Below are 72,089 nucleotides of genomic sequence, written 5' to 3'. Positions count from 1 at the left end.
AACCAGCATTTAAAAAAAAAAACAAGTATAAATACAAACATTTCCTAACCCTAGCTGCCCCCCCCTTCCAACCCTCTCCCTTCTTTGTCTCTCACTTCACCCCCCATCTCACTTTAGTGCTTTACCCTCTGCCTCCCCGCCCCCTACCCTCTCCCTTCTCTGTCTCTCACTTTACCCCTCCACCCTCTCCCTTCTCTGCATCTCTCTCACTTTACCCTCTACCTTTGATTTTCCTCCCTCCCTTATGGATTTGGTTCCTTTGGGTTTTAATTTTCTTGTTGAGTCTGTGCCACAAATGGAATTGGAATAGTAGATCCATTCCTTTTCTTTTATTTTTCATATCCGTGAATTTCTACAACCCCCCTGCCATTTGATTAATTACAATGAAATGGATGAACTTTCCCTCGAACAATCAACGCTATGTGCAGTTGGACGTTGTTGCGGTCAAGGTTGTAGGAGAAGCAGAGAGGACCATTGGGTTTGAACCAGTTTGGAAGGGAAAAAAATCGAACCGAACCGAACCGAAATTAATCGGTTTGAACCGGTTTTCAGTTCGATTCGGTTCAAAAAATTAAAAAAAATTCGGTTTAGTTGTTTATTTTGGTTTAAAATCAGACCGAATCGGAAATGCTCAGCCCTAGTTTTAATTGTTAATTGATTCTTGTATTTGTCTAAAGATACAATTCACTTGGGATTTTTAAAATGAGAAAGAAGGAGCCCATATTACGTTTGAACTCTCAACTTCACAACAACTCGAGCTTATTAATTATTAATTAACAAAAAAAAAAGCCATATGGTCATTTTATTGTAGCAATTTTAGTATATATTCTCTCTCAAACCAGGATTGTAATAGTTATTTTTTAAAAAAATTTAACTTCATCCCTGAACTTTATTTTGCACAATTGAGTCCTTTTGAACCAAATTTGCACCCAATGCATATTTTTTTAGGGGGGTTGAATTGAAATACAGAAGACTGGAGTGAAAAAAAAAAGAGTAATATAAGTGGTGACTTTAAGATTTGCTTGAAAAGTTCATTTTAGTCTCTTATCTTTTTTGGTTAATAGGTAACTAGTCCCTCTACTTTTAAAAAAACATAATTTTGGTACCAAACTTTATTTTTCTCTTTTTACAGTTTTTTTTTTAGGAGAGGTAGTCATTGGATTCCGACATGGAAAAAGAATGTTTCCATTGACGATGATTTTGACCACTAGAACAATCTATTTTTATGTTAAATGGTTCCATATGATGAGGGGAGTTAAGATTTTTCTTACCTTAAAAGCACCTAAAAAACATATATGAGATATGAAAGATTTTTTTTGTTGGTTCATTATGGGTTTTGAGACTGTTTTTTATGTTATTGGAAGCCATTGATTGGTTTGAGAAGATTTCAAAGATGTTTCATAGATGTTTTTGGTCAAAAAATATTTGAAAATGATTTTTTTGATTGAAAAAACAAGAATCTTATTTTTACAGCTACAGCTACCATAGTGGTTGAATTTTGAGGAATAATAAATGACATATTGACTTATATGTATGTATATATATATATATATATATATATATATATATATTCTCTCTCGTTTGTTTTCTTTGCCTTTTTTTTTCAATATAATTCAAATAAAACCAACTTATTTAGTTAGTCAAGACTATAACCCGAGTAATTGAAATTTTTCTTAAAAAAACACGTTTACAACACCTAAAAAATTAATTAAAAAAATAGTGTAGATCCACAGCGTAGTGCGGATACTAGTCTAGTAAAAACCAAGCCACGAAGGGATAATATTGTAGCAATGAGCAATATTTTCCCCCCTTTGGCCCTTCAAAAAACATACATTAACCTAGCAAATGAGAAGGAATTTTCATAGGCACATATTAATCATTAACAAATTCATTAGTGTCAAACTTGACTTTTGACTTCCATTATAGATAGTTAAGTGACTTAATTAGCCTTATAAAAAAAACACTAGCTTGCATCTAAGGGTATCTTAGACATTTTCATTTTCTAAACACATTTAAATTACTCATTTGCCACATGAAAAGACAAAAATGAAGCTTTTTTTAAAGGGACATTTTCATCTTTTTTTATTATAATCAAGTTAACTTAGGAATAATTTAGTCTTTTATAGATATAAAATATTAATAAAAAGAGAAAGTAATTGGCCAAAGCACGAGAGTGCATTACCATTTATATTTTATATCTAATTTAATCCTTATTCTTTTGATTGCTATTTATTTTATTTATTTATCTTCTTTTGATTGATTTTTTTCTTCAATTCCATTAATAATCATTAGGTTTTGTTTAATTTTTATATTAAATTTGGTTCTTATTATCTTGATATTTTTAAATCCTTCTACTAATTAAATGTTTTTCCTATTTCATCTCTCATCATTTGATTTTAATTTTTTTCATGTTGAATTTGGCTCCTAATTTTTTTACTGATATTTATTTTATTTTTAGATAATTTTTTATTTCATTTTTTTTTTCAAATTTCATCCCTCAATATTTTTTTATTAAGCCATAATTTTCAAATGTTAACATAGGTTGACTTCAATCTTTTTTAGATCTTTTCTATTTTTTGTTTAATTTCATCATTCAATATTTGATTTTTTATAGAATTGGTCTTTATTCCTTTTGTTTCCGTTTTTTTCTATAGGATTATCCAAATCATATGCCTATGATCACAGGGTTGGTGGGTTAACTCGAGTTGACCCTGATTTTTTTTTGTTGTTTTTTTTAATTTTTTTTTAGTGTCATGCCTTAATATCTCTTCATTGAGAATTCTACTTTGTTGTTTTTCTGACCTTGCCTTCTATATGGTCAACCCCAGCCTCATGACCATGATCACGAGTTTTGAAGATCAACACTAGTTAACTTTGGTATTTTTTAACTTTTTTTTTCCAAATTTTAACATCCAACATTTATTTTTTTGAAAGTTGGTCTTTGTGTATTTTTTTTCTCACTTTCCTTTTTACGAAGTTACCTCAATCCTGTTCCTATTGTTGTGAGATTAGCACTTCAACCCTGGTTGACACTTTTTTTCCATTTTTTTAAGAATATATTTTTTTAAAAAAATCTTCATGCCTCAACATTTTTTTTGTTGTGATTTTTTCTTCGTTATTTTTTTTGGTTTGCCTTCTACGCGTTAAGTTTTGGTTTTATGATCATGGTCATAAGTTTCAAAGGTTAATGCGGGTTGACTTTGGTCTTTGTTTAAGTCTTTTTTTTAATTTACTTTTTTAATTTTTATCCTTTAACAATTTTTTTTATAATTGATCTTTGTGCTTTTTTCTTTCTTTTCTTTCTTTGAGGTTATCTTAATGATATGCCCATAATTATGAGGTTAGCGGGTCAACTTATATTTTTGTTTTTTTTTTAAAATTTGATCATTTAATATTGGATTGTTCTATAGTTGAGTTTCATGATTTTGATTCAATTTGCTTTTGTTTGTAATTTCTCTATACCTTTTATTTGCACATACAATCATTTGATTATATAAAAAATATATTACAAGAATCTTAGTTATTAAGCACAATCTAGTACATGACTTGTGCTGCGAGATCAAATATCCTAATATTTTTTTTTATTTTTATCCTTCAATATTTAATTTTTTCAAAATTGATTTTCATGTTTTTTTTCTTACTAGTCTTTTTATGAAGTTGTCCCAATCATGTGCTAATGGTTGCAAGGTCAACACGTCTACACAAGTTGACTAATGTGTTTTTTTCTGTTGCTTTTTTAAATTATTTTTTTATTTTTATCATTTAATATTGAATTATGATTTTTTTTTTGTTGACATAAATAGTTATTTCACTAAATGAAAAAAATATTATACTTGTTAAACACAACTAAGTACAAACTCGCATTTTAAAATCAAATATTTTTATCTTAATTGTTTATTAATCAAGTATTAATTTAATTAATTAAATACATGTATATATATTTTGATTCATGATTGAAATTTTTTTATATAAAATAAATATATTAGAAAAACCTTCATATTTTTTTTATTAAAAACAAAAATAACTGCCACGCGATACAAAACCAGTAGACTAAAAATCACAAGTTAATCGCAACTTTTGCCCATTTGGAGGGAAACCCTCCAAAGTTCAAACCTAGACACCAACCCCTCAAATTATTCACCCAAATTCAAATTTATACACTTCACTATCTTATCAATACAACGACAGCAGCGGCAACAACAAAGCCAAGACACGCGTAGTAAAAGAAAAGGAAAGAAAAAAAACCCTTCCTTTCCTTACCAAAAACAAAAACCCATTTTTATTATTGTCCAAATTCCCCCTCTTCCTCTCCCGTACACAACATCTTCCTTAAGCAAACCAAAAGGAATCCCACAATATCATTTTTGTAGTAATCAGCAACTATGTCACAGCATACAACAGGAGGGACTGATTTTAGCTTACCAGATGAGATCTTAGCAGTGATTCCAATGGACCCATATGAACAACTGGATCTGGCAAGGAAGATTACATCCATGGCAATTGCATCCCGCGTCTCCAATTTGGAATCTGAGATGGGTCGCATGAAGCAGAAGATGTTAGAGAAGGATCATATTATTTTTGAGCTTCAAGAGAAATTGGGTAACTTGCAACGTGTCTGCCAGGAATCTGATTCCAAATTGAGTCTAACTCTCGATGAAAATGTGAGTAGACACGGTGTTTTTGAAGGCTTAAATGATAGAAAGTTTGTGAACTTTTTTTTGTTGGGTTTTGTCAATTTGGGCTTTTTTTTATTGTGTAATTTGATTGATTTTGATAGTGGGTTTTTGAAAATGATTGGTGGGTGTTGTCTTTTGTAGGGGAATGAGGATAAAAGATTTTTTTTTTTTTTTTTTTTGGGGGGGGGGGGGGTGTGTATATATATATTTTCAAATGGTGTTTTGAAAAATATTTTGTTTAATTTGTTTGATTTTAGTGATGGGTTTTTTAAAATGAATTGTGGGTTATTTGTTTAATTGGAATGAAATAGAAAATATTGTTTCTGTATTTTTTTAATGTTATTTGGTGAATATTAGTATGGATGAACATAATTGAATTTGATAGTTGTTTTGATATCAAAATGAAGGTGAAACTTTCAAAGGAAAGGGATTCACTGGCAATGACCGCAAAGAAACTTGGACGTGATTTGGCAAAGGTGAGAGATTCTAGTAAACTCAAAATGCTTGTATTTGTTTGTTTCCTCATTTCTGTTTTGCTTACATGAGTTGTTTTTTATTAGGATTCTGTTAACATCTTACACATAAACACATCAATAAAAATAGCAGTTTGCTGACTAGCCTCCATTTCTTCCTCTTCGTAAAAGGCAGTCATTTTGTATATTTGTCTAGTGTGCTGCTTTTGATGTTTGGCATTGCCAAAAGAAACAACTAATACGTTACGAGTATTGGCAGTTGGAGACATTTAAGAGGCAACTAATGCAGTCACTAAGTGATGATAGTTCATCGGTAAGATGCTACATTTAGCTACTATAGGCTGTATTTGTTTTATAATTTCATGATTTCGTATATGCAGAGTTTGTTTTTGGAATTTCAAAAGACACTAATTAGTTGCACTTTTTTTTTTAGCAGCAAGCTGAATCCGTGGATATTGGCACCTGTGATCAATCAGTTCCTAGAGTCTATCCCGACAAAGGTACTATTAACCTGGGTTGATAAAAAAGGACAATACTTACTAAGTGTTTTCTCTTTGTTCAAGGAAATTACCTATTTTCTTATCTCTACACTTTTATGCTTTGTAGATGAGGGGATGAATGGCTATGTAACCCACCATTCTTCCAGTGGCTGTACTGATATCAGAAACAACAATAGTATTGATGAGGGTATTGGACTTGTCTTCTTTAATCCTTCTATATATGCTTATTTATGTTTTGTTAGAACAGATCCCAACATCTGTTATTGTATCCCAACATTCATTTTTAGCTACTTTCAAACATAAACAAGAAACTGTATGTTTTAAAGTGGTAAAGTAACACTTTACACTAACTTCATCTAGCATGGTAAGAGTATTACAGATGAGCATTATGTACAAATCATTCTAATTTCAACTTATAGTTATCGCTGATTGTGACATTGTTTAGATAGCTCACATTTTTTACATTGATGATGCAATGCACTAATGCGTCATCATTCAGAGGAAAGGTATTGTTGAAATACCACAGCCTTGAAAATACTGTAAAACTTAAAAATAGTTGTTGGATTTTTATCTCGATTCTCAACAAAACTTTATAAACATAAGAAAACTGCCCTTTGTATTCTGCTCTACCTTTTCATCCAAAAATAAAAGCTAATTTAACTGAAATAAGCCTCAGCTCAAAAGTGCTTGCGGCTTCTTGTATAGCAAGTCTTTTTCTCCATCCTATTGTGAGAAGTTTTTTGAATTGTTCTATTGCTAAATGGCAACCGCAATATGCACCTAGGAGTTATTTATATCCTATAGCAGTATTTTTTTTCTTGTAAATAGTAATTATTTTTTTCTTTTGATTATTGGTTGATTGATGTTAAAGAGGCTAGGATTTATGAAATCTGGGTGGTTTCTGGTGATTATATGAGGCTATTACTGAATGATAATATTACTGTTAAGAGGGCTAATTGTACATGTTATTCATGAATAAGCTGATTATTTGGTCTAACAGCTTCTAGGCATGCTGGACAAAGATTTTCTATCACCCCATATATTACACCACGGCGGACTCCAACTGGAACTCCAAACATTATTTCTACAAGTGTATCTCCTAAAGGTTATTCTGCTGCTGGATCTCCTCAGAGAACCTCAGGGGCAACTTCTCCTACAAAGCCTCAATATGATAAACAAGCTTCCCTTTCTTCATGGTACCCGTCAAGCCAGCAATCATCAGCGGCAAACTCTCCTCCCCGTGGCCGTGCAATTCCAGGTTTATGAGAATCACTGCAATCTCTTATGATGTCAAAAAAGTTTGTATATCTGACAAATCAATACTGGAGCTTGCAACAAATATAGTTTTTTGCTGCTATTGGTTAGCCTAATGTCCTCTTGCAGCTCACAAAGTCAAGCATCTGTTCTGGTGGCCATTCTGTTACTTGTCGATTGAAATCTATGGAAACTTACACTCCTATCGCAATTTAAGATTATTTTTCTCTGTTCTGACAATATTTTATTTATAATGGTATTTTGTATAGGTCGCCCTCCACGCATGGATGGAAAGGAGTTCTTTCGTCAGGCCAGGTGAGTCTAGTATTCTGATTGGATCATTTATTTCAAATTGATAGCTCTATTATTTGGGTTCTTCTGTAACTGATTTGATTACATTTGTAATTCAGGAGTCGCCTATCATATGAACAGTTCAGTGCATTTCTGGCTAACATCAAGAAACTAAATGGTCAAGAACAAACTCGAGAGGTTGCATTGAATTCTTCAATTACAAAATATATTGATCCAATTGAATGGTATTTGTTTGGAATAACATGTTTTTGCACGTCATCTTTCAGGAAACTTTAAGGAAAGCAGGAGAGATATTTGGGACAGAAAACAAAGATCTTTATCTTTCTTTCCAAGGATTGCTTAATCGCAACATACACTAGACCTCAAGCTGTCCATGTAGCTAGGAAGGTTCTAGATAGATATCAGGTATGCATGTTCCTAGTCTTCAGTCTGAGTTTCAGGGGGGTGGTTGGGTTAAGTTTCTGTTCTGGTTTGTAAAGAGGTCATGTTATTGCCACTATCCCTAGATGAAACCTCATAGGACTGTCTCGTCATCCGGGTCTTTGAATGGTGGTGATCTGAACAGTGTCTGAAAATCTTTGGAATGACTTTCGTTGGTTCTAAGCTGCCTTGCTGGATTTGTGTCAACATTTTTTTCTTTCTTTTGTAGAATAATTTATTCGTGATCATATTTTTCTGTAGTCTAAATTAATTACTCATTTAAAATATTTATCTCCTGAACAAAGCTTTGAAACAGAGTTCCATTTGGTTTTTGGACATTGATGAATTCTACCTCGACTGACAACGATTGCTTGGCAGGTCGTGGATCAGACTTGTTCCCATCTTCTATGAAGATTGCTTTGGCGTAAATTCTCCAAGCCAATTGATTTTTTTTTTAAAAAAAAAAGAAAAAAAAAGAGAGGACAGTAGCTGCTTCTTTTGAGCAACTGGAATAAGAATGTAAATAATTGGAGGTTTTCGTATGAACCTGCTCAGCCATTAGTGCTTCTTGATATCCTGCAAGATTTTTATATCTTGTACTTGCATACAAAGGATTTTTTCTTCATTGTGGCATTATCCATCACCTCAAGCCCCATCTCTCTCTCTCTCTCTCTCACACACACACACAGTGAAACTCTTCTGGTTACTTCAACAGTAGCCTGCAATAAATATAAATCACTCGAGAAGAATCTTTGAAGCCGCATCATAAATCGTGAATTGTGGAAGCAGATCTTATCAAGCAATCTCAAAGAGAACTTGTACCCATTATTATTATTATTTTTTCCAATCTTAAAAGCAATTGGGTGATAATTAGCCCTGACCATTATGAAGAATATTTGAGCTTCTGGTAAAACATGCCATTGACAAAAGCAAAATAGGATAAGGGTATATTGTTTAATTAATAATTAAATTTGTTTAGTCGTAACACCCTAAAACAATTCCATGTGGGATCTTATCTTTCCTGCTTATATTTAAATTTGTCTATTTTTATTTCCCAAGAACATAGCTGTTCCAGTCAAATCTTTAACCTGATATGCACAAGAAAAGCAACCTGATTTGAGGGGGGCATCGCCAAGCTGCTTGCATACGAAAAGCTTGACAAATCTTTGAACAGAGGATTTCTCAACTTGCTCAGGGGCCCATCATTTGTTTCATGGAAACCAATTTTTCAAGTCTCGTTTATTAATATAAAAGTTGCTAAATGAAAAACTTTTTTGGTCACATAAAATTCTTTATGCAAGAAAATAAAAAATATTTTATTATTTGTTAATTATATCAATTTCGATCCATAATTTTTTAATTGCTATATATTGTTTTGTTTTTTTTTTCAATTTCATCTCTTAAAATTTAATTTAATTTAATTTGTTTTTATATTAATTTTGTTTTTTATTCTTTTGATTGTTATTTGATTTTTTTCTTATCATTTTATTAGTTAATTTTTTTTATCTATCAGATTTAGTCCCTATTTTTTAATGCTATTTATTTTATTTGAAATAATTTATAATATTATTTTTTTTCAATTTCATCATCTTTTTATTTTTTTAATCTATAAAACTTGATATTTATTCTTTTGATTGTTATTTGTTTTATTTAAAATAATGTATGATATTAGATTTTTTTTTCAATTTCATCCTCATTACATTTGGTCCTTATTCTTTTAATAAACTTGAAAAAAAAATAAAAAATTTATTTTCCAACTTATTTTTCATGACATAACAAAATACTTGAAAATATTTTTCAATTTATTTTTTATGACACTAAAAAAATTCTTTTAAGAGATTTACTTTTCATGAAAAACAACTTTTTTTTTTAAAAAAAAAATGGTTAAAGGGCAAAGAGAGAAACAAAGAAAGGTACTCTATGGAAAAAGAATACTTCTAGAGTGGAAATAATTAAAGAAAAAGAAAAGTGCTGTAGTGATCTTATGCTTGAAAAAAGATCAGCTTGGATTCAGTTCCAGGCCTCATGCGCCAACATGAGGTTGTTGGACCATGAATAGCCCACTTGGAAGAGAAGATAAAAAGACATCAGACGGAATTATGTCAGATCACGACAGTACATTCCCCCCTGAGGCCCCCAAACTGTCACAAATAACTGTGATCCATTCTCTCAAGGATTTGTTTCTTTCTTTCATTGTTTGAAAGAATATATACACACACGCACTTGCACTTCAATGGCATCGTCGGAAACGAGAGTTAAAATAGCTACCCTCAAAATTATGGCTGTAAACCAGGGTGAAGGTATCATAAATGTCAAAGCCCGGCCCAATTGTTAGATATTATTTGCTTTAAGCCTTATTGTCTTACAAATTTGTTCTTGATGACTACTCATAACTCATGTCTGACAAGTCAGCAACCACCACTACTAATAAGATTAACTACCAAATCTTCATCCGCCGATGTGGAATATTAAAATAAATTCTTGGAGCAAGAAAGAAGCTACCCTTTTTCATGGTCTCCACTCTCCCTGAGCTCAAATTCGAACCATTTGTGGTCACTTTTGATTTTTAGCATTACCACTATCATAAAAAATATCTTAACAAGATGAATTTAACGACACTAAAAAATGTAACTAACGGTGATCCTAGGAGGTTACACTTGCCATCCAACGATGTAGGGTGACCTACTTGTTTTTTATAGTAAGTATGATATTATTTATGACTGTTCTTGGTGTTGCTAGATTTATCTAGTCAATATCTTTCTGATGGTACCAGTAATATTGTAATTAAAACTTCGGTGTGTCTGCAATATTTTTTTCTCTCTTTCTTCTCGGTCTTGCTCATTTAATATTTTTTGAAGTTATAAAAATATTGATTCCCAATATCACGTACAAATTATACTATTTTGTTAATTTTTTCAACTGTCCTACCCCCGATATTGTTAATTAATTGTGCTGATTTAAAAAAAAATCACCATTTTCAGGCTCCTAGGATTTTTAGCTTAGCTAGGTATTATCGTTACCTCCGGGTATATGTGAGAACATTGCTTAATTAAGGAGGGAACGAATTCTTAAAGCACAAGTGGGCAGTAAGATCATGGGATTGCTGGCTAAGTTGGTTGATGGGATGGCAGGCGGAGGCACCTGATACTACAAGTACTGTCTAACAAAAAAAAAAATTAAAAAAATCCCCATCTTTCTTCCATTCTCTATCCTCATGTTGCTTTTTGTGGCAAATAGCTCAGGAAAAAGATAAACCTTTCAAGAAGAAGCAACCTCCAATGTCCTTCGTTTTGTATTCCCATGTCGCCCTTTTGGTTTATTTAAATCTGCGTTCATATAGTATAGTTAAGATAGGAAAACCAGGAATATTTTTCTTCCTTTTTTTTTAAGATAGCAAAAGATTATGCAATATGTTTTTGGGTGCCTCTTTCAAAGAAATCTTTTTGAACCAGATACCCCATTCAAAGTTCTCTGAAGAAAGCTTCCAGGACGCGTTAAAAAGAAAAGAGAGAAAGCTTTTCTATCCAATCCGCAGAAGTAATTCATGGCACACATTTTGGAGTTGAATTTTGCTCCACCTGGTTCTTTCCTGAGATACTTCAATTGATTAACCGACGTCCTTAACTCTGACGTCCACCTGATCGGATCTAGTTGGGTGGATGATTTTCTACACTAAAACGAGCATGAAGGACCGTGTTTTATTTTTTAAAATCATTATTTTTTAAATTGAAATCTAATATTAAAAAAATCCTAATCTCATCCATGTATCATATAACCATAAATAACGTTTAAACTTCAAATATAGGACCATTAGAAGATTAATTGAATGCTCAACTTCGTGGAGCAGCCCTCTTTCCGTGTATTAAATCATAAAAAACTGGGTGGAATGATAAGTCAAGTGAATTTCTCATCTGCCTCCATATTCAACTCTAGTTCGACTAGATCAAATTTTATGTATTTGTTTTGACCCTTTTAAAATAGATAAAAATTCAAGGTCTCACGATCTCATGATTATCTTATCAATATAAACAAATACCACAGGTTGTTGAATAAAAATAAAAATTCTTGATAATATATAAAAAAATAAAAATACATCAAAGCTCAATTGGACTGCCTAACCGAGCTTTAACTCAAGCTCTATTGGGTCATGGTCTTATCAAGCTTGAGTTTTGTTCGATCTGACCAAGTTACTAGATTATCATGATTTATAATCTATTACTATTTATAAATAGTAATATATATGGTATTATTCATGAATAATATTTTCTTCACATGTATTTCTTTGATTATTTTTTTCATGGTTATCTTACTAATCTAAACAACGGGCATATAACTATATTTTTTTTCATGATCGAATTTTATTTTTATAAATATATGTAGAAAGAAATTTAATCTTGTAAATATAATCCAATCCACATATTTAACGGATTGTATCAGGTAACTTATATACATATATAGATTGGAGTATTTTTAGGTCTTATTACTTCATTATTCCTAATCTTATAGTGTTTGATATCTAGAACACCACGATATCAAACACTATTTAAGTAGCTTTTGCACTTCAGCCCTCGAGATACAGTGCCAAGAACTACATAAATGTAATAACAAACGGAAGGTTACTGCATTTCAAAGAATTGAATAATCTTTTTATTTTATTTAAGCACATGAAAAATCAACAAGAATCTATAATGCATATGATTGACAATGAACAAGTTCTTTATCTCATGCAAAAACAGAAGTCCTATCACGCAGCTTATTTTGACCCTTCTAGGGAATCCTACCCTCAGAAACAAGGGCATGCAATCCATTCAACATGTCATTTAGACGGAATATCGATCTTCTTAGCTCTACATGGCAAACGCAATGGTAATATTGCTGTAAAAAGAAGGGCAACTATATGAATCCCAAATTTGGGGGATATATGTTCGTACTTGCCTGTCGATGCAAATCTTACAAGCCCATGTGTTAGATTCTTGGGCTAGGAAGTAGACTACATCTTCTTTAATAGTACCTTATGGGGCGCACAGCTTTAGCAGTGTAGGGATAGTGACCACAACAGCACATGAGAGTGAGTGAGACCCTCTATCTTGCCTTTTGTTCTTCAGGGGTCGGCTCGGCTTTCTTTATAAGCTGTCCTGTCCTAAACTCACACTTTAGAATTGATCCCATCTTATTTATCACCTCATTAAATGTTGGAGAAAAATATAATAGAGGATGATGCAACCTTTTTAAATAAACATTTTTCTAATTATCATCACATTAAAGCATGTCTTAATGAGTGAACTCGTAATTTCTTCATGAAAATCTTAAGGGCCATCCCAAGCTTTTTGTTTCTTGTAAGAAACGAATTTCATAAAAAGAAACGCAAAATACTCATCGCTCCATCATAGAAACCTTACGTTGATTTGTGTTTCACTGGAAAAGGTTTGGATAGGAAGTTTTAAAAGAAACACACGTAATTAATAACCATACATGTCATAGATTAATGGTTTTGGATCCAAGCTCAAAGTGTATAACTAAAATTTTATTTTAATGCTTTGGTTTTTACTATAATCACTATTCATTGAAATAATTTTTTTTCTCTTTCACTTTTTAATTTTTTTTAAATTCATCATTTAATATTAGATTTGTTTTTTTATTGGGTTATTCCACTATCATTATATGGATTGCGGGTTTAACGGATTAAACCGGTTGACTCAGTTTTTTTTCTTAACTATTTTTTCTTTCTAATTTTATTATTTAATATTGAGTTGATTGAAAATTAAGTTTCATGATTTATTTTATTTGCTTTCTATTGAGTTATTCCAACTTCATGATCCAAGAATGATACTTAATGGGTTAACCTAAGTTAACTCTGGTTGTTTTTTGTGTCTTTTTTTAATTGATTTTTTTTAAAGTTTATCATTAAACATTGGATCGACAGATAATTGAGATTCATAATCTATTTTAATTTGCTTTCTATAAGAATATCTTAGTTTCATGATTAGAGCCATGAGTTTTGACATTTTAATCCTAATTAAATCGGGTTATTTTTTTTCATTTTTCTTTCTAAGAAGTTATCTTGGTCTCATAACTCGGATCACAAGTCCTTCAACATTGAATTTTCAATTTTATTAGGTTTCCCCCATCTCATGATCTGGGTAACGAGTTTGACGGGTTAATCAAGTTAACTCAATATTTTTTTTAATTGACTTTTCCCCTAATCTCATAATTTAATATTGTATTTGATTGAGAATTAGACTTCATGATTTGTTTTTGTTTGCTTTTTATTAGATTATATCGACCTCATAACCCAAGAATAATGCTTAATGGGTTAACTCGGGTTGAATTGACTCATTTTTGTTTGTCATTTTTAATTAATTTTTTTTAAGTTTCTTCATTCAATATTAGGTCCAACATAGTTGATTGAAAATTGAACTTCATAATCTGTTTTGACTTGCTCTCTGCAAGGTTATCTCAGTCTCATGATCATAGTCGTAGATTTAACATGTTAACTTTTTATAGCTAGGGTTATTTCAATCTTATGACTTGGATTGCGAGTTTGACAAGTTAACTCGAGTAATCTTTTTAGGTAATTTTTTAATTGATTTTTTTTACAATCTAATCCTTCAACATCACGTTGATTGAGAATTAAATTTTATAATTTATTTTGATTTGTTTTTTATGAAATTATTATAGTCTCATAACCCAGACTGACCAAAGTCAATCTAATATGTTGTTATCTTAATATTAAAGAAATTTCATCTTGAATTTGTTTAGTCAAATTATGCTTTTACGAGTTGTACTGATTGTTTTTAAACTCGTAAAGTCAATCAGATCTTATCAGGTCAACCCCAACATGATTTAAATTTTTTCATTAAAAAAAATATTAGCAATATCTAATTTTTTTTTTTTACATTTTAAAAAAATTTGACCCATGTGTGAATGATCTAGTTAATTGGACTAATTGGATTATCAAAATGAATATATTTTTGGGATGCAAAAACTAAAAAACTATCAAACCAATGTGGGGACACATAAGGGCATAATCAACATGTGTTCATGGATAAATCACCAAAGTTGAAGTTGCTAAATTTATGCGTTTACAGCTCAACAAAACAGTATTGCTAGCTAATTACACACAGTGTCAGTTTAGTTAGGTAGTTACCCTTGTTTCCTAATTATGCTTAAGCTTTGCCCTATGTCCTACCCGGTACAGTTCCGGGCAGAACAAGTTGCCAACAGCCAGTTCACCGTCCATATCGATATATATATATATATGTTATAGCCTAATGGTTTAGTGTGACAGATGAGGCAATAAAAGCTAAACCCCACAAAACAGTTTCATCTCCTCTCTTCAATGGCTTCCATTCCTCATTTCTATTCTGATTATCAATTTTCTCCAGATAAGTTTTCAGAGATTTCATCTGTAATGGCTCAAGATCATGGATATGCTAGAACTGGTTCATTTTCTAGCACAAACATGTCAAGCGGTGCAATTTCTAGTCCTGGTGGTGGTGCAATGTTAGGAGATCACCAAGATTATAGCTTTCCAACATTTTATGATCATGAAAATGGCTGTGCACTTGATATTTTTCAAGGGGAGTCTGAGATCATGTCGCCGATTCCGGCTACGAAATCATTGCCTGAAAGATTTGGGATTTCGGATATGGTTGTGCCCACATTGATGGATTATAAAATGGGGTCTAGTTGTGGCATCGCCAAAATTCAGAGTTTTGGTGGCGGATTTCAGTTATCGGATGTGTGTGAATATGGGGAGGATTGTTGTGGTATTTTGCCAAAATTTACGCCTGTGACGTGTCCTGCTGCTGAAGAAAATTGGGTATGAATTTTTCTCTCAAGACTCTTGTATAAGGATGATGATTTGGATTTTCATAAAAGATGTCTCTAGCTTGCTCAGTTTCTTTGCATACATAGTTTTCTTTTTGGTGCTCATGATTTATAATAAATTCTTCTTTAGAGGCTTGAATACAATCGAATAACAGCAAAAGAAAACACCAACATGGTCAAGGTTGGTCGTTACACGGTAGAAGAGAGGAAAGATAGAATTCTAAGGTATTTGAAGAAGAGAAACCAAAGGAACTTTAACAAGACCATCAAGGTAATTAAGTTTCTTAATTTTTAACCTCATTTCATATTTAATCCTATACTTAGAAAATGTTAATTTAAACTATAATTTTCTCGACAATATTACAGTATGCTTGCCGAAAAACCCTAGCTGACCGGAGAGTTCGCGTTCGTGGGAGATTTGCTAAGAACAATGAAATATTTGAAGAGGAAACTGAGGTTAAGAAGAATGATGATAATATTCCTCTTCACCATCATGAAAAAGATACATATTGCACTAGTGATGCAGTTCAGGTACTTTCTGGGCTACAATATTTATATTTCTTTTTTTTATTTTATGATATAAGTGCAAGACTCGAATTCAAGTCTTACCTTAATTTATCATCCTTCTTGCTTTACTCTAATAAAAAAACCACGTTTTTGTGAATTTAAAAAGTCTTGACTTCGAATTTCTCCTTATCATAAAAAAAAACTTAATACAGAAAATTAATACACGTTTGGATGTGTGTATATATATGAATTAACGAATGTAAGTATCATTGTCTACTTTGCAGATCAAGAATGACGATGATGATGAAGAACAATGGCTGCAAGAGGCTTTGGCAAGTCTTATGTTTGTACCGTATATTGCTGCTGGATAATTTGCGTCTAATTGGACAAACTGATGTAGGAATGTTGGGAAATATATGAGTAGCATATGTTTTTACTTGTAAAAGCACTTTCTAACCAGCTAGTGTTGGATTTGTTATAACATAACATCGCTTTCATGGTGGGTTCTTTTCGGCTGTGAAACTGTGGTAATTAGTGGATTTGAAAAGGAAGTCCATAGCACAGTATATTTACCTCTTATAAAGAAAAGGCACAGTATTATGACCACGATAGTCTCCCATGATATTCCATCAACAAGGACATGAAAGCTAAGGGGGGTGATGAGACACTCATGTAATTAATGTAGTCAATGAGGACATCAAAGGTGTTTTGATTATCTTAGTTTGTAACTGATCCAGTTCTATAATATGAATGGTTGTGTTAAATATATGGTTATAGAGCTACTATCAAAGAAATCTGGAGCCATTATATATGGCAACAGGTGGTATATCCCATCATCTTAACAATCCATGAATGCCACAAATAATCCCTTTTTTTCTCTCTCTAAGTTGTGAGTGTGTGTGTGTGTGTGAGAGAGAGAGAGAGAGAGAGAAAGAGAGAGAGAGAGAGAGTGGTAGCTTAGCTAGCTACCTTGTGAAAAGCTTGATGTATAGTGTTTTGAATATTATTTTGGTATAAAAGAGATTTGGTATAAAAGAGATATAGATATAGAGATAGAAATGTGTTTGATTAAAAAAATAAAGATAAAATACAAAAATAAATGTTCCTATAATATTTTTGGAGTTTCTGTATTTTTTAAACAAGAGGTATGAAATAACATGTTTTCAGAGATAATATTTATTATTTTTTTAGTCCTAAAATACCTTTATAAAAAAATCTAAATTTCAAATTATTCAACTAAGATATGTAAAGATAAAAATTATTATTATTATTATAGTTTTAAAACCCAACTCGAGAGTCGATATGATGTAAAGCCCAGGTCATTGGCCGGGTTGACCCGAGCCAACATAAAAATAAAAGTGGTTAGTATTATAATTTTAAAACTTAATTCCGGAGTCGACCCAGGGTAGGATTTGAGTGTCACGAGTGAGGTTAAACATTGACTTGGGTCAATGTAAGGACAAAAATGATTATTATCATAGTTTCAAAACCCGAATCAGGGATTGATCCTGGGTAAGGTTTAAGTCACGTATTAGAAGGGTCAACCCAGGTTGACTGGGGTCTACATAAAATAAAAATGATTATTATCATAGTTTTAAAACTTGATTCGGGGGTTACCCAGGGCAAGACTCAAGTCATAAATCAGGAGGGTCAACTTGAGTTGATCGGGGTCAATGTATGAATAAAAATTGTTATTATCATAATTTTAAAACTTGACTCGGGGGTCGATTGAGGCAAGATCTAGGTCACAGATTAACACAGGTTGACTTGAGTCAATGTATGGATAAAAATAATTATTATCATAATTTTAAAACTTGACTCGGGAGTTGACTTGGGATAAAATTCAGGTTACATGTTGGGAGGGTTAACCCGGCTGATCCAAATTTTTTTTTAAATAATCAAAGCACAACCTTATTTTGACCAATTATTTTTACAAAAAATTCAACGGTTTTTTAACCCGTGTTTTATCTCAGGTTGACTTAGGTTTTTGACTAAGTCAGGTTAAGTCAATGATTCCTTTTTTTTTCTTCAACTCAGACCAGTTCAGACCTCAAGTCAACCCATCAAGTCAATCCTGATTTTATAACTAGGGTTATTTATAATATTATTAATTTCAACACCCAATATACACTAAAATTAAAAAATAAAACTAATTATTTTTTTAAATATATAAGTTTGACAACAATACATATTAAAGGTAATATATATATGTGTGTGTGTGTGTGTGTGTATATATATATATTTATTTTATTTTATTTTATTTTATTTTATCTTGTCCATCATAGCCAAATAAAATACATAAATAATCACTTTGTCTTGTATATCATCATCAAACACAATTTTGTTTCCATCTGTTTTTTTATCTTGTCTCTCTTGTTTTTAGTGTTTATGTCTCCACTATCCAGAGATAGTAACTAAATGCAAACTAAATATAACATCTTGATCAACTGAAGCAATTAATTCTTATCAATTCAATTAATTATTTAAATCACTTGATATTAATAACATATTATGCATAATTAACAAAGTGTTAAATCAATAGCAATTTTTTTTTTATCTCTATCATTATTTATGAAGAAAAAAAAAATCCTATTTAATGTTTACATGAGGTCTAATTTAATTATAATTGATATTACACTTGTAGCTTTTAAGAGACAGGAGGTTCATGCGGATTTCCCTTCTTTATTTTTTTTTATTAACGTGGGTGTCTGGGCCAGCTTGCACGCACCTCGACTAATCTTACAGGCCCTGAAGTTAACGACCATGTAAGCCTCTAATGGCCATCATATTAGCAACCATAGAACTCGAACTTAAGATTATAGGGGGAGCAAACCTCTTGGTCCCAAATTCTTACCACTAGATCACCTACTAAATGGTTTCTTTATTTCTTTTCTTAATTGTTTAGTAAGGAGGTGAAGTGGTCGAATTTAAGAAAGCCAAAGGTTGATGTTTAAATTATCACCATCTAATATGATTACACTATACTTTGTTATTTATCCAACAAATGGTGAAAATCATGAACGAAAAAGGATTTATTTTCCTAGCAGATCAGTTTATATATATATATGGACTGAGAAATAGAAAAAAATGCATGTTTTGGGTCATATAGCTAGTTTATGCTCCAAACCTTTCAAAAGGAATAACAACTTAAAGAATTATTAAGACTTAAAGAATTGGTGATTTTTTAAGGTTCTAAAAGTGAACTACAACAAATTTTATGAGATAAAGAAATATCCACAATCATTATAATGTGAAGCAAGCTTGGCACTCTTTAGTGCAAAAAGTGCTAAAATATTAGCATTATATCGTTCAAGTTAATTCTAGTCACAATTATTTGCTTGATTCTTCTTGTCATGTTCTTAGGCATACGTGCTTATTGGGTTGCCCTATGATCTATTGTACTGATCTTCTAATAATTTCCCTTAACAAATCACAAACACAAAAAGGGAGATATAGAGGGAAAACAGCTTGGACTTACATCCATGCATGTTAGCTAGACTAGATATTAGTAAAAACTAAAGAAAAACCAAGAGATGGCAATGAACCTTAAGGCCGACCATGGTACATGTGTACCATGTGCGGAAGAAAATGAGAATTTAATGAAAAATTGCTGAAATAAATATGTGAAAAATATATTTTGAATCAAGTGATAGTATTTATTTTATAAATTATGTTATAAGTATGCTAAGAAAAATGATTTACATATTATGAAAATAATAAGAAGTGTTGAAATAATTTGTAAAGGTAATAATTCGAGTGTGCGGCATGTAAAGAAAAAGGTGTAGAGTATAATTTTGAATACTAATTGGATTTTTTAAAGTATTGAATTTAACTAAGTATTGATTTTTGATAAATATTGAATTGTGAGATTATTAGTGTGTTGGAGTGGAGGTAAAATATCGGATGGAATGTGATGTGATGAAGATTGAATCTAAGATGCTAGAGTAATGACTTGTGATAAGGAAAGGTTGTGTGAGTTGTAATATAAAATGTACATGGATTAAATTAAATGTTTTTTTTTACAAAAATACTCATTTGAGTAGTGAATCAAAAACTCAGTTGAACTAGCTAGTTTATTTATTTTCTGATAATTAATTACTACCAACAAATTAATAATTTTACTCATGCTTATGGAATCCAAGGCACGCAAGTACTCAAATGATGTTGACGGGAAAGGAAGCTCTAATCCTTTGAAATTCTTGTTGGAGTTTCATACTTACATTTCAAATACGAGTCAGCATGAACATAACAAAGCAATGGGAAAACAATGGCCTTTCGGCTTCTTTGTTTACATTATCCCCTCCAAGCCAAGGAGCTTGCAATGGGTGTCACAAGCAAGCATTCTTACAATCGTAAGAAAGCACTTCCCTGAAAGTGATCGTATTGAGTCATCCTCAATTTGTCGTTGTCATCACGGACCCATTCCCAATACATTCATGCACAATTTGATCGTAAGCCTTTAATCATATATAGTGACATTAGGGTTTTGGGCAGTCTTCACATGATGGTTTTTGACATAGTCCTAGAAACAGTCACGACAATGTGGAAAAAACTTGTGGATGAATGGGTTTTGGAATCGAGAATTCTTGTGGTAGGCTTAAGAAAATAATTGAGGAGAAAAAGAAAATATAATATTAAATGAGATACTGTTTGTTTTTGCTTTTAAAAGCATTTTAAAAAAATTTAAATTTTATTTATTTTTTCTTTACTTCAAATTAATATTTTTCGGGCGTTTTCAAGTCATTTTGATGTGCTGTTATTAAAAATAATTTTTTAAAAATAAAACAAAATTTATCTTGATATATTTCCAAGCAAAAACCAATTTAAAAAGTAATTTGACTACCACATACACTCTTAACTATACAAAAAAAGAAAAGAAGAAGTTATTAACGGTTTGGGTGTTGGAATGGGAATGTTTGTGGTTTTTGAAGAAACAAAAAGTTCTCTATACTAAAAAATAAAATAAAATAAAATAAAATAGATATTTGTTTCGCTCGCTGCATATTTTTTATGGCTAAAGCTATCAGAAATTCCAAAATACGAAGTCTAAAACTTAGGTTAAATCTTTATAAAGAGATGATATATTTACAGAGAAAAAAGAGGAAAAAATTGTGAGATGTTAGTTGTATTTTTCATGCCATTAGTCCCAGTGTTTTTAATGGAGATACACCGGGAACACCCTCAGGTCATGGATCCAGTGGACGGTGGGCCGGTCTCTTAAACCTAAAATATACAATCTATAAAATCACTTAAAATAAGAAAATCCTAGTTCATAACATGTGTTTCTCTTAAACTTAAATTCAGAATACACTCATTACTCTCCACATTAGAAATTAGAATTGAACAGGATTAGAAATACACACGAAAAATCTCAACTCAGAATCTTTAACCAAGCCATGTTCTCTTGTTTATACAACGAGCACTTAATTTACTTTCCAGCTATATAGGAATCTAGTGGTGTTACAGCAGGATCTTGAACTCAAGTAAACATGTGGATTATTTTCTTATATGGGCTCTGATATTGTACATCCCACTTAAAATTTGGATATGCCTACTTATTTAGTAACAAGAGTCAAGTCCTTGTCAATTCAAAACGGCATTGCCTACATTAACAGAAAATTTATCAGGCATGAAAAAATTAATGCAGCTCTATATATAAAGAGGTTACGGTGAATTATAATAATAATAATAATTTGATGATTTTGCTTTTTAATAAATTGACAATGAAGACTAAGTTCAGGGGTAAAATAATTTATATATATATATAAAATATATATAAAATTTATTTTTTATTTTTACTTTGATAGGAGGCATAAAGATCTATCTATTTTTTTTTAATAACCAAATACTTTCACTGCTCTCGAAAGCAAAAATCAAATAATTGGTTTCTAGAGGTTTTTTTTTTTGAGATTTCTCATTTTTAGCACTATAAATTTATTAAATTACCCTTCGTATCTCATTTTTGAGATTTCTCATTTCTAGAAGGTTTCTTAATTTGTTTCTTCTTTTTTTTTTTTTAACTTTCAATTATTTTGAATTTCATCCTTTTATTAATTTTTTTATTTAGTCTTTATTCTTTTGGTGGTTTTTTTTTAAATTATTTAATAAAATTGATTTTTATTTTCAATTTAGCCCTTCAATTCAAAACTATCTATCCTCTCATTTGTTTTTTGTTTTTTTTTTCAAACTTTATCCTCGTTCTTTTAATTACTATTTGTTTCTTTTGAGTCCTTTTGTGTGATTGATTTTTTTTTTAATTTTATCATTTGATATTTGATTTATTAAAAATTGAGTTTTGTAGTTTTCTAGGTTTGGTGCTTCCAATCAAATGGCTTAGGTCAAGGGTTTTATTAACTAACACAAGTTCACATATTTTTTACTTATTTTCTTTCTCGATCTCATTACTCGACATTGATTTTTAAAAAGAATAGGCTTCATGATTTTTTTATTTTTTTATAGAATTATTTCGATCTCATGATCTGGCATGTGGGTTTGACAGATTAATCCGAGTGGGCTTGTACCTTTTTTCTAGTTTTTAATTTCTATATTTTCTTTTGGATCCTTTGTTTGATTTTTTTTTAATTTTCATTCATCAATATTTGATTTTTTTAAGAATTGACCTTTGTGATTTTTTAATATTTGATGCTTCCAACCAATAGCCTAACTTATGAGTTTTATAAGCTAACAAGGATTGACATCAATTTTTTTTGTGGACTTATTTTTTCTCTCATCTCATAATTTGACATTGGATTTTTTTTTTTAAAAATAGGTTTTGTGATTTTTCCCCTTTTCCATCGGGCCATCAAGTTATCTTGATCTCATAATCTGACTCGTGGATTTAGAGGGTTGACCTGGGTGAGCTTAGATGTTTTTTTTAGCTTTATAATTGCTATTTTTATTTTATCTTTTTGTATGATTGCTATTTTTTTTCAATTTTATCGTTCAATATCTGATTAGTTGAAAATTAGGCTTTGATGTTTTTTTTAAAAAAAATTTGTTGCTTTTGATCAAATGACTCGAGTTATGAGCTTAATATATTAACATGAGCTAACCTAATTTTTTATAGCTTATTTTTATTTTTAATTTTATCATTCGACAAAAGTTTTTCTCACTTGACATTAGTTTTTTTCTCTTTTTAAAAATGAGTGAATATCAATTTTTTTAACTCAATATTATTTTATACGACTCACGGTGTAACATGGTTCACATAACTAATTATAAAGAAAGTTAAATGGTGTGGTGTTTTCCTTGAAACTAGACACAGATTACTATAGATTGTGGTGGTGAAATTTAAATGGGTATGGTGTATAGTTAAGAGGACCATGAGGGGTGTTTTATTATTTTCACGTTGTCTTTTCTAATTTTTATTTGAAAATATGCTGGTGTATGTTCCACACGCTCCAATAAATGGGTGGTGCTCGTGCCATTAAAGAGGCGCGTGAGACGTCTCCCAGCAGCCAAATCTGGCCATATGCTGTCTAGATAGATGCGCAGATGTGCCCTCTTTCACATTATAAAGAAAAGCTAAATGACGTGGGGTTTTCGTTGTAGCTCTAGACACAAATTATTGTGGATTGCGACAGTAAAATTTACATGGGTATGGTGTGTAGTTAAAGGACCATGAGAGCATTTTAGTATTTTCACGTTGTCTTTTCTATTTTTTATTTGAAAGGCTGTTGGCACGTGTTCCACACGTCCCAGCAAGTGGAAAGCTCCTGCGCCATTAAAGAGGCACATGAGACTCCTCCCGACGGCCAAATCTAGCCATGCACCGTCTAGAAAGATGCACAGACGTGCCCTTTTTCATATGATGCGGCGCGTGTAGACAGATCATGGTTAGATTACTATTGATGATCGATTGTTTGTGTTTTTTCTTTCTTTTCTCTCTTCTGACAACTAAAATGCACAATTATTTTCTATTTGTTTGTTATTTACTTGGGTCTGGCAAGGGATGCCGAACCTAAGCATCTTGGGTCTGACAAACACTCCAGACCCAAAGTTGTTGAGTCTGGCGACCATGTTTGGTGCCAGGCCCAAGCACGGGTTTGCCATGGCTTTAGACTCAAGGCTTTTGGGTCTGGTATGGCTCCAGACCTTAAGCTCTGGGGTTTGGCATGATCGTCAGATCCAAGTCGCTTGAATCTAGTATGATTGTCAGACTCAAGAAACTTAAAGTATTTTTTATTTTTTTAATATATTTTGATATTTTAAAAAGAAATAATATTGACCCTGTGAAGCATGAATGAATATACTATTATATGTATATTATACGTGGAAATTTGGAACTCAGCGTCCTTTAAAGGGGAGGGAGAGTAAGGATTCATAGTAGAAGGGGTCAAGCCATGTATAGTACCGTTTATGACAATGACAAATTTCAGCTATTGAGTCCGAAACCAGATCAATCATTGGATCATTCCGCTATAATTGTCGGTGATAAGAGGCTTTTCTTCCCACATTTATGTCCCACACACTGAGAGACTAGAAATAAGAAGCCATAATTGCCACGGTTTTGTGCTTAGGTCCCTTGGGATCACAAAGGAACAATGTATTGGTTGACCTTCACTGACAAGCTTTCAAATTCAGAATTTGAGGACAGCATTCTTTAGGCAGTGTGGCCACTCTTTTCTAGATGACTACTTATAATTTTTTTTGCCTTTTCTTTTTGTTTTTCTTTTCATTGGTAGATTCAATAGGCCTTGGAGTGCTATTAATTGCATCCGGCTTTAGCTCACAAGAACGCTATAATATGTAAAATCTCTTCCTTACTTCATCTTTTGAGGCAGCCACAAAATCCCTTTTTAATTGACATTCGCATCAAACTAACTACAAGTCTATAAGAAAGAGTGTAGATTTACGTGTGTGTTTCAATATATATATATATATATAAAATTTCCGCACTCCACGCTTACTTGTAAAAAAAATAATGTTCAAATCATTAAATCCAAATTAACAAATTAAACATGAAACCTTCTAACTATACTCTTTACCTCACTTAAATTTTAAATTAAATTATATAAGAATTATCCTGATATAATCCAGTTGACTTGGTGGGTTAAAAAAAATTTAGACTATGGTAAAAACATAATTTAACTTTAAAAATATTTTTAAGATGACATCTTTTCTCAAAAAAATATTAAGATGACAAAAATAGATTAACTCGGATCAATTTAAGTTAACCAACCAAACCCATGATCAGGTTATGAACTCTATTGAATTTAATATTTTTTTAAACTATTTTTTATGTAATTATATAATAAAAAAATAGACGCTTGCAAAACCGAGGACCAACTCAAAACCAAGATGTTTTTTTTGAGACCATGATAACTTATAAAAAATAAATCAAAATAAATTATGAAGTCTAATTTTCAATAGTGTTATGTTTTTTCTAAAATGATTTTTTATTTAATAACATGATAAAAAATAGATACTATCAAGGAAAAATTACATTCTAGCCCATCCTTTCTCATAAAAAGAGAAGACTCATGGGGTATAAAATACCCCATGAATCCTTCAAGTTTCAAGTTTACAATCTTGATTTTCTAATATATATATATATATATTCAGAGCATCTCTCTATAAAATATCATTGTCTTCTTTTTTTAAAAAGATATTTACTTAAGCATAGAGTCCCCAATTCTACCAAAGAGAACCTTTTGCAAGTGACAACCATCAACCACTTTGGTCTACCAGGCACTAGCTACTAGCCATTATGGTTGGAGAGAATAGATCAGATTACTTTAATAAAAAGATTAACAAATTATCCAATACGGTACCTGATCCTTGCTTCTGGAACCTCATCAAAAAATTAAATTTAACTATTAGACTATCTCCTTGGAACTAAAAGTTTTAGCTTCTAATCCTATGCTTTGATAATAAATGTACAAGTTTTTTTAATTTCTTTTTGCTTTCCATTCCATTTGGATGGAGAATGTGGTAACTATAAATAAATGGACAATGTTAAGAGTACAAATAGTTTTACAAACACTTTTTTGAAGTTGAGATAGGAGCGTAGGGTGTTAAATTGTGAAAAAATAAGGCTCATGATAAGGCTCTAGGTGCTGGTGGTACTGTATATTTATGCCTTTGTAGTCAAATAGATTCTAAATCTGATCCCATACCGATGTCGCAATTATGGCAATGATGAATAACGAAGTCAATAATAAGAGCACTAAAAGGTAAATGAAGCAAATGTATAACAATATGATTGATGAATGAGCGAAAATATATGCTTATGTGAAAAGGAGGTCAAACAAGATGCCATGAGAGCATATTTTTTCTACCGTTGTCATGAATGTCTGTCTATTCATTATTTCCCACCATCTTCGTGGCTTTAGGCCTACAAACATTCATTCATGGAAATGTGGATCAATTGGTGGGGTTTTCCCGTCATTTTCTTATGATGGATGTCAATCTGGATTGATAACAAGTTGTAAGCTGATGAAGTCATTAAGAAAACGAGTTAGAGAAAAAGAAAATTTTGTTGTAATCTATCTCTTTGACAGTATGAGAGAACATCACATAATATTAGAAAAAGAAAAAGAAAGAAACCATAAGAAAAAAACATCATTTGAGTGAGAGAGTGATAGAACATGATTAAGACTTTGAACACAAAGGGACAGCATTAAGGGTGATTTAAGGACAAGGAGATACTTGGTTCAAGTCATTAATTTTTGGATGACCAGTAAATTTTTAAATTTTACAACAACACTTGTCAGATCTCTTCCTTCTAAAAAAAAGTCAGTCTACCCAAAAATTAGGATAGTGATCTTCTTGGTGTGTGTTTAGTATTCTGGTAAAATATTTTTTCATTTAAAAATATTTAAAAATGATTTTTTAATTTGTTTTTTTAATTTTTGACACCAACACATTAAAATTATTGAAAAACACCAAAAAAATATCAATTTAATATTTTTTTTAGCTAAATATAATTTCAAATACAAAAATAAATAGTGGTTTAGCCATGAATAATCATTTGTGGTGTTCCAAAAGAAACTCATACCACGATGTTCTTGAAAGAAAGAAATAGAAGTTTGAAGTATGGTGGAGGTAGAAAGACTGGGCGGTGTTTTTGTTTGCTTTCCTAGTTCATGGGCTGAAGTCTGATCATTAGTTGAGTTTTAGTTTCTGCTAGTTTATTGCCTCGTGCGCGCTTTTTTGCTGTGAGATTGAATTATTAATTTTTAAATATAAATGTTAAGAGTGTAGAGAGATTTTGTTTTACAGTCTCATTAAACTTGGTTAATGAATCAATCTTAAAACCTTTCGAATCGATTTTTTATTCAATTTAAATTTTTAATTAAATTATATGAAAGTTAACATGATTTAAATAAATCGATTTAATAAATTTAAAGGTATGTTGAATGACTAGTAAATCCATGACTTAACCTTTTAAAAAACCTTCAAGATGACATTTGTAATTTTTAAAAACTAAGACAATGATAAATTGGATCGACCGAGATCCTTCCACAATCCGGGTAATGGATTTTATTTGAGTTTAATAATTTTTTTTTTAAATTTAATTATATGATAAAAATTGATGCTTATAAAATTAAGCACCAGCCATAAAATAAAATTTTATTTGAGATCGTGGTAGCCCTATATAAAACAAACAAAAATAAATTATACAGTCTGTTTCTTAACCAATCGAATATTAAAGGATAAAATCAAATAAAAATAATTAAAGGACTAAAAACAAAAGAAGCATATCGGATTAGTGGGTAAACCTGTCAAACCCGTCAATTAGGTGATCAGAGCTAGCATGCCAAACCCGTGAACCAAGTTATGGACTCCACTCAGATTATATTTTTTTAAAATATCTTTTATTTAACTATATGATAACAAAAATAAACGATTGCAAAATCGAACACCAACCCAATACCAAGATGATTTTTTTATAGTGAAATAACCTCATAGAAAGTGTAACAAAACCAATTATAAAACTTAATTTTCAATTAACCCAATGTCTATGAATGAAATTGAAAAAAATTAATTAAAAGAGAAAAAAAAGTTAACTTCACCAAACCAGCGAACTAGCTAAACCTATGAACAAGTCTATTGACTTTATAAAATTTAATAATATGGTTTTTTTCTAAAACTAATTTTTTTTAAGTATATGAGAAAAAATACATGAACAAAGTTAAATTCAATAAAAAAAAAACACCTTACCAAACCCATAAACAAAAGTAACCTAAGTTACACCAGCAAACCTGTATACCACATTAACCTATAAAAAGATAAAATAAAAAGAAATAAATTACGAAACTCAATTATTAATTACCTCAACATTTGAAAGATGAAATAGAAAAAAATAAATTTAAAAAAAAAAGAAAACAAAAAAAATAAACCAAAGGCAAAAAAAAAAGAAGCAAAATATTGTGGATTACTATTGTAATCCACGATGCAACAAGTGTGGGTGAACAATGATTTTTTCACACCCTTTGGTTTTATTTAATTATCTTAATTATATGAGAAAAAAAAACATTGTCGCATGTGCTCGTGCGATGTCTGTTGGCGATTTTCGTTCGTTTGCTTGGTTTGATTGAGTCGCCACCTAGTATTTGGTTCCGGGTCACTAGGAAACCCGATTGTAGTGATCTTGTCAGAGAGTCACGGGTAAGGGATTGATTGTGGCCAGGGAAGGTATTAACACCCCTAGCGCACCCTACCTGAGGTAAGTTGCTTCGTGATTTTGCTTTGTTAAAGAAGTTTTAAAAATTTTATCTTTTCATCGGATATCAAGAATAAGACTTACATGTAAGTTCATAATCCTTTACCGTGAGTAAATCAAAACATTAAATTCTTCTTTTGTCTTTGTGATTTTATCATAAAAAAACATCCATAAAAAAAATACAAACACACATTCACTTTTAATATGTTGTACATATACACCCATGATTACATGTTACACCATAACAAAATTAAAGTAAAAAGACTCACAATAATTGACATACATATTCCAGCATTTAAAATTTGCAAAAAACAGACCCCTACAGTAAAAACAACTGTTGCTGGAAATTGGGAACAATTCTGAGGACATCAGTGCAGCTTCTAGGATTGAGGAGCAGTGCTGAGAAACCCTTGGATAGTGGAAACAGTGGCAGTGTGTCTTCTCCACGCACGGCCGCTGCTGGTGGCGCTTGGGTTCATGTGCCGCCACAGAGAAAGTCCAAACGAATAGGGGGATCTGGAACTGTTTCCTCCTCTATTCCCTTTCATGTCAGCAGTGAAGATCACCGTCACCTGTAACAAGAGAAAAACACACAAACAACAATTGATTTTAAGTTTTCTTTTTTATCCAGATCCGTTCTTGGGTCTGGTTGTTGTTTCCTTCTTCTTCAAGCGACAGATCTGACGGCCGAGGAAGGGGACAACGTCTGTGGGGGAGGAGCTGGAGGAAGACGACGAACAAATTTGGGTCTGTAGGCGCCGCTGTGCTCGGGCTGGTCTTAGGATGGTGTCAGTTAGGAGACTTCGGTGGAAGCCAGTCGATGTAAAAGAGGGAAGATCCGTTGTGGTCGACGGCGAGGGAAGAACATATATTTTTTTGGGTTTTCGTTGTTTTTTTGCTACTTTTTGGATTTTTTAAAAACTTATTAAAAAGATGGGTAAAAAATTGGGTAGCAACACACAAGATAATAAAGTCAAGTCTAATTAAAAAAAAAAGAAAAAAATACCCCATCAAACTTGTAAACTAAGGCAATCTAGATTACCGTAAGAAACCGACAAACCACGTTAATCTTAAAAAAAAAGTAAAATGAAATAAATTACGTATCCCAATTTTCTACCACATCAATATTGAAAGATGAAATAGACAAAATAATTTTTTTTTTAAAATGATAACAAAAATCTAAAAAAAAGGAAAAAAATATTAATTACTATTATAATTTATAGTACAATAGCTATGAGTAAACAATGATTTTCTTCACACTCTTTGGTTTTTGTTAATTAATTTGAGCTTAGATGCCTTATATTATATACGTGTGTATTTCTCTTGGATTTTTCATTAGACTCGTGATTGAATCATTGACTTCTAAGACTTGGCCATATCTTTTTTTTTTCTTTTATGGTTAAAGAAAAGAAAACGAAGGGCTCTATCCTTTCAAAAAGGATACCAGCCAAATCCGGAGAAGATTAAGGTTCTGTGCAGTAATAAAAAACTATATATTTGTTTTTTAGCTTTTCCAGTAAGAAAAATTAGAAAACTTGTTGAGTATGAAAACAATTCACTAAAAAAATAAAAAATTTAAAGATTATAATTAATTTTTATAAAATATCAAAATCTAATAGCCATCTTACCATTTTGTATATGTAATAATTCAATTATAAAACATGAAAAAGTTATACTTGTTAAATAAAAAATATTTCATATTATAATTATAATTATAATTAAAAATAAATTTATGACACTAACCAAATATGAACATGTGAAAAATAATTTTAATATTTTACATCGTTAAAAATGATTTTATATAAAATAAAAATATTATAATATTTATCATTTTATTTTTTTCTCACTCAAAAAATAATGAAAACTTGTGAAGAAAAATAGTGAAGAGTGTTTAAAATATATATGTTTGCCAATTTTAACACAAATTTGAAGAATTAGAGAACTGTATTTGAATAAAAATTTCTAATTTTTATATTTTAACTCAAATATTTTAAACAATTAAAGTATTTTTTTTTTTGAAAATTTGAGTTTCATCAATCTTTGATAATCTATCACCATATTTGGTTGCACTTTTGCAATGTATAAATTGAGAACATCAATTCACCCTTAAATAGGGGTCATATGGATTCAAGATATTAAAAGCCTTTTTAATTGTTCCTACATCTCCTAAAATCCCACCAATGGAATGGCACGATATGACAGTACGGAAATGGATCCTCAAAATTTGAGAGTTGATCCAGTTCTACACTGCCGAAGGCCCAAAGGTATATATCTAAGAATGTAAACTCTCTCTTTTTCTTTTTTATGGTTGCTAATTATTAGCCTAGAATAGTCTGCAGATCACACACGGCCCAAGTGCAGCAGCAGCAGCAGGTCCAGCTAAGGCTTGTAACAGGTTCAAATCTGCAGGTTTAACTGAGCAAGAAGGTACGTAGCTACACCAGGAGTCTTCGGTATAGCAGGAGAACATGGCAGCAATAGATTTCTTCTCAGGATTAGTTAGCCTTATCAGTCGATGTTATTTTAATATATGTAAAACTCAACCCTATCCACACACACACACACACACACACACACACACACAACCGAATACAGTTCTCTCGGAGAGAGTGGGTTTTTCCAATTGACCATACAATTCAACTCTTACCAAAATTCTCATCTGATGACTCAAAAACTAAAATTGGTAGAGTGCAGGGAAGAATAATGACCAGCAATTCCCATGTTTATTAATTGATTTCTCAACTATTTTGCATCAAATAGTGATGGATCAGCATGGCATATTTCATGTATGCTATTTTTTTTGCTTCAAGCCCATGATTAAAAGAGTTAAAAGAATGATGATAACCCAATATACCTAAACTAGACAAAATACTAAGCCTAAATGACATGAGTATGACTTGTTTCCAAGTCCAACATTATTGGATTCAACTCTGTGCTAAACCCAGGTATATATGGGTCTGGTGATTTATCAAACCCAATATTCTTAAGTTCAGCCACGTGTTAACCCTAAATATGTATGAATCTAGCGAGCTGCTAGATTCAACATCCTTGGGTTTAACTGTATACTAAGCCCAAGTATATATAGGTTAAGTGAGTTGCCAGACTTAACATTCTTGAGTTCAGTTACATGCTGAGCCCAAATGTATATGAATTTGGTGAGTTGTCAGACTTATTATCCTTGAGCTTTGTATCATTCCAAGTCCAAGTAGAAATAAAATTGATGATCGCTATAAGCTTCATGTTGGGTCACGAGACCTTGTTTATTTATTCTTATAACTTTTAACATGAAATGTTAAAAGTCAATAATAGTCATCTCCCTATACCCCTTAGTCATATAAAAGTTTTCTGATGGCCTACCATATTTTTATCGCCATTAATATTGTGTAAATGATAGCTATCCCTCATTAATATTGTGTAAGAGATATTTATCATTTATTATTGTTGTGTAAGAGATATCTATCTCTCATTAATGTTATAAGGAGAAAATGATACTCAAACTTCTCCATTCAAGTAATAGGACAAGGTTTATAAGCTATAAATACCCCATAAACCACTCAGATAAATGACTTATAATTTCTCTCTTTTATCTAAGTATTCATACTTTAATTCCGTGCAGCATTTATAATACAAAGACAAGAACAAATACCTTTGTTCTTAAAATTTAAAACTTATTCTCTCATTTATTGCAATACTTTACTAAAAAGTGATTGACTGAATAATCTTAGGGTTCGTAAACCCCACCAAAAGGGATTGTTTTTGCAAGTATTAAGCTTTCTACCACCAACTAAATATCTCTTGAGCATCAGAAAAGAGAATATTGACTTGAACGTATGATTAACCACTATTTAAATACCAAATAACCTCATTCCTAGGCATAGTGAATTTTAAAACATCATCAAATAGTAAGTAAAAGTAAAACATTTTGCAGGAAGAAATTCTGAAAGAAATTAGAAAAAAATTACAAAATAGATTCTTCTTGATGTTCTTCGTGTGTATGTGTGTGTGTGTATAGCTGAGTTGTACCAACTTAAAACTTAAATCTCTCCTCTCATGATATGCCTAAAAATAATTCAACTCCAAGTTAGAGTGGATCATCTCACACGACAAAGAAAAAAAATTAACTTTAAAACTTTGTTTTTCACCGTTCTCTATGATAACAAGGCCATGATCATTGTTTTTTGACTGGAAATATGTGTTTGTGTCTGTTCCATTTGCAAGGTTGTTGAAAGTTGAGAATAATAGAATGGCTTAGGTTATGCCTTAGCCAACCTTTCCTATGTGTGTGTGTGTGTGACAGAACATGACAGTAACTGTAGGAATCACAATATTGGAACAATCCTATATTAATTCTTATACATATATATACATGCTATACATTCTATAATATGCCCCCTTGAGGGTGGAGGATCGACCCAAAGCTTGTAACAAAAAACAATAAAGGATGCAGCAAAAAATGACTTGGTGAAGACATCTGCAAGTTGATCCTAAGAGGGGATAAAACAAATCTGAATCTCTTTCTTCGCAACCTGGTTATAGACAAAGTGATAATATACCTCAACATGCTTAATACGAGCATGGAAAATAGGATTCGCTGAGAGATAGGTGGCACCAAGGTTATCACGCCAAATGGTAGGAGTAGAGACGGAGGGAACCTACGAATCTGTTAACAAATATTGAAGCCAAATGACCTTAGTAGTACCGTTCACTAAGGCTTTATACTCAGCCTCAGTAGAGGAGCGAGCAACTGTATGTTGCTTGCCAGATTTCCATGAAATTGACGTCTGACCAAAGAAGAAAAGGTAGCCACCCGTAGACTTGCGATCATTAATATTGTTAGCCCAATCTGCATCTGGCAAACCATGTAGAGCAAAGAAGGAACCTCGAGTGATATGGAAACCATAAGATGTCCTACCTTTAAGATAGCGTAGAATATGCTTAACGGTGACCCAATAAGAATTTGTAGGAGCATGCATAAACTGACAGACTCCGTTAACAATAAAACAGATATCTGGGCAGGTGAAGGTAATATACTGAAGAGTACTCATGATTTGACGAAACTGTGTAGGATCAAATAATGAATTATTCGACATTATAATAGCTTTCGAAGGAGAGACTGGAGTATCAACAGGTTTGCAGGAAGTCATACCAGCACAAGTGAGGATGTCAAGAATATATTTGTGCTGATGCAACATCAAACCCATACCTGTAAATTGAACTTCAATACCCAGAAAGTAGTGAACTATGCCTAAGTCACGAAGCTTGAATTTAGAGCTCAGTAATTGTATTAGGCGATGGAGCATAACAGAGTTGTTACCCATAAGAAGGATATCATCAACATATACCAGAAGATAAAAGATATTAGTTCCATCAGACAAGATAAATAAGGAGGTGTCAACCTTGAAGGCAAGGAAACTAATGGAGAGCAAACAATCACTCAGACGAGTGTACCATACCCTCGATGCTTGTTTTAAACCATACAACGACTTGTGCAATCTGCACACATGAGATGAAAGAGTAGAGTTAACAAAACCTGGAGGTTGTTTCATGTAGACCTCTTTAGTAAGAACGTTATTGAGAAAGACATCATGAATATCAAGTTGATAAATCTTCCAATTGAGCGAAACCGCAATGGAGAAAAATAATCGGACGGTGGCCTGCTTAATAATTGGACTGAAGGTTTTAGAATAATCATTGCCTTCCTGCTGGGTAAAGCCTCTAGCAATGAGGCATGCTTTATAACGCTCAATGCTGCCATCAACATGATGTTTGATCTGATACACCTATCTACTACCAATAACATTCATTGAAGGATGAAAGGGAATTAAAGACCAAGTGTGATTAGAGCGTAAAGCCTTGATCTCATCACACATATCATCATGGCAAATTATATACCTGTCAGCATTAGAGAATGCAAGGGGTTCAAAAAAGAGAGAATACAGTACCTTGGGGGAAGCAGTAACAACAACAACGAAAACAACTAGATTTGCTGTCTTTGATTTTCACGATTGAAGGATCATAGGATGTCTACTGATTAAGGGCGGCGACGCAGGAGAAGATTGTGGCAATGAGGTGTCTTGCTGCAGCGGATAAGAGGAGAAATCAATCACAAGATTCAGGCAAACCGAAGGGACTGAGGTAGAATCTACCGCAAAAAGAGGGTTGTCAGTAGAAATAGGACTCACAACAGATATAGAATCTATAGTAGCATTGTCACTAGCCAAATAAAGCGAAGTAGAGAAGGAATCAAAGATCGTCCTGACACCAGTAGAGGTGGCGTGCTGATGGCTAAGTGAGACAGATTTACAAGCTGAACCTGCAGCAGAATGGTTAGATAAACATGTATGTGATGATAAGCAAGAGAGGGGTGAAGGTTGTGACAGGTTGGCTGATTGGGGTGGTAGAGCTATATGAGTGGGTAATAACGAGGAATGAAGCAGGTTTGAGAGGAGAGCAGTGGCAGGTGGGGTGGAGGGAGGAGCTGAAACCTTTACAATCTCTGATGCTGACAGGTATGCCATTTGACATGATGCTATATGTGATAAAATTAAGACTTTGCGCTCTAATCACACTTGGTTTTTAGTTTTCTTTCATCCTTCGATGAACGTTGTTGGCAGTAGAGGGATGAATTGTGGCAGGTTGGCTGATTGGGGTGGCAGAGCTATATGAGTGGGTAATAACGAGGAATGAAGCAGGTTTGAGAGGAGAATAGTGGCAGGTGGGGTGGAGGGAGGAGCTGAAACCTTTACAATCTCTGATGCTGACAGTTATGCCGTTTGACATGATGCTATATATGATAAGATTAAGACTTTGCGCTCTAATCACACTTGGTTTTTAGTTTTCTTTCATCCTTCGATGAACGTTGTTGGCAGTAGATAGGTGTACTGGATCACACGTTATAAAGCATGCCTCGTTGCTAGAGGCTTTACCTAGTAGGAAGGCATTGATTATTCTGAAACCTTTGCAATCTATTCAGAATTATCAAATGGAAATACATGTTCATGAAAGTGGACATGACGAGAGATATAAATGCATTGAGATGTTCTTTCACTTTGTATAATGTTCTTTATGTTCCTACAATTACGTCATCTTACTAATCGGCAGTACCTGTTGAGGAGAGATTATACAGCGCTAGATTTGCACTAAGCTTCTGTCCAATAGCCCCGGTGGTGGAGTTGAGGGTAGTGAGGAGTTGTATGGCCAAATGTTTGGCACAATTGGCAGCGTGGATTCTGCGCCCTGTTATATACACTGCCAATTACCTTGTTTATTGTCACTGGTGGAGAAGCTGTGGAGGCTGCATAAATCTGGTTTGGACGCTGTAGATCGGTTGCCTCTACTGTTGAACTGGTTGGGACACCAACCTTCATAGAAACGACCCCTATTGCGACCAAAGTTTCCAAAAGATTGGCGTTGAGAAACAAAGGCAGAAAGAGGTGTGTTGGGTGTGGGCAACAGAGGAGCATTGATGACAGCAGACCCTATGGATGGATGAGACAATTTATGAATAAATTCATGCTTGAGAAGATGATTAAGAAAATCTGTATACGGGAGAGGTTTGTCTTTGGTCACAAGACTTGTTATTAAGTTCTTAAACTCTCACTAAAGGCCACGAAACACATATAAGTTGAAATCCTCTAGCGAATCAGGCGGACCAACAACGACTAACTCATTAAACAAGGCCTTAGCTTTTTATATAAATTGAGGTACCGATTCATCACCTTGTCGAAGATCATGAAGGGAGCTATGAAGTTGCATAATATGAGAGTTTGACGTGGAAGTTAGAGCTTGCTCAAGTGTGTGCTAGGCCAAACATAAAGTTTGGCAGCCAATAACAAGATGTAGAACTTCTATGGATAGTGAGGAAAGCAGAGCACTCAGAATGAGTTGGTCTTGTTGTTTCCAATGAAAAAAGAACTGATTTACTTGAAGAGAGGTACTATCAGCATCAAGAACATGTGGAGAGGGGCAGGAGTTGGAGCCATCAACAAAGCCGAAAACTCCTTGGCCTAGGAGATACGACTTCATCTGCATTTGCCAATATACACAATTGGTGTTTGTTAACTTGAGAGAGATGACTTGGTGAGTATGGGAGAGAGAGACAATACCAATGGTAGAGGCGGTAGAAACTACATTAGAAAAGGGCTGCAATATGGGAGTATTGTTGTGGTTGAAGAGGGCGTGACAACTAGCTGTGGGTTGTGGCCACAACAGAACAGAAGTAGAGGAAGATAGTGGTGTTGCAACAGGTGGGGAGCCGGCACCGTCGATGTTGTAGAAGGAGAGGTAGCAGGCGACTGTGACTAGAAGTCCATTACAGAGAGAGGACATGTAGTGTTTCAGTTTATTTAGAGCTTTGATACCAAGTTGAGAATAATAGAATGACTTAGGTTATGCCTTAGCTAACATTTCCTATATATATATATATATATATATATATATATATATGTGTGTGTGTGTGTGTGTGTGTGTGTGTGTGTGTGTGTGTGTGGCTGAACACAATAATAACTGTAGAAATCATAACATTGGAATAATCTTACATTAATTTCTACACACACACACATATAGACACACATCCTATAATATTGAATGTATGAACATGTACTCTTGCATCAACATTGATACAAAACTAGATGAACAATAAAACTACAAGAGCACTAATTATTGGTTGCATTTTCAATCAAGTAATTTACTTGTATGATATCAAAACAAGAGCAGAAGAGATATGGAAATCAAAAGCCTTCTTAGTTTCACTTTTATATTGTCAAGGTAGTTTAATTTCTTGTTATTAGCTAGGGGGTGAATGTTGGTTAGCCAACACAAAAATAAACAACTTCACCTTTTCTTTTTGGCACGAACATTGAAAGAACATTGAAAGGAAATATTGGAAGGTAATTATAACTTACTCCTTTTTGTTAATTCCGTGTTGTTCTTACATTTATTATTATTATTATTATTATTATTATTATTATTATTATTATTATTTAAGGAGAATAGAAGTAGGCACGCTTTAAGAAATAAGGTATTTTTGAAATAAAAACTGAGGCTGACCGTGACCAATGCTGATTAGAAGACTATTAATTAATTTATACATTACAGAGACTACTTAATCAGTTTTGTAAATTATAGGGATTAAATTACAATTAATTTAATCTTGTAGCCACAAAGTCTTTTGTAAACTCAAATTTCAATCACAACGGATTCATGGCATTGTCCCACTTGTAACATTCCCAAACACCATCAATTCCTCAATAATCTCCTAGTTAGTAGAGAGTTAAAAGAACATAAGTAAGTCCTGTAAAAAGATTGAACTACACTAGTACTAACATATATGGTGATTCATGATTATATGTCTGGAAATATTTACAATATGGATAATGAACATTATCACCAACGTCCGTTGGTCAGGTGGAGATGTGCTATCAAGATGTAAAGAAAAAAAAAAAAAGACTATGATAAAGGCAGACAATAAAGCAAGCAAGCTCATGCTAGTCAATAAGTATGTAGGAATAAAGATAAGGCAGGCATGCTAGATAAAAGCTAGCATGACCACAAAGACTCCCCCATATTGTCCTGATTAACCGCCATGTCCATGGCTCCTGTATTAGAGGAAGAAGTGAACTCCCGCATTCTCATGTGCACTACCTCAGCTTGTGCAACCGCTAATTGGGTTTGTAAAGAATTAATTTGTTGCTGCAAAGATGATATGGCTCCTACACAACCATAAACTGGGTCACGAACCCTTGCATTTGCTTCATAAACCATGGAACTTACCGCATCTCTTCGTTGGTGCTCGGGTAATTCCTGCAAATTTTTGCACATTATAAGCCTAATCCATTAATTTGCAGCTTTTTGGATAGCTGAAATTACTAAGCCTATGTTTCTACTAAAATTCTAGTGACCATCATAAGGCTGAAGGTCTTCCTAGCATTGTGTGTCACCCAAGATTTAGGGTTCTTATCATCCCTTATAAGAACATGTTTCTGCTTAAGAAAACATGTTTCAGCTTATGAAGCAAAATATTTTGCAAAGATAATAAATGAATGCCAAAGATTAAATCATGAAAAAGGTCGCACGGCACCATCATACTAAGCAACCTAAATTTATATTCACCATTAAAGAAATAGAAAAGTTGAAAAAATGAACCAAAAAGAAAACATGAAGATGGCTTCCAAGTAGATGTTTTGGTGGTTTAATTTAGATTTATTTGATATCGATGCATATAAATTTTCTTGTATCAAATAAAACCAATTCCCCTTCAAAATTAATTACAATGCTAGGAATTAATTAAGAAAGAGGATCGGACTTCTAATTAACACTGTGTTGCCTATAATTCAAGTGAAAAAGCTGCGGTAAATGGGGCAAAGAATATGCCTTAATTTTCAACATCTACTCCAAGCTATAGTAGTAGTAGTAGTTTGTAAAGACAATGACGTCCTAATCTAAAAGTAAAACAAATTCTACTTAATTGGTCAAAAAAGCACCTAAGAGTATATGCAAAACTTCTTTTCTTATAGGGAAAATAGACTTTTGATAAAACCTATTATATAAATTATTCATGACATCTGTATAATTCGGTTTGTGCAATGAACCTTGGCATAATAGGTCATCAAATAAATGGAGTAAACATCAAGAAAAAGGCTTGAAACATATTTTAACCTAATTAAATATGGGTATTATTTTTCTTCGATGCATTCAATGTAATGATCTTTCGTGCTAGCGTGCTGGGCCGGGGCGTATGATATGTTTGACATTATTCCATGCGTGAATCTTTCCAAATCATTATTGTCCATACTATTTTTGTATTTGTTAGTGTGATTTAATTATTTTCATTTAAAATAATATTAAGTTGATATATTTTAGATATTTTAAGTTAAAAATAAAAATAAAAATAATATAATTTTAATTGAAAAACGTATTTAAAAAACATCTTCAACAACGTTACAAACCCACACTCTATATTCAACGTGAAGAAGTTCTTGAAATAATATTATTGTAGTTTCTTGGATTATACTGCCTTTTATTTTAATATGTGATAGCTGATAAAATTCTAATCCATTTTCCACTCAAATTTGGTAAGAAAGAAGAAGATTAAATTATACTAACTTAGTTCTTAATTATTGGTTGCTTAAGTCTCGAAAATTGCTCGTTAATCACTTGATTGTGAATTAGATTTGACCCTCCACTTATTAACAGATCAATCAATTCTTTGCAGTTAAATCTGAAGTGAGAGCTCAACGTCTTAATAATACATGAGTACTAAGACATAAGAATCTTTTTTTTTTTTTTTAACCAGAGATTCTAACTTGATAGTTTCTTAAGAGTAGAAGGACTAAGTTGTAGTTTACTGTAAATAATATACATGCATTCATGCCATAGTGATGTCATGATTTATATATATATATATATATATATATATATATATATATATATATATATATATATATATATATATAAAATTACTCTTCCTGTAAAAAAGGGTCAAATTCATTTGCTTAGATGGAACAACCTCTCTTCTGGACTGACTTGTCATCTCTCTATCAACGCAACTTTCTTTTATTTCCTTAAAGCACAAAGCATAGATAGATGAAACAACATTTTCTTTTTCATATTCCGAAAAACAAAAGCTTATCCCGACTTGTCCGAAAAGTTAAGGTTAAGCACTTCACTTTAATAAAATCAGGCATAACTACGCCCGCTTTATCCTCTATATAATCAACAAGTAAGTAAAGCTAAATTGTATGTGATCCTTAATTTATTCTCTTATTTCATGTACTAATTAAGGAATCAAATGGGAAAACAGTTCCCAACGTTGGAATAGAATGTGAAAGTCAGTTCCTCCTTATTGTGGGGTCTATTCAACCGATCAACTACCACTACAACCGAACTAAAGGTCAAAAACATCAGGAGAAGATGACATTCTCACTTTTTGAATGCTTTTTCCTAAATCAATACACTTGTGTACATGTATGTCTCTGAAATTATCCTTTACTATGGTGAACAAAATAATTATATATTGTAAACCTCTAATGTTTACAAAATAATTTTATATACAGAAAATGTTTAGCAAAAAAAAAAAAAAACAGGAGAAAGCATGGCAAGCCTCTAAACACGAGGACAAAGTCGTCCATGGTAAAAAAAAATCATAAGTTTTCTGTATTGATTGCTTGCTTGCCTACTCATAATTTGTTTTTATATATAGTATTGCTGAATATTTTCTCTGTATATTAAACTCTTCCAATCAATATTCGATCAGGGACACATCCTGATTTTGAAAAACGGGGACAAGATTTTTATAGATGGGGCCTTCATAAAAATTTAATAAGCTTATGGAGTATTTTGAAAATTTCAGACTTTGAGAAGACAAAATTCTGATTTTTTTTTAACACTAGAAATGCCATACTCTAAACATGGTTTTTATATATTTTTTTTCTCCCTAATTTTCACTAGATTCTGTAACTCCATCCCCTTCGCATGCTTGACCATCCAATGTACCGAAGAACAATTTTGTTTTCCAAAATCCTGATGCTGCTACCCGTTGCAAAAGAATTTAGAAGGGAAAAAGATGAAGAAAACTTTCTAAAACAGTCTGAATAGTATATAAATAGATGAATACACATACAGAGAGAGATCAGGTGCAAGGATTTGAACCTGTAACATTTTGTTGACATTGCTAGCCCCAAAGACCTTGTGCACACTGGCAAACTTCTGAGGCTCATCAGCTGGAAAATAAGGAGCAAACACACAGTCTTGAGCACATCTTCTTCTTAGAAGCTTGCATGCTGCGCATGGCGAAAGTGCACCATGTTTTCGACCACTCTCCTTCATTCTTTTCAAGGGGTACAAACAAAAGTTGACAGTCTAATATGATTCTGACAGCTTAAGTTTTATATATTATCGAAAAAATAAAAAATCTTGGCTAAAAGATAAACAAAATCAAAATAAGAGCGTAAGTTGGGAAATTAAGAATACTTCAAAACAGAAAAGTAGAAGCAGAAGCTGGGAGAAAAAAAAAACTACAGGAAACAAATAATTTACAAGAAAGAAACGAAAGATAGAGAGAAGAGGGAGGCTTGAAGGTAGAGCTGGTAGGTGTTATATAGAGATGAAAATGCACAAGTAAATCTTAGAAGGGTCCCACCAAAGGAGTCACTAGATTTTGTTGGACAAAACATCCTTATTAATGAGATCCTTAGGTCCACTTCAAGACGATATCTTGTCCTACTTTTTCTTTCATCTATTTCCATGTCTTTAGTAAACTTTATCAAGCTGTAATAATTTTCTTGTGTACGGAAAAGTTTTGAGGGCAATCCTTTTCATCCTTAATTTTTGAGTTAGAAATTGGAGTCTGTTAAGATATGATATGGGCGTAAGAGAAATCAATTAGCTCGGAGAAGATGAAAAATAAGGTATTTACATATAAGAATAGACGATCTAGGGGCGGAGCAAGAACAAATAATTAGGGGGGGCCGTGACCAGGAGCGGAGCTGGAATTATATAATAAAAAAAGCCAAAAATATAAGCAGTTGAAGGCCTCGTTCTAAGCCTGCAGTAGACATTTAATCTGTCAACTGCTTTTCCTATATTTAAAAACAAAAATTTAAAAATTTAAAATATTTTGCAGGGGCCCGGGCCCCTGCCCGCCTCCCCCTGGTTCTGCCCCTGAGACGATCATATATATAACTAAATCTCTTATGCTTTTAATTAGTTTGATGTTATATCCTATTATATTAAGGAAAAAGAAAGAAGAGAAAGGAGAACTCGACAAAAAATATTCCACCATTTTGTTATGAGTTTTTGTATTAGATTCTTTCTAATAGATTGTAAATGTATATACATGTACTAACCCTAGTAAAAACTAATAAATCAGAGAGCAACCGCCCTGTATATTCCTGTTTTCCTTATGTTTTAAAACATTTCAGAGTAGTTCTCTTATAAAGAAACCCTTCCTAATATTACTATCTAGGTAAGTAACATTAATCCCACATATATCGGGATATATACAATTATGGAATACTGAAACATAATTTTTATATTGAATTCTGCAGCTCACGCTAACATTAATTCCTAACTTATACAGCTCACACTAACACTCCCCCTAAAGTTGGCGCAATGATATCTTCGATGCCCAACTTGTTAAGTGAGTCATGAAAGTTTTTGTTTGAAACAGCCTTTGTGAGCATATCAGTAAGTTGGTCTTCTGATCTAACAAAAGGAAAGCAAATCACTCCTTCTTCAAGATTTTGTTTAAGGAAATGTCGGTCTATCTCGATATGCTTTGTCTAGTCATACTGAATTGGACTTTGAGAAATTGCAATTGCAGCTTTATTATCATAGTACAGGTTCATTCCTAACTTAGGAGTGAAACCAATTTCAGAGAGTAATCTTCTAATAAGAAGTTCGCAAAGGCCCTTAGCCATTCCTATGAACATAGCCTCAGTGCTCGACAAAGCTACTACTTTCTGTTTTTTACTCCTCCATGTAACCAAGTTACCACCAACGAAAATGAAGTAGCCAAATGTAGATTTTCTATCAAACAAATTTCCTGCCCAATAAGCATTCATGTAACCTTTAATATCTAAATGACCATTCTTGGAGAACATGAGTCCTTTTCTTGGAGCGGATTTTAGGTATTGAAGTATTCGACCAATTGCATCCATGTGATCCTTGCTAGGACAATGCATGAATTGGCTAACTAGGCTGACAGTGTAAGAAATATCTTGACGAATATGAGATAAGTAAATCAGTTTACCCGTCAATCGTTGATACCTCTCTTTATCAGCTGGTTCCTGATCAGGGTACACTCCAAGTTTTTGATTCTGAACTGTTGGAGTGTCTGCCGGTTTGCAGTTAAACATTCCTACTTCAGTTAGTAGGTCCAAAACATACTTTCTTTGTGAGAGAAAAATGACCTGCCTTGATCTAGCCACTTCAATCCCTAAGAAGTACTTAAGTCCCCTAAGTTCTTCATTTCAAATTCGGTAGATAGTTGCACTTGCAATCTTTTAATTTCTTCTTCATCATCTCCTGTAATGATCATATCATCTACATAAATTATCAGGACAGTTACCTTTCCTCGTTGCTTCTTCAGGAAGAGGGTATGATATGAGTTGCTCTATTGAAAACCATACTTTCTCATAGCCATGCTAAATCAACCAAACCATGTGCGTGGTGACTGCTTTAATCTATATAAAGCCCATTGTAATCTGCAGATAGTTCCAGGTGTGGTTGAAATATATCCTGGTAGGATATCCATATACACTTCCTCCTCAAGGCCTCTATGAAGGAAGGCATTTTTCACGTCAAATTGGTGTAGTGACCAATCTAAATTTGCAGCCAAGGATAACAAAACTCTGACTATGTTCAATTTTGCCACTAGAGAAAATGTCTCCTGATAATCTATCCCGTAAGTCTGTGTGTACCCCTTCGCTACCAATCTTGCCTTGTGTCACTCAATGGATCCATCTGCTTTATATTTTTTGGAGAATACCCACTTACACCCAACAATTTTCTTCCTTTGTGGTAATGTGACAATGTCTCATGTTCTGTTCTTTTCTAGGGCTGCCATTTCTTCTTGGATTGCTTGGGACCATTTGGGATCTGCTAATGCTTTATGAATTCCATAAGGGATATGATAGGAGGACAAATTGTATGCAAAGGCTTTGAGAAGCATATGTAGTCTTTGTGTGGATACATAATTGGAGACGAGGTACTTTAGTTTTTTTCCTGCAATATCTGGTGAGTACTGGGTTAGAGGCTTGCATCTGTTCTACTTGAAAGGTAAGTGATAACTAACGGAAGAATCCAAAATATTACTAGTGGATGGTGTAGAAGAAATTACCTCAGGAATATCCTCATGTAAATGAGTTTCATTGTCGGTACTTCAAGAGAGGGGGATTTACTCATTTTGTCGGGTGCAGTTTGTTGGTCCTCCTTATCTATTATCTTATTGTTGTTAATGCTCTCTGTCTCTGTACCATCTTCAGCTACCATGTTTGGAACCATGGCTATATTCTTAGCTGGAATTGGAACCGTGGCCATATTCTCAGTAGCTTCAGTTGGAACCGTGGCCATATTCTTAGCAGCTTCAGTGTTCCACCACGTTTTCTCTTCATCCCACATCTCCCCCTGGAGAGGAGAAGTTGATGTCATGGATGAGTAAAAATATTCAGACTCTAGAAAAGTAACATCCATTGTAGTATAGAGGCGTTTGGTTTTAGGATCATAGCAGCGGAATCCCTTCTTATTCGAGCCATACCCCAGAAACATATAGCGAACAACCCATGGTTCAAGTTTTGTTCGTTGATGTTTATATATATGAACAAATGTCACGCAGCCGAACATGCGCGATGGAAGTAAAAATATAGATGATAGAGTAACATGTCGTGACAAAGCCTGTAGTGGAGTCTTGAAGTCCAAGGCTTTTGAAGGCATTTAATTCAGGAAATAGACAGTAATGGTAACACTGTCATCCCAATGTCTACTAGGCACTTATGCTCCAAATAATAATGCCCGTGCAGTTTCTAGAATATGTCAGTTTTTCTGTTTTGCCACTCCATCTTGTTGTGGAGTCGGATTATAGGATAATTCATAAAGAATACCGTTCCTGTGGAAAAATGCTGAAAAATTATTATTCACATATTCTCCTCCATTATCCGATTGAAGAATCCGGATTTTTGCTGAAAATTAATTATGAACCATAACATGAAACATACAAAACACATCAAAAACTTCACTTTACGCTTCAGTAAATAGAGTCATGTCATCCTAGTACAATCATCCATGAAGGTAACAAACCAACATATGTCAGAGACAATGGTAATGGGAGACGGTCCCCAAACATCAGAATGAACCAAGGCGAAAGGAGTATCATTTTTATTCAAGCTAATCAGAAAGGATACACGATGACTCTTGGCAAGGATGCAAGTTTCATATATAAAGTCTGAATAATTCAAATTCAAAAACAATTTCGGAAGTAAATACTTCATATAGCTAAAAGATGGATGTCCCAATCGATAATGCCATAGCCAAATTTGGTTTTTTTTTTTACCAGTAATGATCGACTCACGGTGTTGACTCTGCCAAGATTGAATTCATTCATGTAGTATAACCCCTCTTTCTTAGTACCACGCCTAATGATCTCCTCCGTGAGAATATCCTAAAAAAGGTAAAATTTTGGATACATTAGTGCTACATAGTTTAGGTCTTCGGTAACTTGGATCACAGATAACAATTTATTTGAAAGAGAATTAATAAAGTATTGGTTAATGATATGAAGGGTGATATGTGCACTGTTCCAGCCCCTGCGGTAGGGTAGACAACCCCATTGACATTGGTTATACCAGTTCGCCTTGATCTCCTAAACAAAAAGTCATGTGATCCGTTGAACTAGAGTCCACTATCTAGTCGGTTTTAGATCCTGTATTACTTTGATCCTTAGACAGAATTATGACATTGTCTTCGAATTCTACAAGTGGAGCTAACGATAATTGTGGCTTAGTATCTGTCAAAGATGCTTGTCCTGTGTCCCCAGTAACAGCTCTCTACTTCCGTGTTTTTAATTCATTTCACCATTTTGGATAGCTATGCAATTTAAAGCAAGTGTCACATGTATGCTTCATGTTTCCACAATGAGAACAACCACCACTTTCACTTTCTACCTGTCCTTTAGTCTTTGCTAGGTGATAAGTGTTACGCCCTCCTGATGAAGACGTCCCTGATCTGGTTATTTGGAGTGCCTGCTGTCGTGGTAAATAGGCTTTCCCTCCTCTAGAAACCATTGCTGCAGCAGTAGAATTTCCACTATTGGTGAGCATAACCGTCTGTTTAATAGCTTCCCTTTGAACATAGGCATAAGCATGTTCAACCGTTGGGAAAGGTTTCAATTGGAGTACATCACTACGTATATTGTCCAGCCTATCATCTAGTCCATCCAAAAAAGTATACACTCGATCCTCTTGAAGCAGAGCATTATACTTTTGTATATCAACAGCACATTCCATAGGATTTGGTTTACGGAAATCAATTTCCCTCCATAAGCCTTAGAGGCAATTGTAGTATGTTTCAATGGACTCTCTTGATTGTTTCATTTGTGTTACTCGTCGCTTCAAATCATACACCTGAGAAGTATCGGATCCATCAAAATAAGTAGTGGCGATCAAGTCCCATACCTGTTTGGTCATGCAAAATCGGATAAAGTTGCCTATGAGAGACGGCTCTATTGAGTTAATTAGTCATCCCTTCATAATAGAGTTTTCTATTCTCTATCTCCTAAAGTGGGGATCATTCGGTTATGGTTGTGGAAGGTCATCATTTATGTATCCCAACTTGTCTTTTCCTGAGATATACATCTCCACAATTTGGGACCATAAAGCATAGTTGGTACCATCAAGTTTTATACCAATCGGTACAACAACAGTATCATAGATTACTGATGGGGTCTGGGTCTGGTTTTGGGTTACATTTTGAGCCATTCTCGTCGTGATATTGTCAAGAGTTGTTGATGTATTCAGCTGTCCTTATTCAATCACGTCGATTGGTGTGTACATGCTTTATTTTCCTTAGGCTGTTTGTCAGATCTTCAAGAAACAAAGAATGGAACTTTGCTCTGATACCATGATAAATTAGAGAGCAACCGCCCTGTACATTCACCTTTTTTCCTTATGTTTTAAAACGTTACAGAGTAGTTCTCTTATAAAGAAACCCTTCCTAATATTACTGTCTAGGTAAGTAACATTAATCCCATATATACTGGGATATATACAATTATGGAATACTGAAATATAATTCCTAAATTGGATTCTACAGCTCAAGCTAACATTAATTCCTAACCTATACAGCTCACGCTAACAAAAACAAAGAAAAATATAAAACAAGAAAAGAATATCTGAAACCTAGAACAAGAAAAATACAAAACATAAAAAAATATATCATCTTGTATTGTTAAAAAGTTTTATGTACCTCTTAATTAGTATTGTGCTTTAATACGCCATCACATGTTGATTATAGAAGGAAGCAAAAAGTCAACTTGGATAGAAAAAAGAAAACAAAACAAGTATAGGTCAATGATTTAGTAAGAACATTTGTAATATGATGATCAGTGGTAATAAATTTGTTTTTGAAACTATATCTTGAACAAAATGAAATTCAATTTTAACATGTTTTATGTATGAATGAAAAATCAAATTAGCTATAAGATAAGTTTCTATAAAATTATCACATCATAGACCGAATGAGAAGATGTTGGATAACTAAGTTTAGACAATAAAAAAGATTGTCATCATAACTCAACAACAATACTAGCAATAAACTTATATTTAGTCTTGGTACAAGATTGAACAATTATTTCTTCTAAAAGATAAAGTTACGATTAAGATAAATAACATAAGTGTGTAGATTTTCAATCATCAATATTGCAACCCGATTAGAGTCATTGAAGCCATGCAATGAGATGTTATGCATGTTCTTGAATAATATTGATTATGAAATCTTTACGCAAGGTAAAATGAAATTTAAAAAGAAAAATTAAATATTATTCAAATGATCAATGACTATGGTGTTGAGAACATATATGATTTAATAAAGCAAACACACTCCATGCTATAATATCTAAATCTATATATTCTTGATAAAAGGATAATAATCACATTGATAAACTGCTCACTAAAAGGTTAAATCAAACCACGTATTGACTTTTTTAATATTTAGAGGATCTTGACATACTGCTAGACAGTGCACTTGATCTTCAAATAAAGATCAATCAATTGTTGAATTGATAATAAATTAAATTATTTAATTTATTTAATCCTAGTTTATTTAGGATTATGATATATATTTGGGCCAACTTTTTAGGGATCTAATAGGTCACACACATTAAGAACCATTGGTCATAAACTAAAGTGGAATAATTAATGAAGTGTGACTCGATTATAAATAAGTTTTATAAATTAAGGATTAGAATATAATTAATATATGGAATTACAATTCTAGACCTAGAAAAATCAAGTAGGGACTTGATTAAATAAATTTCTAAAAATTATCTTGAAATAATATATATGATATTATTCAAATGACAAATTAATATTTTATTATTTATAGGGTTATGAGGTTTTTTTTATAAATAAAATGTTATGCCTCATATTTTTGTGTAGAGTACAATTACGTAAGTTATAGAACATATGATAGAGAAACACCTAAAAATAGAAAAGAGAAAGCTAGCACGTAAATGCATAGCAATCCTTGTATCTTAAAAAGAAGTTTAAGAGATTTCTCACTGGTAGTTCATATGAATTATTGTTAGATATCAGATACTTGAAGGATTTATGATTTGCGATAACCTAACTTTTAAAAAATTGATGAAACCTTAGAAAAAGGATCTATCTTCAGATAATTTTTTTCAAACCCTAAACGATTCTAAATTTTCTAACAAAATTTTTGAGACTCTCGAAAAAAATTAATTATCATTTCCGATATGCTTATGTATTTCAGAAAACCCAATATTATTTGTATTGTTAAAAACAACTCAACTTGTATATTTTTTTTAGATCAAAAAATTATAAAACAAAAATTGTTGCAATCATCTTTTTATATATATATATATATATATATATATATATATATATATATATATATATATATATATATAACTAGAGGGTTATTAAAGAATTTATATATGTTGTGTTATTTTCAACAATGTAATCTAGATATTTTTTTTAAAATTGTTGTATTATTCTTAACAACACAATTTACTGGTTATGTTATTTTTAAAACCACAACCTATTAAATTATATTATTTCTCCAAGAAATCTTGGGATTGTTCTGATTTTCCAAAACTTTTTTTATGACATACTATTTTAAGAAAACACTAAGTATAATTGTACACTACGAAGGATTTTTTTTATATTGATACAAAAAGTTTGGATACCCCATCAATATTTCAACATTTTGTTTCTTATTTTATATTATAATAAAACATATTCTTATATACGCATAAAAAATTATTATTGACCGATATATTATTTTAAGTTATATATACAGTTACATTTTATCAAAACACTATTTGTTATATATTATATTATTAAATTAATACACTTTTTTTAAACAATATGTATAAATATAATACATCAATTATAGTGTAACATGTTTAATTATTCAACAAATATATCTGAGAAGAAAAAAATATAAATTATAATTCAAACAAATATAATAAATTTTCATAAATATCAGGTAATGGAAATGAAGCCTAAGGTAAAAGTGGTAACCAACAAGATTAATATGATATGTGATGAGATTTAAAAACCTTTGTGAAGGATGAAGCTTCTAACTAGGCTGAAAAAGGAAAGTTCCTTGAATGAATGTTGTCTAGAGGTCTGCTAAATAAAGAAAGTCTCGTAGATGGATTGAGGGCAATTTGATGCTTAATTTAGAAAAGGTATATGAAGTGAAAAAGCCTTAGGAGACTATGTTTTGTTTGTATTTGCTTAGGTAAAAAAAAGTCTTAAGATTGAAAAAACAAAAATAATCTCAATACGGTTAAAAACATAATTTATAAGAATTTTGATAGTTTCGTATTTTTTCCAATTGTTTTTTAAAAAAATATGTAGAAAACAGAGGTAAAAAATGAGTGATGACATTTTCCCTCTCTTTACAAGATTTATGGTGCAAAAACAAAGATAAGAACTACCAAAAAACATAAATGAAAGGATAAAACTTGGGATTAATATAATGAATAAAGAAATCAATTTGGTATCCATGCGAGCAAAAGGATCATCTTGGGATCCATGCAAATTAATGAGATCAACTAGGGATCTAAGTAAAAAGGATCAACTTGATATCCTTCTGAAACAGGATCAACTTGGGATCCATATGACTATAAGGATTAACTCAGAATCTATGTAAATAAAAGGATCAACTCTAGATCCATATTAAAAGGACTAGAATAAGATTTATATAAAAAAGGATCAACCTGTAATCTTGATCAACTTGGGATCTATGAAAGCATCATCTTGGGATTTATGAAATGATCAACTTGAGATCTAGATAAACTTGGGATCCATGCAAATGAGATCATCTTGGGATCTAAAAGGGATAAACTTAAGATCCATATAAAAATGGGTCAACTAGGGATCTATATAGATGAAAATAAAAAGGATCAACTTGAGACTCAAGTAAATAAAAAAAGGGATAAATATGGTGTTGTTACCTATTTTTAGGTTCCCACACAAAAAATGAAAAAATACAAAAAAATACATATAAAAAAATTTAATATATTCGGAAGGAATCCAAAAAATAATAGGAGTGGGAAAATGATGTTGGAACTCCCATAAAATGGTTAGAAATTGGTTGAGGAGGTTCAAAAATACAAGAATTGAAATTTGACAGTATATTTTTAACTGGTGAGAGCCTTGTTAACAAGAAAAATTCAATTTAAGGAAGAAAAGTCCAAAATCATATGTTTATAGACTAAATTAAATTTTATCTAAGGTTTAATTGAATTTATAGAGGGTTTGATTGCAAGAAAAAATGATTTTTAAGTCAATTAGGCTTTTATTAGAAGAAATTAAAGTTTTGGGGTCCAATTATAATTTTGAAGAGTTGATTTTGTCAAATCAGGGGCTTAATTGCATAATTATTGAAGTTTGATGAAGTTTGATGGCCAATTAGGGACTTGATTGAAACAATTCGAAACCAAGAACCAAATCGAAAAAGACGCTAAAATCAAGGGATCTAATTACAATTTATCTGGGGGCTTGATTACAAAATTGTAAAAACATCCAAGGACCAAATCAAAAATATCCATTTGAAATTGAAAATGGCGCTATTTCTTTGAAACTATTCATTGTCTACTTCAAATAAACGACTGGCAATAAAAACAGGGGAGGCGTTAGCAGTAGAGACAGTAGAGCTGCAATCAAGGGGAGGCACGTCTCATGGCTGATATTCCTCACCACCGTGATGTACGCCGACCGTTACCAATAACGCATGCATCCTCTGGCTATAAAAGCCAGAGGAGGGACTAAACATGAAGGGGAGCAGGAAAAAAACAGAGGAACAGGAGAGAAAAAAAGTGAGAACGTGAAAAAATACAGAGGGGAGAGAACAACCGGAGAGAAATATTACAGAAAAGGGGAGAACATTGGCAGGGAAGAGAGGTTTTGAGAGAGAGAAACACTCTCACCAAGAAGATTGAAACCATAGAGAAATGAAAAGGAAGAAAAACACTCACTCGGGGTTTTACACAGACTGTTGGAATTGACTATCATAATACTTTTTCCCCTACCGCAAAAATGGTCATTGTTCACTGCCTCCTTGTTGTTGCTGCCAGTCTAAACTGACCTTTACATCAATTGGACGTCAATATTGCTTTCTTAAATGGTGATTTGTTGGAAGAAATCTATATGTCTCCTCCTCCTGGTCTTCGGCGACAGGGGGAGAACATTGTGTGTTGCCTTCACAAGTCGTTGTATGGCCTTAAACAAGCCTCTCGACAATGGTTTTCTAAGTTCACAGAAGTTGTTCTTGCTGCTCGTTTTTTACAGTCAAAAGCCGACTATTCCTTGTTCATCAAAAAAGACGGTACATCTCTCATTATCCTATTGATCTATGTGGATGACATTTTAATAACCGGAAACAACATTGAATCCATCAAAGCTTTAAATCAGTTTCTTCATACTCATTTCCATTTCAAAGACCTTGGTGATCTAAAATTCTTCATACTCATTTTAATAACCAGAAACAACATTGAAATAGCACGTTCCAAGAAAGGCATTTACATTTCCCAGCGATAATATGCTTTGGAAATTATCAAAGACAGTGGATACCTGGGTGCTAAGCCGGTTGAATTTTCTATGGAAAAATACAGACTTTCAAATAAAGGAGAATTGCTCAAAAATCCTTGTGCATACTAGCGTCTAGTTGGTCGATTGATTTACTTAACCATGACTAGACCTGATATCGCATATTCAGTTCACATTCTCAGCCAATTCATGCATGAACCACATCAACCTCACATGGTTGCTACTCTTCAAGTTGTTCACTATTTAAAATCAGCTCCTAGTCAAGGTTTACTTCTTCATTCCAATAACCCATTACACTTAAGGTTATTTTATGACTCTGATTGGGCGGGTTGTCCTATCACTTACCGTTCCACCACTGGGTATTGTGTATTCCTCGAAATTCCTTAATTTCATAGAGAACCAAGAGGCAAAAGACAGTTTCTTTATCAAGTGCGGAAGCTGAATACAAAGCAATGACAGGTACATGTTGTGTGCTTACTTGGTTAAGACATTTATTAACAGATTTGCATATGCCGGTTTCAGATCTTATTACTCTTCATTGTGATAATCAAGTTGCTTTACACATTGCAAAAAAATCCTGTGTTTCATGAGAGAACTCGACATATTGAAATGGATTGCCACTTTGTTCGGGATAAAATTTTACGAGGTGAAGTTGTTACTCGATATGTGATTTCTTCACAACAATTAGCAGATGTGTTTACAAAAGCTTTGGAAAAAAAAAAGATCAAGCAGCTCATGTGCAAGTTGAGAGTTATTGATATTCACTCTTCAATTTGAGGGGGAGTGTTGAAAATTATATTGACAGTGTTTCGATATAAATATAAAAGCTATATCTTGATATAATTAGAAAAGATACGTTACAATATTTTGTATCAATCTGCATTTAATTAGCTATCATTCCTTATTAGTCTCTTATTTATAGGAGAATCCTAATGTATCATGTATATATATATTGAACATAATCAATACAACAATGCATTCCGCTTGAATAGCTTTTTCTTATATCATTTCTTTTCTTTTCCTCTATTTTTCCCATATCGCAAATCTTGAAGCTTCTGCATATGTTCTGTGGTACAATAGATTTTCCAACTAAGGAAAGTCGGTGTTCCTCTGCCTTGGATTTATACTACTTATTTCGAACCAGATTGCTAGTATTTTCAGCCCTATACCCTTTCCAAATTATTTTTGTCTGTTTTATGATAGTTTTAACCTGCTACTATCATACTTCCAATAATTTCTATGCCAACTCATTTGTTATCTACTCGTTAACTATGCTTCCATTTTTTTATGACTTTTAATGTTACCTTCTCTGCCAAGTTAACGTTGTTTTTTTCCATGATAAGCTTTGTTCTTTCTCTCACGAGGTTTCTGGTCGTTCATTGTGCTTTTCATGTTCGCCTAAGAGCAAAACATTGTTGCTCTCTACTTGGCTGAACAGTACTCGCTATATAGAGAGAGTACCGTAGCACTCCTCAATTGGCTTCAGAGAAGACGCGAGAGAGGAGAAGGTCGCGGGAAAAAAAATTGTACACGGAATCTGGGTATTGTCTTTTGTTCTTGGCTTCAATTTTCCTAGCAATCCAATAGTTCAACAATTGCAATCCTGTACAAGAATTCATTTGGAACTGAGGTAGCGGAGTTTAATCCTCAATTTCCAAAATGATTATTAATAAAATGTTGCACGAGGTCTGTGCTTATTGTTTTCTTTACTCTACATCCGGGTCAGTGTGTTGGGTTTTTCCTCGTTTATACATCTTATTTCGTTGTGAGATCTAGTTTGCTTCGCTCAATGAAGATGGCAGATTGAATTTTTGTGTAGGCTTCATAGATTTTGGCGGATAGTCATAAATGGCAGACCAATCAAAAAAGAAAGAGAAGGAGAAGGAGAAGGAGAAGGAGAATCCCTCTAGATCAATATCAGCTCCACAAGCATTTCTCATCCATCTGATATGTGGACTCGGCTTAGCAATATCATTATGGGCATCCCATAATTTCTACTCCATCAATCTCGTCTCCCATCCTTCAATTACCCTGTCTCATTTGGGCACGCTTCAAAAATCACTTTCTCTCGTTGATTTTGAAGCTATTGTTCCAAATTGTTTTTTGGTTTTTTTTTTGTTGATTTGTTTAGATTGTCTAGAATGCAATTGTCATACTTTATTTGCAGCCACTTTCGAATTGATCCGCAACAATGCTCAGTATTACCCTGTCATTCTTTGCTCTTTATGTGTTCTGGGTTTTTCTCGCTTTCTTGGAAATGTGGAAAAGTTAAGTTTTTCCTTAGTCAATTTTCTTGGAAACCAAACAAGCCCAAATTGTTGGATTTATTTACCTGCTTTAGTCAATTTGTCTTTTCTGGGTGCTTTGGGTGCACCAATTGGTATCTAGTATGTGTACTATTGGTTGACAGTTTTATATTTTTTTTTTCCTTACAGACTTCTGATCTTTCTGCCTTTTTTGTGATCTTCATTACTGATGTTCTTTCGACTGTTTTATGTTTTCCTGTCGCCACTACCATGCTTTGTGTGTTCTCATGCTTTTAAATGTTTCCTTTATCTTCCTTCTTATACTTTGCCCTTTTTTACCGTTTAGTCGCAGTGATAGTCTCTTCCAGTGGTCAGCAGCTTAGCAAGAAGCTTTTCTTTTTACTGCTGTTTTTTTTTTTCTCAGTCCAATCCTTAAAAAGACAGCTACCCTTTTCCTTTGTTTTTGGAATAATTAAATTCTAATTGTGAAATAGTAGATTTGGAATTAAGAAAAAAAACCATTGTAAACTAAATGGATTAAGAGAAATCAGTTATTCTGATTTATAGTAAATGAAAATTTAGTAATATAATTTATCATATATATTTGAAAGATTTACTTACATTATATAACTAAATTCTACATCAAACTAGCAATAGAAAAGATATCTCTCTTAGAGATAAAAAAATCATATAGGCATTCTTATGCAAATTTTTGCTATATATTTAGTTATTTCCTATTATTTTCTATATAATTAATCTCACATAATTTTTTGTATTCACTTTATAGAATCTAGCTATGAATTTATTTTTAACAACTTACCTGTGAATTTAATTTAATTTATAAAGTTAAATTCTTGTGTTTGAAAGTTTTTTTAGTATTCAATTTATAAAAAAAAATATAAAATAAATTAAAGAGAAGGCTCTCTGATTTGCAGCAATAATCTATCTTAAAATTAATGTTGAAAATAATATTGTAAAAATACTCACATATTAACACTAACACAAACTCTTTTTTCTTTCTCTACTTCGCATCAATTCTCATCAAGATAATCTTGTTTCCCCATGATGTATGTTATTAATCTTTTCTTTTATTTTTTTCTTTTTTTATTTTTTTAAAATTGCTAATTCAATTTATTTTTACATGTATTACAAATAGTATAATCGAACTCAATTTTATAGTTAAATATTTTATTCCAAATATAAAAATTATAATAGGTTATCATTTAAATTCAATTTAATATTTAATTTAGTTATAAATAAAGTATAATAAGATATCCATTGTTATTAACAACTAACATACATGCTAAAACAACATTTCTTTTTACTATTCAAAAAAACATTATTCATGCTCTCACATAAACTATTCATTAATTGTGTGATTTTGCCCAATTTATTTTTTATTTTGTCCCTATATTTTGCAATGATATCATTTTGATAAAATATAATTTATTTCTTTTTAATTTCATCATTTAAAGTTATGTTTTCATAGTTTATACTCTTAAATATATTTTGATATATTTTTTCTCACTTTCCCGATATATCGTTAAACATTAAGATATTAAATTAATGATTAATTTTTTGAAATAAAGTTTTAGCTTATTCTTTAAAAAAAATGAGAGATAAAGAAATACAATTTATATAAAAAGAGAAAGAGAGGACTTTTTGTTTTTTTAAAAAAAAGAGCCTAAAAATCCCATTTGATCCCTCAAGTTTTAACTTTTTATATTTAATTTTTAAAATCTTAAGTTATTATATTTTAATCCTAAACTTTATTTTAGTTATATTTCAATATCTAGAAATAGAGAGAGGAGAGAAAAATTTACCCAAAAAGTTAAGAAGTGAGAAAGCACTCGTGTGGTTATATTATAGCTATAAATAACTTTAATTTTGGTGTTTAAGGATTCGTTTTTAGAAGAAAAACTTAATAAAAATGGTTTTCACCTTTAATGATGTTGGAAAATATAGATTAGACATCAAAAATATGTTTTGAATTTGACTTTAAAGATGATTTTTTTTTTTAACTTTTTAGAGGTTCATATAATGTTTTTATTCATATTTTAGGGTACAACGATAGTAGAAAAATAAGTTTTTGAATTCAAAAGAGTCACTGGCTAAAGACAAGTCCAATTCCTAGAAAATTCATCCAAAAAACAACATGTCATCTACAACTTTTTTAAAGAAAACAAGTGGCCCATGTGTATCCCCTAGTTAATTAAAAAAAAAAAAGTAGCATTTAGGCTTGGGCTAGCTTTGATCGTGCAGACCTGGCCTTCGTAGGCTTAGAGCACCTAACCTCTCACTTTTTTATTCAGTTGTTTTTTTTTTTTTTTAGAATAAAATGCTTTTTAATTAAGATTATTACGATGAAATTTTAAAAAATCTACCAATTATACCTCTTCTTTCAGATAAAATTTGAGCTTTTTATAGTAATATGATCAATTTATTTGCAAAAAAATTATTTATATCTCATATGCATAATTTTAAAAAATTACTCATGAATATTAAATGAAAAAAATTATCATATTTTTATATATTATTTTTTACATAATTTTCTAAAATTAATATTGTTTTATTTTATTTATACTATTGTGTCAAAATTACCATGACATGCATTCTTTTTTGTTTTTGGATTGAAATTTGCTTTCCATACTACGCTAAGTTTTAATTTGAAAATCATTATTTTAATAAAAAAATATTTTCTCTATAGAAAAAACATGAATATGGAAGCATGATTTTAACTGGAAAAGTATTTTTTTTTTCTCATTCATTTAAATTCTTGCAAATGTTTATTTGATTGTGTTAGGTTTCCATATAGAAAATCAAGCTACTTGTAAAAAGAAAATCTGCTTTCATCACAACAAAAAACAATTACTTTGATAAAAAAATGAAATTTTGACTAAAAAATTTTAAATTTTATTATTATATAATTAAATAAAAAATAGATATTTTGAAAATCGTTTCGTGATGGCAAGGGCACAGGATTTTACTGTAAACTAAAAGATTTTGGCGTTTTATTGTAGCTTTGCTCCTATACGTCAAGATTAGGTCCCTAGAGTTTTCCCAAGGGTTCAATTTCATTCCTAAATTTTCCAAACTTTACATTTTTTTTGTCCTTGTAGTTTTTGGTTTTTATAGTCTGGTCTCTAAACTTTACTTTCCTGACATTTAAGTCCTTAAACTTCCTTTTCCTTTCATTTCATTGGCATCCTTTTACAGATTTCAGACCCAAATCTCCTTTTCACTTTTTTTTTTTAAAAAAACCATATTCTACTTATTAAAAAAAAAAAACCATAGAACCCTTAAACATTAAAAACACAGATGTGAGCGTACTAATGATCATGACTCTTGTAGTCGTTTCAGATATTTGGCATTATGCATGCTTTTGTTTACTTTATTCAACCGAATCATTGTCCTCCTTTGCCTGCACCATGCCACCAATAAGCAAATGTCAGTGAAACAGATGGTCCTAGGGGTAGGTGCAATACTATTTTAATGGATCTTTCTGCATTTTGCATGTTGAATTTAACTAGTTGCATCATAAGGCAAGATTTGTGCACCATCAGAAATTCTTTGGACCAATTTATTACTAATATTCTACTTGCTTGTAATATAAATTGGCAACCCTACAGATTGTAGGGCCACCAATATTCATCGAAATATCTTTCCGCGTATCTTCACAAATTAAGTTTACCGACAAATGGCCCCAAGTTTTCTTGATGGAAACTCAATGTTCAATTTTGTTGTCAGAGATGGGAACGGTGTCAAGGGCATGGTGGATTTTGGTCTATCAGAGGTGCCGGAACAATATGTGCAACCACCAGAGGAAAGAATAGACAAGCTTAATGCTACCGTACATGACAACCCACCAATTGATTTGTCAAAGCTAGATGGACCCGACCATGACCAAATAGTGGAGGAAATTGCTAGGGCGGCAGAGACTCTTGGGTTTTTCCAAGTGATGAATCATGGTGTGCCTGTGGAGCTGCTCGAGTCACTTAAGGATGCTGCAAACAATTTCTTTGGCCAACCTCCTGAAAAGAAGGCTGTCTACCGTAAAGGTGTGAGCCCTAGCCCATCGGTGAGGTACGGTACAAGTTTTGTGCCTGATAAAGAGAAGGCATTAGAGTGGAAGGACTACATTAGCATGCGTTATACTACTGATGCTGAAGCTCTTGAATATTGGCCTCAGGAATGCAAGTGAGTGCTCTTTGATTAAATTCTATAGCTTTCAGTGATTAAGAGGTAGTTTGGCGCTGCGGTTTTAAATTATTATATTTTTTTTTGTATTTTTAAATTATTTGTTATGTTGATATTAAAAATAAAATTAAAAATATAAAAAATATTATTTAAATGAAAGATATTTTAAAAAAATAATCTCATATTAGAATATAAGATCTACCGGCATGCAGGTTTATTCTTTTTTTTAACTTTTCCAACTTGTAATCTTGGAAACAGCACTTGAAAAAATTTATTTCTAGACCTGTTTGGTCAAGGACAGCTTATGTATGGAGTTCATGTGAACCCCACTTAAAGAAGTCCAAAAGCCTTAGCCGTAGTCCCCACTGCTACAGGTACATATTTAACCTACCCTCAACTCCAAACATTTCCTCTCTTGCATTTATTAATCAAAAGTATTCAACGTACTAAAACTGAAGACCAACTGTTATCCATGGCACTTGGAATATCTCGGGGAATAGCACTAAAACAAAGATATTTTTAGTGTTTTCTTAACATCTAGTGGACACTATATGTTTATTAATCTTCATGCTATGGTGCATTAGAATGTAATAACTGCGTTTTCATTCTAATGGGATAGACAAAACTTATCTGATGATAAATATTTTTACTGTTGTTAGGGATGTGGCGCTGGAGTACCTGAGGACATCAATAAAGATGGTGAGGAAAGTTCTGGAAATTCTGATCGGGAAGCTTGGAGTGACTTTGGATGATTCAAAGATTGATGGCCTAATTGGTTTAAAGCTGGTTAACATGAACTTTTATCCAACATGTCCTAATCCAGAGCTTACTGTTGGCGTGGGGCGCCACTCAGACATGGGCATACTTACTGTATTATTGCAAGATGACATTGGTGGTTTATATGTTAAAATGGAGGAAGAGATGGATGGCAAGAGAAAGGGAGATTGGTTGGAGATCCCTCCGGTCCCTGGTGCTTTGGTCATCAATGTTGGTGACACCTTACAGGTTTGATAATATTCAAAATTAATTAAAATTGTCTGAGGAGTTCAATAAATGTGATTATAACTTAAATCTTTCAAAAAAAATTTAAAATAGACTGATTTAAATCCACCAGCCTAGCAGTATTAATAAAAATGATTGATCGTATTCTTAATGATTGATTGTCATTTTTAGCAAACTATAGATAATATTTTTTTTTATCAGGGTGACTGAAATCAAACCTCACATTAATAATTCCAGCAAATGACATGTTTCTATTAGATACTAAGCAATGGAAGATACAAAAGTGCTGAGCATAGAGTGCGTACTACAAGAACCAAGTCAAGAGTGTCCATCCCAATCTTCACGATCCCAAAATCAACGGAGAGGATTGGACCATTGCCTCAAGTAGTGGAGAGAGATGGAGTTGCTCGTTATCGGGAGTTCATCTTCGAAGAATACATGAACAACTTCTTCAGCAATGCTCATGATGGAAAGAAGTCTCTTGATTTTGCAAAGAATATATGGCCTGCTTGATGCAATAACTTCTTTTTATATATAATGTATGCCTGTGTGCTAATATGTTCTCTTAAGCTGATCTTGTCATTTGTCATGGTTTTTGTTTGTGCCTAGCTTGCTAAAGCATCTCTCCTTGAAATAAAACCCTTCCTGTCCTCTAGCATGTCTCAATGTTTATGTAATAATCTTGATTTGATCGAGTTAATTACAATTTGCATTCCGTATTTTCAAAACCTGCCCTTCCTCGTCAGCCTTCTTATAGGGTTCATCATGAGCTTCCAATCTTTCGTAAACGAAAGGAATATGAGACCTGTGATATGCCAAGTAGTCGACACTTTAGCCAAGGAAAACAAAAGACCTGAACTCGAGAAGACCTCATCTGTTCCTAAAACAGTGTAAAATAAATGCAGCATAGACTTGCATTTGGGATACACATCAAGGAAGTTCTCCAAAGTCTTTCACCGACCAACCAATCAACTAGTAGGCCAGATTTATTGGGACAGCAACAAGAGCAGCGAAAATTCCTGATCATGTCTTAGAAAATATCAATAAAATCCAACTACAATGAAATTTCAGGTAGCCCCGCTCTCAAACCGACAATTGACGGAATAGTGCTTAGATATTATAACTTTTTGTGGTGAAATGTATGCTAATAATTTTTTTTTATTTTTTAAAAATTATTTTTGATATCAGCATATCAAAACGATCCAAAACATATAAATCATATTAAATTTTAACAAAAAAAATTAATTTTTTTAAGAACATGGTTTCCACTGCATTCCCAAACGCATTCATAGTGGAAGAAAACCGATTTGAAAAGAAAAAACTGGCAAAGCAAGACTTGTATCCTGCAAACATCTGAGTGCGAGAAATATAAAGGACTCAATCTCTACTATCAAAAGTTGTACTCGAACAGATCACGGGTATCTTGGCAAGACCAGCCCTAAGAGCACAGTCATAACCATGCTTCTTAGAAGAGAGTTGTTCTGGTTTCCTTATTTATCTTCTAGTCTCTTTTGTGTGTTTAGTGAATGAGTGTCAGTTCATCTCCTACTGTAATTTCTTTTTGCATAATAAAAGAACAATTCTCTTGTTATGTCAGCTTGTTTTCCTTAATTTACAGAGTTCTTAGTGATCTTGGGCTAGTGTGACTCAAATCTCGCTGTTGTTTTTTACATGGTAACGGAGCTACAAGGAAGGTAGTTGGTTGTTGCAAGACCCTTCGTAGAGAAAATTAGCTGTAGTGCAAAATGTAATTGAATGGCCGTGTAACTAGACATGGTATGGAGCTTTTGATAGAATCCAATTAATAAGTTTTGAGGACTATTCTGATCAGTCTTATCTTGTTGGCGTAGATCATAGGATGTTGTTGGTGGATATTGTAAAGTTCTGAACTTATGAATGCAATTATTCTCGATTCTAATAATTATGTATGTAAAACATTTAAATAGATTTTTTTTTCTATTTCCGCTACTCTATTTATCAACATTTATAGAACTTTATTCTTTTTATATCTTGATGTAATATTTAACCTAGTTTTTTTTTTCCAATAAAATTTCAGTAGAGTTTTGTTTTTACAAAAATCTTATCCATATTTTTAACCTGTATAGCAATAATAATCAATACATACTTTCACCATTACTAAGGTAACCTCAAAGATACCCTCAACTCATAATCTTTCATTATCAACATCACCACATTAAACATCAATTACATACAATACCATTTCCATAAAACCCTTTAAATAATATATCATACATGCATGAAAAACAAGTTCACTAACAATTCATTGTTTTCCTAAATAGCACTCTAAAAGGTCAATCTAAACTTGTACTCCAATTTATTACAAAATAATAGCAAACTCTACCTAATACAACTACAAAATATATGTGATAATCTACTGCAATGACGCTAAATTGAAAAGACCTGAAACATACATACATACATAAAATTAGTCATTTAGTAAAACATGCATTTCATTACAACAACTTGAAAGTATCAGCATAACTTTAATTATCTTTCCATAAAATAATTAATTATTTGTGGTTCCAACATCGTCCAACTTCTTACATGCATATTTGATCTATACTGCATTTCTAACTTATTATATTAATTCCATATACAACTAATCTAGCCTTCCCTTTATTATATGCCATAAGCTATCAATTACAGGTATAGATCAAATACTTTTATCCTTTGTTATCTCTATTTAAGCTTTGAAATATACTTTTCTTAGATAATAACCCAGATCAGGATTACCCCTCACACTATAAGTATGTTTTGGAAGTTGTAGACAATCAATAAAATACTCTAAATGGATAGAAATGAAAAACAAAATATAATATGAAAGGGACAAAAATATTATAAAAGAGAGCGAGCAAATGCTCAAATGAGAAATGAAATGATCGAATCAAAGAAATGAAAAAAAAACAAGAAAGAAGATGAAGAGCTCTCTAAATATCCCTAATGATGGTGCAACATCCAAAATTAAAGAACGAAAAGTCAATACAAAGCATGAGTTGTAATTTGGAGAATTGAGGTTGTAGTGAGATCACAATCTAAAACGGTAAAATCCAAGCAACAAGCCCAAAAGGATCTTTACATGGAATAAGTGATCCTACGTCTTTGAATCCTCAAACATCCTTTGAGCCTCATGAGTATCCAATTATTTCATAAACATGGACCATAACCTACATTATATGCTTTTAAAAGTGTATTTTGATCAAGAACAATTTGTTTGTGTTGATGAGTTTTAAATTTTGAAAAGAGAAGAAAAATGTTTTTGAAACAAAATCATAAATTGTTTGTGTATTGCATATCATTTTTTATGACATTAAATCATAGTTTTTCAAATGGGAAAGATAAAGCAAGACGTATTTTATAAGCCAAAACTTTTCTTTACAATCTTTTCTTTCCAAAATAGCCTTTCATTTGATGAAGAATCCATAAAAGTACTAACACCAATTTCATCATATACCGAATTTAAAATTGCTTCATAGCACTTAAATGACATGTTCTGAATTTTGATCAAATAAATAAATGTACAATACTTTCAAATTTACATCTCAATGATTTAATTTTAACCTTGGAACAAACATGAACATAACAATTGAAATTTATAGCCTGGTCGTGCAACACAATATGGTGATTTCTTGAAGAAAAATGTTTATAACAAAATTCTTAATGGGCAGATTTGCAAAGTTCTTCACAAAAATAATGATGATAATGCTTGCATGCCTTTTAATGGTTACTGAAAAGATGAATATAGCCAGATCAAGAGGGGGTAGTCTAGTATGAAAAACCCATTGCATTAGCCAATGATTAATTCTAGCATAAATAGTGTATGACTGAATAAACATCTTACGATGATGATTGGGTAATCATGATGCAAACATGCCTTTCAATGGCTACTAAAAAGACAAACACATCCAAATCAGTTGTGGAAAATCTAGTTTGAAGATTATTTTTTAAACTCCATCATAAGTTATGAATGAAAAAATAAACATTTGATAATTATAATAGGGGTAATGATAAATGCATTCCTTTCAATTACTACTAAAAGATAAATAGATTTAGATTTGCTAGGGGCAATTCAAATTGAAGAAACCTTTGGCATTGACAATAGCCAAATAATGACCTAAAGAACTCCATCATAGGCTATGAATGGTAAAAGACATATCTGAGACTGATGGTGATGTATGCGCACCTTTTGATAACCATTTGAAAGATAAACTTGGCTAGATTGGTTGGGGGCAATCTTGTTTTAAGAATGAGGAAATCCATTATAATAGCATGCAAAATGTTGAAATAAAAAGTACTTCATTGGTAGTGGTGTCGATTTTTTCATGGTGATAATGAAAAATAAGTAGTAATGAACAAATATCCATATATAACACTTAATGGAAATGATAAGTAGAAGCAGTATGAGCCAAGTTAAGATGATGTAGTAATTGTGCTCATCCAATGATTGAAAATCGAGGTCATGGAAAGATAAATTTGCGATGAGCCTAGATAGCACTTGTTTCTTTAAAAAAAAAAAGGTAATTCCAAAAGATTTCAAAAATCCAAATAACATAAAAGGAAAATTGATCTTTTAAAATATATAATTTGGGTTTTCTCATTGACTCTAAGAGGTAAGCTTTACAAATAAAATCAAAATAAATTGATGATATTATTAAGATAATAAGATGTTAATTTTAAAAAATAGTGTATATAGGTGAAAGTTTATGTCAATTTTAGCTCTTAATTTTTAATATCTCAAATAACAATATTTTCTTGAGTATGATCTCGAAGAAAGGAAATTCTTAGATTAAACCCTGTCATAATGAGAAGCAACCTTGCAATCAAGAAGTCAAACCCTACAATTAGAAGATCAAATCTTGCAATTAAAAAGTTTAAACCTACAATCAAGAGAATTAGCTATGTCATTAGTCAACTCGTAGATCAACCCTGCAATCAAGAGATCAAACCTTGTTATCAAGAAGTGAACCCCTATAATAAGAAAAAAAGGTAAACCTACCATTAAGTCAACTTGTAGATCAACCATATACTCAGGAGATCAAGTTCTGTAATTAGGATCTCAAACATTGCAATCAAGAGAAGCAATCTTACAATCAAAAAGAAAAAGCCCTGCCATAAAAAAGTTTAGGTTTTAGTCCTACTATCGAAAGTTTCATAGCCAAATCTCATAACTAGGTAAGTCAAACTAACTTGTTTGAATTTCATATTAAGGTTGGTCACCTAATAATCAAACTTTGTTAAGATTGGTCACCTAATAATTAGACCCTGTTTTATTTTGTTTAGAGGATAGTCACCTCTCAATGACCCCTTTCATTTATATAGATCTTAAGTTAATCTTTTTTCTTTCATAGATCCCAAGTGGATCTTTTTTTATGGATCTCAAGTTGATTTTTTTTTTGTCTGCATGGATCCTAAGTTGATCTTTTTATATAGATCCCAATTTGATCCCATTTGCATGGACATAAGATGTTCCTTCAATAGATCCCAAGTGGATCCTTTTTTTTTATGGATCTCAAGTTGATCTTTCTTTTTTTTATCCGCATAGATCCCAAGTTGATCCTTTCATATAGATCTTGAGTTGATCTCATTAGCATGGATTCCAAAATGATCCTTTCATAGATCCCAAGTTGATCTAGATTCCAAGTTGATCCTTTCATATAAATCTTAAAATGATCCTTTTATAGATTCCAAGATGATCATTTCATAGATACCAAGTTGATCTATATTACAGGCTAATCCCTTTCCATATGGATCCTAATTTGATTTTTTGATAAATCCAAAGTTGATTCTGAGTTAGACCATACAATCATATGGATCTCAAGTTGTTCCTGTTTCACATGGATCATAAGTTGATCCCTCTCAAATGGATCCCAAGTTAATCCCATTTACTTCAGATCCCAAGTTAATCCCTCTCAAATGGATCCCAAGTTAATCTCATTTACTTTAGATCCCAAGTTGATCTCATTTGCATAAATCCCAAAATGATCCTTTCATTTGCATGGATTACAGGTTTATCCCTTTCATATGCATCCTATGTTAATTCCATTTACTAAAGATCCCATGTTAATCTCATTTGCATGGATCCCAAGAAGATCATTTCATTTGCATAGATCTAAAAATGATCATTTTTATTCATATAGATCCAAATTGATCTCTTTATTCTTTATATTAATCCTAGTTTTATCCATTCATTTATCTTTTTATATAGTCATTTTCTTTCTTTACAAAACTTACTATACAAAGCCAATGAAAATGAATTTTTCCTTATCTATGCACCGTAAATCTTGTAAAGAAGGAGCAATTGTCATCACCCATCCTTTACTGCTTGTTCTCAAAATGTTTTTCTAAAAATTCAAAAAATAAGAAAAATACAAAAATATACCAAAATTCTAAAACAAATATGTTGTCAATAGGATTTGGCCAATTTATGATCATTTCATATTTTTTTACCATTTCACATAATGTTTTTTAATTGAAAAAGTTTTCAAAAAAGAATAAAAGAAAAGAAGATAAAGAGAAAATTAATCAAATAAAAAGATTTTTTTAATGAGTAAAATGTAATTGAAAAAATGATAAGGACTAATATAGTTTAAAAATAATAAGAGAAAAGAAAAAAAAGGGAAAAGCAAAGTTGTCTTATGAGAGGGAGTTTTGAAAATTTGAAAAGTGGAAGACTTTCTAGAAAAATTAGAAAGGTGGAAGAACACTCTAGAAAAATAAGGGGAAATAATAGAAAGGTGGAAAGGTTGAGAAGGTTCATCATAGTATCAACATACATTAACACCTATACCTTAACACACTATAAGATTTCAATAAATAGGCCTTACACTAAAATACCCTCGCTTATATCTTCACACTCACATCACACACCTCACAAAAACAAAAATGAAAAGAGAAAAAAAGAAAACAACACTAATCTTTCCCTAAAATAAATCAAAAGAACATCGTACCTCTGTCTTTCTTTAAACCCTCATAACCATCACATCCCACCACCACCATACCAGCGACAACAAAGTCAACCACCCACTTGGCTGGTGACGGTGACAACTACAATAGAAACTTCCACCGTGTTTAACACCTTTCCTCCTAGTATAATTTTTTTTCACGCCAAGTACCTGAAGACTCCTCCAATGATGTCTTTTTTTTCCTCAAATCCAAGCTCCTCCATATCGGACAACTACTCCCTCCTCCACTGGCGATAGTTGCAGCAGTCATTAAAAAGAAAGGGAAGAAGAAAACTTTAAATAGAGGTGACAAAAAAGAAAATTGAACTTTTGACAGCACTCATCTCTCATCTTCTGCAGAGGAAGATATGGAGGAGGAGTGCCACATACGACCATCCACACGCCTCTCAAACCTCGGTGGCACGTGTAATGATGCGCCAATAGTATTGGACCTCCACTGCTTTCACCGGATTCCAGCAGTTCCAACAAACTTCAACTTCTCTTTTGAAGGTTGATGTTTTAGATCCCAAACACTAACATGTTAAACCTATTTTTTTATGCTTGCATTTTAATTTTTCATTAAATTCAAATCCATTAATAATGTATTTGTTTGGATGAAATGTGTGATTAGATGAGGTTTGAGATAATGGAAAACTTTTTGTTGTTTGAATTATATATTGACTTGAGTTAATTGACGAGATTGGTGGAATTGAGTATAAGAATTGAATTGTTGCAAAAAATAAAGAAGAAATTATGTGTGGTATTGTTGATAAGATTGAAGGTTTAGTATTGTTTGGATTATGTAGATGATGTTAAGTTTGAAACCATGATTGAATTCTTTGAATATGTTTTTGTTAAATGCATGTGTGAAAAGATTGGAAAAATATAAAAGAATATGATCATTTAATTTTGAATTTGTTAGATCTATATATACATGTGTTTGATGGTTAGATCTAAAAATGATTGATGAATTTGAAATTGAATTATAGTTTAAAAAATATAGGGAAGTGATGTATGTAATTCTTTTGAAATATTAGGGATTTGAAATTTGTTAGTTTTTGTTATGTGGTTATATATTAAAATCATGCAAAATGTGTGAGATAATTGTTTTTTTTTTCAAGTCTAGTGTATGAATATTGTGAGATGGTTGAGTGTAACTATAAAATTTAAATTTTGAAATTTTATGTCATTGTGAAAAATCTTGCGATGAGCATTATTTTGACCATTTATTTTTATATAAAGAAATTATTAAAAATAATAATTGATTAATCAACCCACATTATATGGTATAATCTTAGGCCTTATTTTTTGGATGTTGATTAATAAATAAAAATAAAAGTGTACTTGCATTACTTATTCCTATTAATGGTAAATTAACCCAATATAGAATGGTTTTATATTAGACCATGTCTTTTAGATGTTGATTATCGAGTAATAAAATCAATTAATATTTCATAGAATGGTTTCAATTAATTATTAATTGATCAAGGATGGTAATCTAATAATGGACCTAGTTCTTTGATTGTTGATAAGTGAATAATAATGTTAATTAATACATGATCGCTAGGATATATAATAATTCCATTTCATAATTTTACAAATTCAATTTGATATTCCTATTATTTATTAAGTAACTCATGATGGAATGGTCTAATAGTGGGCCATGTTCTTTACATGCTACTTAATGGATAATGTGAATTTCTCAAACCATAATAAGTCTTATATATAGGTTTGCTCGTCATTTCTAAATAAATCACGATGGAATGATATAAAATTAGACCATGTTCTTTGTATGTTATTTAGTTAATTAACCATGATTAAATATCTCAACCTTATATTAAATGATTCTATTATCTATTAAAAGACTTAGGATGGAATGGTCTCATAATAGACCATGTTCTTTAGATGTTAATTAATATATAATAAAGTTAATTAATATAATCCATCAAATAACCCAGGATGGTAAGGTCTAACATCTGACTCATGTCCTTTGAACTTTGTTTTGTAGACAATGGCAATACTTTAAATAAAATGCATACCACTTTAGAAAAGCCATATTAAAACACAACTATTATTGAAAATAAACAACAATATAGCTTACCTTAAATAAAATATATATCGTAATGTCTATCTTCTCTATTATATAATTAGTCCCTTACTTAGAACCTTTGAAGACAATGGCAATTTATTTTTATTTTTTACTTTTTTAACACATCAGTTTGCCTTGATGTACATATGCTACAGTAGTTGCAGAGACAAAATGTTCTTTCTTGGTCCATGGTCCTTATAATTACTAATTACATGATTTTTTTCCCTATATAAGTTAGAGCTAGAAATTAACTTTGATTAATATATATAGAATAATATGGAAATGTTTGGGTTTAGCTAATGGCGCTGGACCATTTGTGTCTTTAATGTATGATAAACACAACTCTATGGTTTCAAAATAAGCAATTGGATCTTTGACATTATACGATTTAGTTCCTTCATAAAAAATCAAATCCAATTGCCATTGAGTTGAAAATTAGAGAGATATGTGGCATTTTATGATTAGTCAAAAGTTAAAATGATGCCCAATAGAAAACCATCGTCTATTTATAAAGTGACAACTAGAGCTGATTTTGGATAAAAAGACTAACGCTATCACAAAATTAAAATGTCAAGGATTCAACTGTCCTTTTGAAACTATAAATTTGTATTTATCTTAAATCAAAATTACATGAATCTCTAGTTTCATTAGTCCTAAATTATAAAAGCATTATTATTTTTAGAAATATTATACCATAAATCTATAGTATGAGATTTTATAAATTTTGGAATTTTATTTTTTGTTTTACTTTGTATTATAGAATGTACAGCTTGTATATATAAGAATAGGAAATTAATATAGGATTATTCCAATATTGGAATCCCTACAGTTACTGCAGTGTTCTGTTGCATATATATATATAGAAGGTTGGCTAAGACACAACCTAACACATTCTATTATTCTCAACTTGGTATCAGAGCCACAAAACCCTAAAATAATTAACCTACTTTTCTCACAGCCTCCCTTCTTCAATGGAATAGCCACCACATACATCTTTTTCTTCTGCAGCACCAGCAGTCCAGCCTTCTTCTCCAGCAGCGCAGCCTTTTTCTCCTGCAGCGCCTCCTCTGCTCTCCTCTGCTGCCTCACCGCCTGGTTTCTCCTCTTCCATGGTAGGTGAACACCTCCTTTTGCAGCCCACGTCTGATACAGCTGTTATCCATGCTGCCGCAAGCATTATCTCTCTCTCTCTCTCTCACACACTCATCAAGTCATCTCCCTCAAATTAACAAACGCCAATTATTTATATTGGCGTATGCAGATGCTGTCGTATCTCCTAGGCCAAGGAGTTTTTGGTTTTGTTGATGGCTCCAACACATGTTCATCTTCACATATTCTTGCCGGAGATGGTATCTCTCTTCAGGTAAATCCGCTCTTTCTTTGCTGGAAACAACAGGACCAACTCATTCTGAGTGCTCTTCTTTCCTCCCTATCTATAAAAGTTTTGCATCTTGTTGTTGGCTGTCAAAGCTCCTTTTCAACTTGGCACACTCTTGAGCAAGCTTTCGCTTCCACCTCCAACTCTCATATTATGCAACTTCACGGCTCTCTTCAGGATCTTCGACAGGGTGATGAATCAGTAACTCAATTTATACAAAAAGCTAAGGCCCTCTTTGATGAATTGGCCACTGCTGGTCGGCCAATTTCACTTGAAGATTTCAATTTATATGTGTTTCGTGGTCTTCGGGGAGAGTTTAAAGACTTAGTTACAAGTCTTATTACCAAGGCCAAACCTTTATCATATGCAGATATTCACAGTCATCTCCTCACGCATGAATTTCTTCACAAATCTTTAGCTGCCATACATGCTCCTCTACTACCCACACCCAGCACTCCATCATCTGCCCTTGTTGCGCAGCACCAGACCTTTGGCAATTCTAGCCGCATCAGGGGCCGCTTCAACGGTGGCTAGCGTCCCAACCAGTCAAGCAGCAGAGGCAACAGGTTTGCTGGCTCCAAACCTGATCACCGCAGCTTCCAAAACTCCTCCTTCGATGACAGTCGGCAGGGCTCATGGCAGGGTTCTTGGCAGTGCAATAGGGGGCAGAATCCACGCTGCCAACTGTGTCAGAATTTCAGCCATACAGCTCCTCACTGTCCTCAATTCCAGCAGCAAGGTTATGGCCAACAGCCTACTGCCAATCTGGTGCAGCGCAATCTCTCCTCAACCGGTTCTGTTGATTGTTTTCGGGATACCAGTGCCAATCAACACGTCACACCTGATCTTACCACCTTGACTACTTCAGAACCGTATCTTGGTAATGATAATTTGCATGTTGGTGATGGTAAGGGCCTCCCTATATCTCATCTCGGTCATACAAAAATATATACACCACATCGTTCTTTCAACTTATCTAATGTTCTTCATGTTCCTACAATTACGAAACCTCTGCTTCAGAACCGCGTGACAATAATTATTTTGAATTTCACCCTCGTGTGTTTTATCTCAAGGATCTCAACACCCATGAAGTCATTCTCTTAGGTCAGAGTAAAGATGATCTTTATGCCCTGACCAAGTCTTCCGTCACGTCAGTTCCTCAAGCCTATTGGTCTCCCTGCACTTCTGCCTCTATCGATTTATGGTATCGTCGACTAGGTCATCCTACTTCACGTATTTTTCAATTGTTAGTCTTGAAAAATAAGATCATTTGTAACAACAAACGTCTTAATTTTCAATGTCAAAGTTGTCCTTTAGGAAAATCATCGCGTTTGTCTTTAGGACCTACGACTCACAAAACTTTTACTCCGCTTGAATTAATTTTTAGTAATATATGGGGCCCTACTCCTCTCTTTTCTTCTGATGGTTATCATTATTTTGTTATCTTTGTTGATGCTTATACAAAATATGTATGGTATTATCCGCTCGTTGCCAAGTCTGATGTTTACTATGTTTTTCATCAATTTCAGACTCTCATTGAACGTCAATTTTCATTAAAAATAAAATCTGTTCAAACTGATTGGGGCGATGAATACCAAAAATTATCCATATTTTTTCAAACCGTTGGTATTCATCATCGTCTGATTTGTCCCCACACTAATGAACAAAATGGCATTAGAGCATCGTCATAGGCATATTGTGGAAACAAGTCTTACTTTTTTAAGGCAATGTAAAACACCTTTTTGATTTTGAAATTATGTTTTTGAAACCTCTGTTTATCTTATAAA

The 72,089-nt window shown here is 32.3% G+C and overlaps 4 protein-coding genes across 5 annotated transcripts; 3 read left to right on the top strand and 1 right to left on the bottom strand.

Annotated features, from left to right (window-relative positions):
• Nucleotides 1-4,091: 4,091 nt before the first annotated feature.
• On the top strand, nt 4,092-8,260 carry LOC133693706 (uncharacterized protein At4g15545-like). 2 transcript variants are annotated; one of them, XM_062114983.1, is made up of 10 exons: nt 4,092-4,661; nt 5,084-5,152; nt 5,409-5,462; nt 5,583-5,649; nt 5,756-5,836; nt 6,650-6,907; nt 7,173-7,218; nt 7,314-7,392; nt 7,482-7,620; nt 8,014-8,260. In XM_062114983.1, the coding sequence occupies exons 1-9, from the start codon at nt 4,383-4,385 to the stop codon at nt 7,572-7,574; spliced, it is 1,026 nt and encodes a 341-aa protein (XP_061970967.1). In that variant the 5' UTR covers nt 4,092-4,382; the 3' UTR covers nt 7,575-7,620; nt 8,014-8,260. The 2 variants fall into 2 exon arrangements, with proteins under 2 accessions (XP_061970967.1, XP_061970968.1); XM_062114984.1 differs by having other exon boundaries at nt 4,093-4,661; nt 5,586-5,649.
• Nucleotides 8,261-14,933: 6,673 nt separating this feature from the next.
• LOC133693441 (zinc finger protein HD1) lies at nt 14,934-16,469 on the top strand. The gene is made up of 4 exons (XM_062114661.1): nt 14,934-15,457; nt 15,596-15,736; nt 15,832-15,996; nt 16,257-16,469. The coding sequence occupies exons 1-4, from the start codon at nt 14,975-14,977 to the stop codon at nt 16,341-16,343; spliced, it is 876 nt and encodes a 291-aa protein (XP_061970645.1). The 5' UTR covers nt 14,934-14,974; the 3' UTR covers nt 16,344-16,469.
• A 21,460-nt stretch (nt 16,470-37,929) lies between these two features.
• On the bottom strand, nt 37,930-41,681 carry LOC133693109 (LOB domain-containing protein 4-like). Its single transcript, XM_062114230.1, has 2 exons — nt 41,288-41,681; nt 37,930-38,440 (listed from the first exon to the last, which is right to left on the bottom strand). The coding sequence occupies exons 1-2, from the start codon at nt 41,462-41,464 to the stop codon at nt 38,177-38,179; spliced, it is 441 nt and encodes a 146-aa protein (XP_061970214.1). The 5' UTR covers nt 41,465-41,681; the 3' UTR covers nt 37,930-38,176.
• Nucleotides 41,682-58,291: 16,610 nt separating this feature from the next.
• Nucleotides 58,292-60,527, top strand: LOC133693505 (scopoletin 8-hydroxylase). Its single transcript, XM_062114725.1, has 3 exons — nt 58,292-58,874; nt 59,534-59,879; nt 60,135-60,527. Exons 1-3 carry the CDS (start codon nt 58,375-58,377, stop codon nt 60,387-60,389), a joined length of 1,101 nt encoding a protein of 366 aa, XP_061970709.1. The 5' UTR covers nt 58,292-58,374; the 3' UTR covers nt 60,390-60,527.
• Nucleotides 60,528-72,089: the final 11,562 nt, after the last annotated feature.

This window comes from Populus nigra, chromosome 5, assembly GCF_951802175.1.
Source record: "Populus nigra chromosome 5, ddPopNigr1.1, whole genome shotgun sequence".
Classification (NCBI taxonomy): domain Eukaryota; kingdom Viridiplantae; phylum Streptophyta; class Magnoliopsida; order Malpighiales; family Salicaceae; genus Populus; species Populus nigra.
The sequence above is the reverse complement of the archived record's forward strand: the minus strand, read 5'-3'. Positions and strand labels throughout refer to the sequence as shown.

Coding starts and splice junctions, on each gene's coding strand:
- LOC133693441 (XM_062114661.1), top strand. CDS start 14,975: ATGGCTTCCATTCCTCATTTCTATTCTGATTATCAATTTTCTCCAGAT. Junction 15,458..15,595: donor CTGCTGCTGAAGAAAATTGG/GTATGAATTTTT, acceptor ATTCTTCTTTAG/AGGCTTGAATACAATCGAAT. Junction 15,997..16,256: donor GCACTAGTGATGCAGTTCAG/GTACTTTCTGGG, acceptor TCTACTTTGCAG/ATCAAGAATGACGATGATGA.
- LOC133693706 (XM_062114983.1), top strand. CDS start 4,383: ATGTCACAGCATACAACAGGAGGGACTGATTTTAGCTTACCAGATGAG. Junction 5,463..5,582: donor TAAGTGATGATAGTTCATCG/GTAAGATGCTAC, acceptor TTTTTTTTTTAG/CAGCAAGCTGAATCCGTGGA. Junction 6,908..7,172: donor CCGTGGCCGTGCAATTCCAG/GTTTATGAGAAT, acceptor TATTTTGTATAG/GTCGCCCTCCACGCATGGAT.
- LOC133693505 (XM_062114725.1), top strand. CDS start 58,375: ATGGCCCCAAGTTTTCTTGATGGAAACTCAATGTTCAATTTTGTTGTC. Junction 58,875..59,533: donor TATTGGCCTCAGGAATGCAA/GTGAGTGCTCTT, acceptor TACTGTTGTTAG/GGATGTGGCGCTGGAGTACC. Junction 59,880..60,134: donor ATGTTGGTGACACCTTACAG/GTTTGATAATAT, acceptor TGTTTCTATTAG/ATACTAAGCAATGGAAGATA.
- LOC133693109 (XM_062114230.1), bottom strand. CDS start 41,464: ATGAAGGAGAGTGGTCGAAAACATGGTGCACTTTCGCCATGCGCAGCA. Junction 38,441..41,287: donor ATGTCAACAAAATGTTACAG/GTTCAAATCCTT, acceptor AAAAATTTGCAG/GAATTACCCGAGCACCAACG.